This window comes from Mustela lutreola, chromosome 2 (genome assembly GCF_030435805.1).
Source record: "Mustela lutreola isolate mMusLut2 chromosome 2, mMusLut2.pri, whole genome shotgun sequence".
Lineage (NCBI taxonomy): Eukaryota > Metazoa > Chordata > Mammalia > Carnivora > Mustelidae > Mustela > Mustela lutreola.
In genome coordinates, this window is record NC_081291.1 from 135,990,037 (window position 1) to 136,062,125 (window position 72,089).

Below are 72,089 nucleotides of genomic sequence, written 5' to 3' on the forward strand. Positions count from 1 at the left end.
AATGAGTTTTTCCATACTATACATTGCACCTCCTTCTCCAGTTCTTCGTTAAGTGGCCATGCACTCGGTTGGCACATTATTATGTTAAATGTACCTGGTGGAGTTTATACTCACCAGTCTAAAATACTCTTTCTTTATGTTAGCTTTCTAGTAAATCCTCAGCATAATTTCAAGTAAGTAATACTATTACACATTGTTCAAGGATGGGGTCAGTTAAAACTTTGAGTCAGAGGGTGCGTGGGTGGCTCAGTTAGTGGTTGCCTTCGGTTCGGGTCATGGTCCTGGAGTCCCAGGATCAAGTCCCTCATCTGTCTCCCAGATCCATGGGGAGTCTGCTTCTCCCTTAGACCTTCTCCCCCTCTTAAATAAATAAATAAAATCTTTAAAAAAAAATGTTTGAGTCAATTAAGAAACAACTAAAGTTAGAATTTTGATGGTCATTATATATGAAAATACTAACAGAGTTCCATTAATTAATATCATCATATTTTTAATGAAAATTTATCTGTTAAAATATGCAAATAACCATTGAGAAAATATGATATTGAGAACTGACTTTTAAACCAAACATAATGTAAATAATAATACTAGTGTTATTTGTTATGCCCGAGTTGTCACGTCTGAGAGATCACCAGGGAACTAAGCACCGATGCAATCACACGAGGGTTTATTTGACAAGCTTAAGCTTGGGCCTAAGTATCCCTGACACAGCGGAGTAGGAACTTGGACCCCGAGCCGGATTACAGTCAGAGTTTTTAAAGGCAGAGTAGGGGTGGACTCGGTGGTGGGTAAGGACAAAAGGAGTTATGGATGATGTAAGTCTCTAAGGAATTCTGGAAGCGAGGTCTCCAGGACCTTGAGGTGCTAGTTGTTGTCTGGGGAAAAGGTTATTCATTACCAACAATAAAAATCTTCTTGTGAGACCCTTTAGATGTATATCAGTGGGTCATATGCTTGGGAATGATCACTGACACTATCTTGGAGGTTTAGAGATAAAATTTCACATTTCTCCTAACAAGTGTCCTTGTTAGTAAGATTTAGGTTAGGAGAAATTTAACTTTAGTTAGGGCTTAAGGAACTGAGTTACTTACCTCTGGAAATAGTTTCTTTGTTGTAAATATCTAGGACATTGGTAAACTGAGGGAGACTCCTGTCTTGCAGGATTATTATCTCTGCAAGTTAACTACTTGCTTTTCCCCCAGGGCAGCCAGGGGTGGCCGAGGAATGTCACACATACTACTGAGGGGAGAGGAGCAAGTGGAGAGGGGGTACAAGGTGCCAGCCTCCGCTTTGCCAAGTGGCTGTACTTATGTCAGGGCTAGACTCAAGGTGGGTACAGCCTTGTTTTTCTTGGCCTCCACATTATTATTATTATTATTATTATTTTAATTACTGAACTAGGAGAGACCAGAAAATGTCATAGAAGGAATGATGATCCATACTTAAGTCGTGAAAGGATGCACAAATGCTTTTCACTTCTGTTTGTTCTTGAACAAGCAAAGGAATTGTGCAAAAGTTACTCAAACATAACTAGGAATACGGAAGCAGAACTGAAGAATGGAAATCATAAGCAGCTATACTTTTTTCCTTCACAGCCCTTCGCAGTTTACCCAGTGAATGACATAAATTTCTCTTGACTCTAAATAAACACTTCAGGAGGCTTCATAATTACGGCAGGCACTTTTAGGTAATCCAAAGTCCTACAATCACATTAATTAACAAACAGATTCAATTTGGCTGATCTTCAAACAGCAGCAACTTGCTTTCACCTTTTTTCCTATGAATTTCCCAGGCAAAAGTCTAACCCTTTGTCCATTGAGTTCTCTAATCTCAGGGGATACAGACCAACACTTCTGAGCAGCCTCACTGCAGCCATCTCCTTAAGGGAACACCGACATTCCCTTTTTAAGTGAGGGGTTTATTATGAAGCTTTATCTAAATAAGCTCATCCTTCCTAAAAATCCTTAATAATCTTATAGTCCGTAGAATTGAGGAGTTAAAGATCTCCTTTTAGAAAGGCTTACAGATTAGATGACCAAACACCTCCCTTGTATTTTGGTACTTCTACAGACATTTCCAGTGACCATTACATAGCAGTAAATTGATGCAGCTGCTTTATTTCCTCCTTAAGCTCTTTGAATCTTAACCTGCAATAACATGCTCCAAACGAAGCAGGCCAAAAGCCATGATACGTAAGCTGATAAAGAAAGTCAAGGAAAGAAAGAAGGTGATTACATTTCTTCCTTACCTATGGACAACCCATCTGTATCATAGGCCTGAGGAACGTTAACAGGGAGTAAGTGTGAAATTGAAGTTGGAAGCTATGCCTGTTATGTAGAAGCTGACAAACTAATTATAGAGACTATATTTTGCGACTAAAATGACCATGTAATATTTTATTTTATGAATGTCTTAAACAAAGTTTTCCTGTCTTTGTAAAAGGCAAATTATTGAAAGAAAGAAAGAAAGAAAGAAAGAAAGAAAGAAAGAAAGAAAAGGAAAAAAAAAGAGAAATACTTGCCTGAAAGAAAATCAGTACTCTTTGGAAACTCTAATATTTCTTACTAAAATATACTTGTTTTATAACTCTACTTTTTTATTCTTCATATACATTCTAACTTTTAACGGTGTATATAATGTATGCCTATTTTAGGAGGAAAAAACAAAAAGTACAAGTGAGGTGAAATGAAGGATAAAGTAAAATAGTAAAATTCCAGGTAATCTTAGCATCCAATTTCCACTTAATATTTGATGAGATACCACTTACTGAGTCATGTGCAAGGACACTTACACTTCTAGGAAGGTATTATATTGGTCCCCTGCCTTAGTACCCTTTTCTTAATTTGCATTAGGATTTTGCTTTAATGTAGAATACCAAATTCTCTGTTTACTCATTTAATATGTTGTCATCTATTAAATATATTTATTTTTTAAAGATTTAGTTGTTTATTTATTTGAAAGAGAGCATGAGACTGGGGCAAGGTGCAGAGGAGAGACAGAATTTTAAGCAAAGCCTCCACTGAGTATGGAGCTCATGAAGGTCTCGACCTCACAAGCTATAAGATGACTTGAGCTGAAACCAAGAGTTGGACACTTAACCAACTGAGCCACCCAGGCAACCCCTATATATTTCATTATTTTAATCAATCATTATTTCTCAGTGTTTCAGTGGAATGTATTTTGATTTAATTCATTACCTACTTAAAAATATGTTTGCTGTCTTTTAACTCTGAATTGGAATAAACCAGATGGAGTTACTAAAAAACACCATTTCTTTGCGTGAATACATTTATGAACATAATAATGAAGATGCTCTTCCTTTTCTGTTATAAATTATATTAATTATGTTCTGTTCTTCCTCAACTTTTCTGAAGCCTCTTTTTTTCTCCCTATTAGGTGTCCCTCTAAATAGGCTTCAATGGCATTATATATTCCTTTATGATGGAATGGTTATTATACTATATTGTTATGCTGTATTTTGTACCTATCTATTTATCAATCTATCTATAATGAGTTTTTTCCTCAATAGATTGTAGTGCTGCCATTTGAAGCTTCATCACCCATTAAGCTATGAAATATAGAATAGTTTTTAAGATACTACTTGTTAACTGAATTAATCAGCATTTTACTATAGGAAAAATAAACTCAAAAACTTTAAACCTAATTTTTTTAAACTAATAGATTTTATATTGGTTTTATTTGGAATTTTAATTAAAATTCTTCGTTACCCTCATGAATGGATTACGTAAGAAAAGAAATATGTGAGCTATGTTGTTAATTAAGCTCTCCTGAAAGTGATTTTTAAAAGTGATTGATTTCTTCATTATTTAAGAAAAGTAAAACTTTCATTATAATATATCCTTACTGAAGAAGAGAGATTATCTATTCTTAATTTACTAACATCTCTCAGTTCCATGTATAAAGGTATATGGTAAGTGTATTCACCTCAACGTAAAGAAAAAAAAAATGTCAGATCTAAAACAAAGACTTAATAAGTTTCAGGAAGAAGATGTGCAACCTGCTGTTATTGTTAAGTAAGACAAAGGAAAGGGCAAATGGACAAGAGGATTTTTACCTGAAGAAGAGTATTTATTTTTTTAATTTAAATTTTGTTTGTTAACATACAGTGCAGTATTGGTTTCTGGAGTAGAATTTAGTAATTCATCATTTACACACAACACCCAGGGCTCATGATAAGCACCCTCCTTAATGCCCATCACCAATGTAGCCCATCCCCACTGCTTTTCTGTGAACAACCGTTTCGTTATCTATTGTTCCTTTAGGTTTTTTTCCCTTTCTCCTCTTTTTTTTCTCTTTTTCCCCTTCCCATATGTTCATCTGTTTTCTTTCTTAAATTCCACATATGAGTGGGTGAATGGGATCATATGGTATTTGTTTGTCTCTCACTGACCTATTTCACTTAACATAATACACCTTAGTTCCATCCACATTGTTGCAAATGGCAAGATTTCATTTTTTTGATGGCTAAATAATATATCATTACATATATGTATTTATCACTTCTTTATCCACTCATCACTCAATGGATATTTGGGATCTTTCCATAATTTGGCTATTGTTGATAATGCTGCTATAAATATCAGGATGCATGCACCCTTTCAAATCTGCATTTTTATAACCTCTGGGTAAATACTTAGTAGTGCAATTGCTGGACCCTAGGGTAGTTCTATGTTTAACTTTTTCAGAAACCTCCATACGTTCTTCAGAGTGGTTGCACCTGTTTGTATTCCCACCAGCAGTGCAAGAGGGGTCCCCTTTCTTGGCATCTTTTGTTGTTTCCGGAGATGTGAATTTTAGCCACTCTGACAGGTGTGAGGTGGTATCTCACTGTGGTTTTGATTTGTATATCCCTGATAATGAATGATGTTGAGTATCTTTTCATGTGTCTACTGGCTATCTGGATGTCTTCTTTGGTAAGAGTCTATTCATGTCTTCTGCCCATTCATAACTGGATAATTTTGGGGGGGTATTGAATTTAATAAGTTATTTATAGATTTTTGATATTAACCACTCATCAGTTATGTCATTTGCAAATATCTTCACGCATTCCATAGACTGCCTTTTAGTTTTATTGTTTAATACACTATGTAGAAGCTTTTTATCTTGATGAAGTCCCAATAGTTCACTTTTGTTTTGGTTTCCCTTATCTCTGGTGATGTGTCTAATAAGAATTTTTTTGGGATGAGGTCAAAGATTTCTGCCTGTATTCTCCAAGATTTTGATGGTTTCCTGTCTCACATTTAGGTCTTTCATCCATTTTGAATTTATTTTTCTTCATGGTGTAAAAAAGTGATGCAGATTTTTTCTGTTGAAGTATTTAAGTATTTAATATAAATATTTAAATTAAGTATTTAAAGGGCGCCTGGGTGGCTCAGTGGATTAAGCCGCTGCCTTCAGCTCAGGTCATGATCTCAGGGTCCTGGGATTGAGTCCAGCATCAGGCTCTCTGCTCAGCGGGGAGCCTGCTTCTCTCTCTCTCTCTCTCTCTCTCTCTGCCTGCCTCTCTGCCTACTTGTGATCTCTATCTGTCAAACAAATAAAATCTTTAAAAAAAAATTAAGTATTTAAATTAAGTTGTGCATAACTTCTGACAAGATAGTAATGAGTGAACAAAAGAGATAAACATAACATTGTAACCCAGAAGGCTGAAATTTTATGTCTCAAACCCACTTGATTATATGTACTTAGCATAATGATTAAAATGAATTCATTAAAGATTGACAGTGGTAAGCTTCTAATATATCACTATAAAACTTTAACCATTAATTTCAAAGCAATTCTAGTTATAGTTTGAATTAATTTTAATCATATTTTAATTCATCTTACTAAGACAATTGTTGCCTTTCGTAGGCTGAATTATTATTTTAACCTAGATTTGGGAGTATAGAGATGATATAGAAATATTAAAAGAGTCGATGGTTCTCTGTTACAAAGGAAATGCTTGCTCAATACTTTGACTATGACTATAAACAGCATATGTAGCATGCCATTTGTGTTTCTAGGGTTAATGAATTACTTCTGATATTATAAAAATGATACTAATTAGGAAACAATTATATAGTAGATGCATTAAAAATGAGAGATCAAATATAGATTATAACAACCTATTGAAGCCTAATATTAATTTAAAAGTTTCTTCATTAATGTTAATCATTTTCAAAGAGCATACATGCTTGCAGATTTTATCCCAAGTACTATGAATTGTCACTCTACTATATCATAAATTACACAAAGCATGCTATGTAAAGGTGGTTAAAAGGTCCTAATATGTATCACTAATCAACAAATTATGTTTTTCCCCTTTGCATGAAAATAATCCTTAGTTTAGAAACTTATTAGGAAACTATAGTCTCATACTTTTTTCTGTATATCCCTATGACATACATTTAGTGACCCTATTATCTTCACATCAGCTTGTTTAATAAATTATTTTATGTGCTGTTGATGGTCAATCTATTTCATTCTAATGGCCTCCCATTGCTGCCTCATTAAAATATAGCATTACAGATCCATTATATTCCAATGGCCAGTCATTGATTTCCTTCTTTTATTAAAGCCACTCAGCCTCAACAGGAAACCTAATCAGGATGAATCATCTCATCCTCTACAAAATGGGATAGAATATTCCTAAATTTATTTTTGCACTTTGAGAACACCATGTACCTTTTAATGGACCTGAAGTAAAATGTTTTTCCTTTTTGTAAAAATATATACTTCTTCGTATGAACACACTTCTGCATAATAATGATTCCCATCTGTCCCGTGTAAAATTGATATTATTCTTATGGCTGATAAAAACAGATTACAGCTTTTACTACTGTGTGTAGAACATATTCTAACTCTTGTTTTTGCAGAATATTTACTTCATGATTTATAAAGTCAAAACCAATATTTCAATTTTTTTTAACTTAGAATACTCTTCTACTAAACACCGTTTATATACATATATATAGAGAGAGGGAGGAATGTGGACAACTCTACACACACACACGTATACTCTAAGGAGTACTTTCTTAATCATCATACAAAGTTCATCCATTCATAAGTACCACCAGCAATCTAAAATTCCAGTTTGGGGTGCTTGGGTGGCTCAGTTGGTTAAGCAACTGCCTTGGGCTCAGGTCATGATCCCAGGGTCCTGGGATGGAGCCCTACATTTGACGCTCTGCTCAGCAGGGGGCCTGCTACTCCCTCTCATTCTGCTGCTCCCCCTGCCTGTGCTCTCCTGTTCTCAGTCAAATAAATAAATAAAATAAAATTCCAGTTTATGAAAGACCAGCTGTGAGTTTTTTGATCTAATTTTGGAAAGTAACTATAGCTAGAGGTACTTCATGTAATCTTTACTATTTACCACTTTACTATTCCTTCATAAATTTTGATCTATAGCATATGAAGGTAAAATATATTTGTCCTTTAAAAGAAATAGATGACAGACATATAGTCTTAAATACACAGTGCATTTTACCTGATATTGCCATAAATTCAAGTTATGCATAATCAAATATGTAATAAACTGTCTAAAGCTATCATACAATAATTGTAAAAAAAATAAATCTTAATAGGTAGATTTTCAATTCCTTATCCTTTAGCTATTCTAGGATAATCCTAACTTTTTCTTCAAATTATTATTCAAATTCTTTTTCAAATAACCCTGAATTTTATCATAGTTGGGCTGGTATGAGTCTTTGTACCTCAGGCTATCTTGGGACCAGATGTCTTCACAGAGCTTTTTAATATTTGCCCAGTTTCTGTGTTCAATATCTTAATTTTAATTTGACATCATCTTTAATTGAATTTGTGTATGTCTTTCCACATCATCAAATAATTAAATCAATTCTGACACTATCTGGAGATAGTATCAGATCCCAGAGGTTAAGGGTTCAGTCTTATAAGGCTGGGTCTGTAAGAGATATGTTTCTTAGTGAATAGTAGATTTGTTAAATTGGTTTGGGAACATAAGACTGTGGACATACCACATCATTTGACAATGTACAGAGAGTTTATACATCTACTACAGCAGATATACATTTCAGAATAAAACCTGTGAGTCAGTAGTCCCTCAGTTTCTTTGTCAATGTTCTGAAGTCATCTTAGATCTACTTGAGAGAGCCTCCAAATTGTTCCTATGCCTTCAGTTCTTTACAGATTGTTCTCCCCATATCCATGTTCCATATGGCAGCCATAAATTTAGTTATGCTACTCTCCTGCTTGAAATGTTTGCTTGTTTTTCAGCTGTTTGTGGACGAAGCCAAATTCTTCTCTAATTCCCCCCAACTCCCATATGTTTATCTTCTACTCTAGCTTTGCCAAACTAATTTTGAATTCCACAGTGATAGCTGGCTCACAAACATCTCAGCTGCTGTTCCTTTCCTATCTAACTTCCCCACTTCCCTAACAAGTGTCTCCTACACTTGCCATATAACTTATTTGCACTGGAATACTTAGAGTTTATTTCTGTTTTTCCACTACACTTTTCTTTACAACCCTATATCTGCCTCAAAGACTGACCTCTTCAGGCCAAGTTAAGATTTCTTTCCCCTATGCCCTTTAGCCCTGAACTAATCCTAGTTATTCGTTTAGCTTCTTTTCTCCATTAAACCACCTTTCTTTCTGGTTTGAAATTTTCTTTTTCTTAATTCTATTGCTGTAAACTTCTCCATAAATATTAAACATAACCAAGTCTTAAAGTTGAATAACAGCTTAGCCTGCCACTGAAAATAAAAGGGTTTAAAATAGTTTAGTTCTGATCTTTTCTCTTCCAATTTAAATAATACTGTATCATGGAGGTACTGAGAGTTCCACATATATATGGGAAATTAATAAATGATCAAGATGGCCTTGAAACAAATTATGCATTACTGAGAAAAGTTCACTAAGTGAATTAAAACAAAACTGATGAGAAAGAAAACAGCAGCAATTGACATTCAAGAGCTAGGTCTTGATGCTGCTAAGATCTGGCCTTAGCAGCCTGAGCAAACACTCAGGGTTTGGTGTTGATGTTATGTTGAAAATAAACAATTTAACAGAATACCAGTGTCAGAAAAGACAGTTCTGGGATCATAATTAGTTAAGACAAAAAGTAGATCATGTCTTAATCATGTGTGAACATCACCAGCTAGATCCCAAGATCTTTACAAGACCTTTACTGCTCACCTGCTTGTATCCAGTTTCCTTGGTCCCACATTTTTCCTTAAGCTCTTCTTGCTAGCTTATCTTTTAACTCAGGCAAGACTTGAGGGGCATTCAGTGATAGAAACTGTAACTACCCCTCGAGCAATAATGATTGCCCAAAGAGTTCTGGCCAGCTGGACCACCCAGATCGATATGAACTTAACCCGACTCATTCCTGTGCAGATGGACCATGGAGGGGACCAACTGTTACTTTTACCTCATAATACTAAAATCTCTACCCAAGGAGGAGCACAAACCTTATTTACTTATCATTACATGTATGAATAGGCACGTTTCCTTAAGGCACATGTGCCACCTTATGCTTGCCTCTACTTACAAGACTCCCCTATCTATTCATCCCAGCCCTAAATAAAAGGAAATCTGTTCACCCAGCTCAGAGAGTCACAGCTTTGGAAGTCAATCCCCATGATCAAATAAACTTTCCTTCATGCAACAACTCACCTGGTGTAATTTCTATCTGTGACTCATCAAGGAACAAATTCATTTTAGTTTGGTTACATGAACACAGACAACAATGTGAACATTTTAAATCATAAAAATTACTGACCTTCCTTTCCTGGTCAATGAGTGACTTTTGTTTTGTTTGGTTTATAAATTATAGTTTCAGCCTCACCTCATTCCCCATACCTTGTAGTTAGATTTGGTATAATACCAAGTCATAGTATTACTACAGCTTCCTGATAGTACATAATCTAGAGCAAAGATTCAATCCAATTGTGCCTTCTTTGAAATTATCCAAAATATGTCAAAATTTTATAAATTTTTTCTAATATCCTTTCGCTGAGATGTCCCACTGTTTTCCATAGCAAGCTGTCTCACTGATTTGGCAAACTAATATTATGTAAAAAGGATGAAATCACTTCTGCTACACTGATTTGTATTTCTAATATTATCTTCTATTTCTTTCTTAGAATGCCTATCATTCCATTATTCATTGCTTGCACATTATCTACTTTTTTCCAGTAGTATTTCACATATTTACCATAGTTATTTTAAATTTATTTTTTGATAACTTCAACATTTATGTCATGTTTGAGTCTGGTTCTGATTCTTGCTTTGCTTCTTCAGACTATGTTTAATTGCCTTTGTCATGCCTTGCAGATCTTTATTGTGTTTTAAAAACAAAATTCAACTGAGTACATATGAAGATCTAATTGAATTTATTCAACGATTCATGAATTGTACAGCATCCCATCTAGAATATAGAAAGGAGGTCTGAAGCTGTGTGAATGGAAGGTTTTTATAGAAAGAAAGAGTGAGACAAAGATAGTATTATTTTAGGCAAGTCCTCTTCTTCTGAGGAAAGACTGGGGTCTATCAGGCAGATTACCTCACTAGAGCTGTCCTGATTGACTTGCTCAAGGTCACATTCCTGGGTGAAGCTGAAACTGCAGTTTGGTTAGGTATTAAGTCTTGGTTTGCTGGTAACTCCATTTGGGGACTGTTCTATCTTTTTGTAACAGTGGAAAACCGTTGTATTAGGTAAACCGTGTATTAGGTAAAAGGAAATGAGGTAAATGGATCTTTTGTGTGAAGTTTTATGTAACTATCTAGTAACTGGATAGTGTTTAATATTTGCTATTGGTATGTGGGTGGTTCTTTTTGTTTTCCCTCTCTATTGACTTTAGGCTAGTACTTCTCAGAGTGTGTTTTACAACTCTTTTAAATGGAGCCCTGTTGGTGTGGTGGTAATGTGTGGTAGGTGGAAGCATTTAATTATCCTTTTGATTAAATATCTCTGGGGTTTGATCTTCAATAGTGTTATTTTGCCTCCCCTCCCTCCATGCCCTTAAAGAGTGACAAGAATGCTAGAGGGGTTGGAATGGGAGAAGTGCCATTTCTGCAAGTCAAATAAGACTCTAGTAGAGTCTTTTCCCTGGAGAGCAGGCCTTTGTTATGGACATTTCTGTAGATATATTTAACAAAGTTCATCTTCCCCTCTCTGTGTGGAGCCACCAGGGGATCTTTCTTTGACTATTCCCTATGAGAACATATTAGTGTTCCTAAAGGTAAAATCCAGTGAATTGTAGATGGCCTTGGAAGACTGTAGAGGCCAGGAATTTCTCACTCTCATATAGTCTTTATTCAGCCCCCAGAAAGTGATTAAAATTGCCATTTATGTTTTCCTACCAGTTTATGGATACAGTCGCTTCTGTTCCAGGTGAACAGATTTTGACTTTCTGGATTTGCCTATTTCCCCAGATTTTGAGATGACTGTTTGCCCTGTATCTCCAGTTCTTTGATGAGTCAAAAAAGGTCATTGCTTTTTAGTTTGTTCTGGTTTCCCTTGTTTTAAGGATAAGAATGACAACTTTGAAGCTTTTTACACATTAGAGCTAAAACTGGAAGCCACATTTGAATACATTTTAAGCACCCATTTCTCTCTGTCAAATTGTCCTTTTTTAGAGTCTTTCTTGTCTTTTTCAGTTAATTTTAAATAATCAAAATAGGTAACTGAAATGAACTCTGTGCAAATACTTAAATGAGAAATAAGAAACTTTTTCTTTCTTTTCTTCCCAAATTAGGAATAAAAACAGGGTTTGGATTTCTTTCTGAATTATAAATAGATACAAGTAGAGAAATATTTGTCTTTTTTCATAGTTTTAGTGAATTAATGTATGTGTGTAAGTTTAATGTCAATAAACAATAGTAGCATTTAGTGTATTAACTAATGAAAATATCGTAGGTAGCAGAGAATGTCATAATTTGCAAAGGAACATTTTCTTATTAGTTTGACTATACGAGGAGTATCTGAGGTGCCTCAGAAAGAATAGAAACAAAAAGACTACTTTTCAAATAATTTTAAAATTTTGAAACTTCCTATCAAGAGTCAAATTAATGTTTAGATAGATTGAGAAACATTTCTGAACATTTCAAAATCAAAATTAGGACCCAGAAATAGTAACCATAATCATGACAAATGTTTTTATCATTAACATATGGAGAGAAAGATAAAGAAGGTAAAACTATATTTTGTGAAAATTAATTTCAAATAATTGAAATTTGATTCAACTATTTATCAGTGGTTCATAGTATTTACAAATATGAAAACCTATTTAAAATAATAAAAACATTTACAAATACCTCAAGATTATTGTTTTAATAACCAACACCTATGACAATATACAACAAAGTTTTCTATAAATTCAATAACACTTCTAGATGATTTTAGTTTTTTATTACCCCACAGCAAAAATTAATGCATTAAAAATAACATCACATAAACAAATTTTATTTTTCCGCTCAGTCAGGATTGTGACCTGAGACAAAGGCAGATGCTTAACCCACTGAGCCACCCAGGCGCCCCAATCATTTATGTAAAAAAATGTTTTTAAGCTTCTACTATATGTCAGTCATTGGTGCAGAAAATGCAGCAGTAAAATCAGAGGCAGAAATTCCTGTGCTCAGAGCTTACATTCTAATCAGAGATAACAGAAAAGTATGTTAGAGAATAAATACAAAAAAAAAAAAAATCAACTAAGTAATAGGATTAGGAAATACTGGAAAGCAGTATAACTTTCTAGATAGGATGGTCAAGGAAGACCTTATTGGGGACTAACATTTGAGTACAGTTTTAAGGGAAGTTGGGAGATAAGTCATGCAGCTCCCAGGCAGAAGGAAAGGAGTTCAAAATTCTTGACACGGAAAGTTCCTGGAGGGTCTGAAACTGATCACATAACACTCTGGCTGGAGTGTAGGAAAGAAGAGGAAACAGCAAAAGAAAGGTCTAAGTGGAGAGGAAAAGGCAAAACTTCTAGACCGGTGTTTATTAGTGTGTGAACTTCAGCCTCTGCTGGTCCATGGACAATTTGTTACTAGATACATAGAAATAGATACAAAAAATTTAGAGTAAGTATTTTTTTTTATTTTATTTATTTCACAGAGAGAGAGAGATCACAAGTAGGCAGAGAGACAGGCAGAACCAGAGGGGGAAGCAGCCTCCCAACTGAGCAGGGAGCCCAGATGTGGGGCTCGATCCCATGACCCTGGGATCATGACGTGAGCCAAAGGCAGAGGCTTAACCCACTGAGCCATCCAGGCACCCCAAGAGTAAGTATTGAGAAATTTTTATAACAATTTGATAGGGTATTGGAGTAATTTTTGTCTACTAAAATTAATATTAAATATTATATGTCCTAGTGTTCTTCACTTTTCTAATTCATTTTTACTTATTTTACAAAATTATTGGGCCATCATATAGTGGAAATAAAAAATAAACTAAAAAAAATACTTTCACCACTAATAGTTCGAGAAGTTCTATCTAATCTATCTATCTAATCTATCTAATCATGTGAACATGATGAAGTTTTAGAATATAAGTGAGGTACAGTGGGGTGAGGTCCAGAGCTGACAACCAAGAAAGAATTGTTGAGATGTCTTTGGTGCAAAATGGTAGTTTATTAAAGCATGGGGACCAGACCCATGGACAGAAAGAGTTGTTGTCCTGGGTTGTGAAGGGTGGCTGATTATATACAATGGGGTTGAGGGAGGTAAGACAAAGGGAGGTTTCAATAGAACTTTCATATGCTAAAGAAGACCTACAAAATACCAGAGGCCTTGCCATTGTCAAGTTAAGGTTGTTTTTCTCTCTAGTAAGGCATTAACACTGAGATAGTTGAGAACTTCCTAGGGGAATGTTCCTTCTATCACACATCCTTATCAATGGACTGCAGGTTAAAAGAAATTCAGTTTTATTTACATTTCCCTCTGCCTCAGCCTCCCTCAATTTTATGGAGGGGAATGCATGTTAGGGTTTCAGGAACTGAGTTACAGATCTCTGAAAGTTAGGCTATTGATAAGAAAACTTCTTCCTTGTAAATCACTAGGACATTTGTAAACTGAAGGAGACTCAGGTCTTACAGGGTGGTGATGTTTACAAGTTAACTATTTGTTTTTCCTTTAGGGCAGGTAGGAGTGCCTGAGGAATGTCACATGTGTCATAAGGGGGGTGTAGGGTGCTAGCTTCTGCTTTGTCCTCAGCTAGACTTCTATTCCCTCACCAAACACAGTAAGGATATTGGCTTTTACTATGAGTGAGATGGAAGAAAATGGGTTTGGTTTAGAAAAATGGAATGATCAGATCTGGATTTTTAACAGAAACGTTATGGTTGCTGGGCTTAAAATAAGCTAGAGGTAGGGGAAGAAGTGGGGAAGTAAAAAAAGAGTGTGAACAGAGGGTATGAAAAGTTGCAAAATTCTAGGTATTCTAAATATAAGTCAACAAGACTTGTTAACAGATTGGAAAGGGTGTATGAGGGAAAGAGAAGAGTTGAGGATAAATCTACTTCAGGGGCTAAGAAAAAGGTAGAACAGAACTGCCATTAATCAAGATGAGAAAGAAAGCAGGATGATGGTGAGGAGAAACATCACATGCTTGTTTCTGATACGTTAAATGTGAGAAACCTACTAAATATTTAAGTAGAATCATCCCAATATGGAGTTTGATTAAGACTCTGATGTTCAAGACAGTTTACCAGAGCTTGAGAAATAAATCTGCCATTCATTAGCATAAAAATGGTAATTAAAGATATCAGACTTGAAGAACCCAGACAGGGAGTAAAGATAGAAAAGATCAAAGAGATGAACCTTGTGATGAGTCAATGTTTCTAGACTGGCAGGTAGGAAAAACCAACAAAGGAGGTTGAGGTCCAGTGGGAGTGACCAAAGAGGAAGAAGAAAGACTAACTGCATATAGTCTCAAGAAGGAAGTATTTGAAGGAGAACAGAGGTTATAGACCTTAAATTCTGTAAGAAAGGGGTTGCCTGCGTGGCTCGGTTGGTTAAGTGTCTGCCTTTGGTTCAGGTCATGATCTCAGGGTACTAAGATCAGTCTCTGTTCAGCAGGGCAGCTGTTTCTCTCTCTGCCTGACACTTCCCCTAATTGTGTCCCTTTCTTTCTCCCCTTGAATAAATAAAATCTTTAAAATAAATAAGTGAATAAATAAATAAAATTCTGTGAGAAAGGAAATGAGAATTGAGTGGGATAAGAGATAATGAAAAAGTATAAGCTGATCAAATGAAAGGCTTCCTAGAGTCAGAATTGTTGGTGTTGGGACACAAGACGGAGAGTACTGGAAAAAAAATGTAAATTTATAGTCAGATTTGGAATGCTTGAAGTTGAGAAAAAGAGGATTTGTAGTTAAAGTTTAGGACAAAGTCAGGATATGGTGACAGAATAGTAGCTAGCATGGGAAAAGGGACAAGATAATTGGAATGTAGGTAGTTAGGCGTTCAGATGACAAGGAGTAAGAAAAACCATCTACGTGAATATTGAGACCACCAATTACTATGACAGGGTTGATATGGTAAAAAGACATAAACTGTCCTTTAGAGTTGTTATTATAAAATGAAACTCAAGACTAGATTTGCATATCACACATCTAAATGCACGTAATCTTTTACCTAATCTTTTATTTTTTCCCAGAGATTCTGAATTTTGTGGTAGCAATTTTAAGGTAGGACTCTGAAATATGCAATTAAAGAAATTATAACTCTGAATTATGTTGGTGCACTGGCAGATTAGGAAACCTCTGCCTTAAACACCATCAAATAGAGAATGCTAACACGGTCTACAGAGTTCATCAAATATACTTAACATTTTTTTCTCCAAATACCTAGAAAATACCAGTTTCAACTCATTTGATCACTGCTATAGCAAGCAAGATTGTTAATATTGTTTCTATTTTATAGATTAACCTTAATATAGGCCAGTTTATATTATGAACAGTGTAACAAATATTTAACAACTTCATAAGAATTATTTTATAAATTAAACCAATGCTTATAATAAATTTTCTTTTTCTTGAAATATTTATCTTCTATTTTCTTATCCTGTATAATATTAAAAGATAACAATAAACTTCCAAGAAGTTTTTCTTTTAGTTGTAAATAGTTTAACTTTTATATTAACTGTACCTTTTCTCTCACTTTAAGTCAAATGTAATAGCAATTCAAACTTTTTACTTTACTCCCTTTTTGTTTTCTAATCATTGTTTAAAAACATTGAATGTCAAGTATTATTTAAGGCAGTAAGGAGAATTTTTAAAAATCACATTTGAACGAGTTTTTTCACTGGAGAGCTCTATAATTTAATTGAAATAAGAGGTATAGAAACAAACATTTCCAATGATGGGGTATATTTTCTAACCAAGACATGGGTAAAGCCATGGAATAAAACTTCTGTCTACTGATGGCAAGAGGGGCTTCCTGGAGAAGACAGTGTTTGATTTAAAACACTGAGGAGAAATTAATTTCCTATCTATAGATAGATTAGATATATCAGAAGGAGCAAAGTGGAATATCATGTGCAAAGGTATACAAAGCAATAGAGCATGCTCCTTTTCTGGAAATTGTACTATTTCAGTATGGAATAAAGCAAAGGGCTTTATGGAACAGGAAAAGAAGCTAGAAAAGTAGATAGGTGGGGAGCATGACAAGCCATTTGAAAAAAACTTGTATTTTTCCTTAAGTTTAATATGTTTAGTCAAGAAAGACATATGATTTGATTTTTGTTCATGTAGGATACATAACATTTCAGTTAAACATAATCAACAATGTTAAGTTCCATACTGTCAAGCTTTTTTCAAAGAGTAATCTAGTTGGGACCATTATGTACTATAGAGAAAACAACCTGTGGTCTTACGGGTGATAAAGTTATGGTTATTTTTGTAGGGTTGTTCTTGTTGTTTTACTTGCCCTGTTTTTCCTGTGACACATTTTTCCCCCCTAAGATTTATTTATTTGACAGAGAGAGAGCCTGTGCATGCTGGAGGGAGGGGCAGAAGGAAGGGAGAGAGACTTTTAAGCAGACTCCATGATGAGCATGAGTCAACATAGGGGGAACTTGATCTCAGGATCAAGTTCAGAGATCACAACCTGAGCTGAAACCAAGAGTCAGATGCACAACTAAATACAGGTGCCCCCACCTCCCCAAGACACATTTCTTGCCCAGATTTTTGAAGTCTCACACAAATGTATCAGTTTGGCATAGCCTAAAAGGTGACAAATGCTAACGAGGAGCATGAAAAACTGATATGGCAAAATTCAATAATAAAGATAAGTCTAGTTTTAATTTCCATTACATATTCAGAAAACAGCAGTATTCTTAGTCCTGGAATACAAGGACACTGGTCACTGTGATTTTCAGGTCTTCACTGAATGTTATCATTTATGTTCATTAAATCAGATATAGGTATGATATATATATTTTACATATATATGATAAATATATTTTATATATATGATAAATAAACCTCAAGTCTTTAGCATGCTAGATATTAGTTTGCTATTTGTTTAATAGTAAGAATTACATCCAAATCTGTATTGTCAAACTAGAGACTGATATCATTAATCTGTAAGCAGTAGTTAATGTAACTCTTTAAATTAACCCTAAAATATGAAATGGTGTTTAAATATTTCTAAGGAGCTAATCTTCCTACGGAAACCAATATCATATTTAAATCTTATAAAAGCAATAATTTACTCACAGTAACACTAATATAGCAGTATTGTGAGCCTGTTAATAAGAAAAGAAAAAAATATATATAATTTAGGGAAATGTACTTACAGGCAATCAATAATTTGACCCAAAACAAACAAAACATCTTTGGATGACAATTATTCAATGAAAGGGAATAAGCAAAAAAATTTAATTTGGCTTTCTAACTGTAACACATTTTTTGAGCCCATGTTTGTGTAGTGTTTGCACTTACATGTGAGGATCCTTTCAGATTGAAAGAAACAATGATATTATTAGGCAGACTCATGTTATACTGGCTCATTTTTTATATCATCTGGAAAGGGAAATTATCTCAGAATACAGACTCTCAGAACTCACAAACTGACTATTCAGTATTGATACAACATCACCGATATCACTATAAATGACTTTGGCTTTTCTCTCCTACCCCCTTTGCTTGCCTACTACCTTAATACCTCTCTGTTACATCCTATGGATTCTGCTTACATGTGTCCTCTACTTCCTAATACATTCTATTAATGCCTTATTTTAATATATTTCCCAGTTTCCAATCAATCCACTATTATTTGTTTGTCCTTCAAGCAAATTTGAGTGATTCAGTCACAATTCAAAGTGAGTATTCAACATGCCAAATTTCTACTATGTCTTTACCACTAGTGAAGAATACAAACAACTCATTTTATGTTTCCATCATTGATTCTTGTTATAATCAGCTGCAGCTCAATCAGCAAGTCCATATTAAACAAACAAATAAACAATTCTGTCCAGTAGTGGGCAGCTGGAAATGACAGCTAAGTTTATTATTTGGACTCAGCAATTCCTAGGAGCCAGAGAGCTCAATTTGTTCTTTTGTTTCCACAGGTTTGACCTAGATTTGTATTTTTGTCTTTACAAATTCAATATTATATCACCACGTATTCTTAAAAGTATGAGTTTTAACAGCTATACAGTAGTTGCATAGCACATATTTTAACCATTATAGTGCTGCTAGGAACTCAAGCGATTTACACATATTTGGTCTAAAAATTGTTTTGTAGTTGACCCTTAATTAAGTATTTTTTCCCACCTCACTATGACCACTACACTTTTCTAATTTCCCTACTCCTTTGCAGTGATAAGAACTGGTTCTATTAATTTTCAGAGACATGATATCATTCTGATCACTAGAGTTCAACTGATATCTCCTGTCATAAATAAACAAAGCCAGGCACTAAAGTGGTAAGGTCAGATTTTAATCAGTGTTGACTACTATAATAGGGGGAGGAACCCACCATGAACTGAACTCAATTTCTCTTTGTATGAAGGTGATTGGGCATTTCAAAAGGGGAGATGAATGATTAAGGTAGAGGGTGAGCAGTGGCTCAGTAAAGTCAGGGAAGTGAAAATTACAAAAATCAAGGGGTGGGGGTTGATTCATATAAAACTCTGGTTTTGCTAACTGGTGCTTTTTAAAGTTAGACTCCTGATATCCCACAAAGAATGAGAGATAGGGGTCTTATCTTCAGATGTTGGCTAGAAGGAATAGTAAATCCTTTTGGTATGGTTGAATTTTCTTAGGCAGGCATTTTAAGGGTGGTTATAGGTCATCCTAGGTATGAGACCTTGAGCTATTAGAAACTGTGTTAGAGTTTGTTCAAGTCTTTGTAGGCCAAGGGTAAGTCTAGACAAGAAGAGTGCTCAAGGGAGCCTGGCTAGAGTTTGATAAAAAAAAAGAATCTTTGTCAGTTATTTCCAACATAATGTTTTGTCCTCTTCTTCTTAAACAAAGTTGAGATAATTATTGTTATCACAATTGAACAAATCCTAAATAATAAATTAATTGGTTTTGTACTTGGAATAATTTTCTAAAAGTAGAATAAATATGTCAAATTATATTTTAAAACAACAAGTCTCTTGTAATGTGTTGTTACATTTCTTTCTAATTAACGTTCCTACAAGCTATTGATGACCATGCCTAACAGATGTGATCACAAAGATAAAAGTTCTAATCAATTAAATTAGGGTTTTTAAGGGTTTAAAAAATAAATAATTGCTATAATCATGTGTATCATCCTCAGGACCTGATTTTATACTCCCCACCATGGGCCTTGAGGAGCAATGAGAACCAATGCAAACATGCTGCCTGCTGTGCTGTGTGAATAATAGTCTTTTGCTTCTGACTCAGGAATCTAATGTTTTCTGTCAGTGTCTGTGAAACTGGAGCAGGCTAACTTGTGAGGTAAAATCTTAGACCTTTCCCATTTCTTACATTCCTAATTTTAAGTCTTCACATGTCCCAGGTGAGAATTCAGCACATTTAGTAGATCCTTCCTTCTGATCTCTAATTTTTATTTTCTTAGCAGTGAGACTGCAGAAAATTTTGTTCTGCCTTTCACTGACTTTCTGTTTAGCTTCTTAACCTCTGGCCTTGAGCATCTTAAGAAATCAGCTAATGATTTGAGGGAAAAATCCTACTCAGGAAGGGCTCCTCTCTTCTCTCTGGATCTTATCCCCTCAGGTCCTATTACTTGAAAATCTCAAAAATTCAATTTTTTATTCTACCACTATGAAATTTAAATCATCTTGGCTTATCTATCTTTAAAATGTAATCTTCTCATTGTTTGGACTTTTATCTTACTCAGAATTAAGCCCAATCCCTGAGGAAAGAAGATGCTCACAGAATATTGGTTTACGTATCTGTGTTTCCTTCTCTCCAGACTCTTGGCTCTTCAAGTCCTGGTTGCTTCAATAGTTATGAGGTGTCTTCAAAACAAGATTTTTCTTCTTCTTTTGTCTCTGTTCTGTTCTTTCTTTTCTTTCTCCTTTGCTGCCAACACCCATCCTTCCCTCTTTCTTCCTTATTGCTTTTATAGTTATTACCAGGAATTTTGTTTTGCCACAGCTACTCCATTCCAGCCAGCAAGCTAGTTCTGTAACACTGATGTAGCTTAGATATACTTTAATAAAAAATGTATTAAATGAGCATTTGAGGTATTATAGTCAATGTGCTTCTGAAGAACTAATTTGCTATGTCAATAGTATAGGCAGACTTTAATATCAACAGACTCCTTTCACTACATAGATACTTCTCTGTTCAACATATAGAACAGATTCAATAGTTTATAAACTATGGTAGGGCAAATATGAAACTTTATAAAACTGTATTCAATTGATCGGCACCATTGCTGATATTACAAAAATATGATCTTGCCAGTTCAAGGTAATCAATTATTTCATCTACAGGCTTAGATTTAGGAAATGACTGAAGGCTTAAAGTCAGATTTCTCCCATTCAGTACTGTCCTTGCATTCTCTTAGCATTCGTATGAGCTGTGGATTCTGCCAAAGAGGATGTCCACTACATGGACATATTGTGCTAATAATGACCAAATCTCTTCTTTTAGCATAGGCAACACATAGAGATGAATCTGGGCAGTTAACATCTCATTTTTGCTGACTGAACCTTCACTCTAACTTAAAATGTCACTGCTAATCTTTGAATCATATTCTTATCTTTGACTAGTTCCCACTTTGTCCTTTTATTTTACATTCTCAGATCTAGGGGTTCCTTGCCTTTTGCTGCTACAGCTCCCTGGTAAACATCCAGTTCTCAATTCTGAGCAATTTTTTATGTTCCATTTGGTCATGTTTGGTTATTCCATGTCTACTCCCTACCCTATGGGAGCTGAGGGAATATTTGGAAATATGAGGTGAGGTTGGAAATATGATTTCCCCTCTCTACCTATATAATTGTGGTAATCCCATCTGAGAGGGGTAATCTGAAATTGCTTCCTGCCAGAAATTCAAATCAATTTGCACAATTTCAGAATTATCTGGAGGTTTGTATTAATTCTCTTTGTTTTGTTTTCTAAAAAGAGGTCAGGAACTTATATTTGTTCTCCTTTCCCAATCATATTAAATCTCAGAAAAGTTCTTGCTCTCATTGTAAGGTGGAAAAACTGATTATGCCATTACATTCTTTATGTTACTCTATGTTGTATGATATAAAGTTTGTGCTTCAATGCCCTCAAGCTTTGATTTGGATATGCAAGGTCAAGTGTTTGATTTTCAGATCACTTTTTCTCTCTAATTGTGTTGTGTTCCAAGCATAAAAGTGCTTCCTATTTTAACCTACAATCTCTGTTATGAATTTAAAAAATCGTTCCAATATTCAATTAACTGTTTTCTTTGGGACCATACCCTCCTACTCCCCAAATAATAAATGCTACTCTGACTTGGTAGTGAGCTGTAGTACAAAAAATTGGTTCCATAGGAGCACCAAAAAGAAAATACCATTCATAAAATACACCAGAATTGTGCTGGTGAGGTGGACAATACCATTGTTAAGAAGCTCTCTCTGTAAGTCCTAGTTCATGGTAGAAAAAGTCATGAATATCGATGCGGTTGGAGAGGATCCATATTAATAGGAGTCAAGTGGTAATGCTGAACCATCAGAATTCAAGAGATCATAATTACTATAACCAAATGTATAGCCAAGAAAGATTGATCAAGAGTAAGTTGTGGAGGTAGTTAATATGGCATAGAGTCTTAGAGGCAAAAGAATAGTGCAGGCAATAGATTTCTAGAAAAATGGTGGAGTAGGACACACCAAGTATGTGTCTCTCCAACTAGACAATAATTGCACTGGCAGAATCTGTCTGATGTAACTAGTTTGGATGTCTGAAGTTTATCAAAGGCTTGCAATTTCCAGCGGAAAACTTGGGTGGTAAATTGTGACTAATTTTAGTGAATTAACTTTTTAGTTCCACAACAGCTATCCATTCCCCTTAAACCCAGATCCATAGTAGGCAACCTTGCATACATTCCTGGAGCAGCTTGAATACTGCCTACAAGGAGCTAGGGTGGGCAATAAGGATCTTGTCCTCCAAAAATTGAAAATCTGTGCACCAATTGTTAATTGCTGCAGAGATGCAGACACTGAAACTGACAACCAGAGTCCTGAATCGAGTAAGTCTACTGTGAATTGGCCAACATCCTGGCTAAATTTCAGTTTACCAGTAAGCTTACTAAATCCATGGACATGCACAGTCGTCATTTCCCCATCTATGACGTGTATTTGGAATTGATACACTTGAATATTAGAGTTATAGTCACATGAGGCCCCTGATCTAATGTGCTATATACTTATTATAGTGTGGAGGAACACATAGACGTCTCTAAAAAGCATATGATCATGCTCTCTTTTCCTCCTTGTCTCTCTGTCTCTCTGTCTGTCTTAACTACAACACACACACACACACACACACACACACACTCACAGAGCCAAGATAATAAAACAGAAATAGTACTATTTTCTAAGGGAGATTAGACTTTAATAATAATAATAATAATAATAATAATAAAAGTTTAAATAATAAAGGAGTGGTAGTTTCTATCATATCTGCATTTAATCTGCCAGAAGGGCCTCCCTAGACATAAGATGTATCCTGTAAAATGACTATAGATTATGGCAGAGATCATAATTACTATAACCAAATAATACTATAATTACTATAATAATTACTATAACCATGCAAATAATGATTCCAGTATCAACTAGTATCAACGCAAGTAACAGATTAATAGGGCCATAAGCACACGTTTCATGGCCAACAATTTGGCAAATGCATTTTTTCCCATTTCTATTAGAAAAGAGAATCAAACAATGCATTCACAGAGGAAGGACAGCAGTATTGACAGTTTTTCCTGAGGACTATGTTAATTCTCTTTCTCTACATCAAAATGTAGTTTAAAGAGGTCTAGATCACCTGAATATCTGAGACTGCACTGATGTACTGATTGAGCAGGATAAGTAAGAGCTGGTTAGGACACAGGATGCCTTGGAAAAACATATGTGCTCCAGGAAATAGAAAACAAACCCAACAATGATTCAGGAACCTGACATATCTGTGAAATATTTAGGGGTTTGATCTTCAGGAGCAGGATAAATATTAGCGCTATCAAAATAAAATAAAAAACAAATTTCTGAATCTGGAAACATCAACTACAAAATGTGAAGGAGAATAACTGGTAGACCTCTTTCTGCTCTGGAGGCATCACATTCAACATCTGGAATACCAATCTGGACCATAAACCACGGAAGGCTGTAAGGATGGGCAGAGAGCAAGGGGTTCTGCAGCAAGTCCTATTTTCTAACAATTGCTCTCTTCCCAGCCCCACAAACTTTGCTCAAAATACAGATGTGGTCACTTCCTTTATTCAAAAGAAATATAAATCTCTCATGTCCCTTCAAAACCTGTATATATCCCCTATAACTCTCTAGTATTATCTCTTAACTACTCTCACTTCCCAGCCTGTATCTGTGAGCAAACCACATACTCTTAACCCATGCTCAGCTATTCTTGACATACTAAAAGGACATGCTGGTTGCCAGAGGGCTAGCGCTTCTATATGCATTACATTTTAATTGAAATTCCCTATTTTGAATTTCCAGGTCAAATTCAGGCCTTTTCTTTCTTTCTTTTTGTCGTTTTTTTTTTTTTTTTTTTGTTTTGTTTTTTTTAAGATTTTACTTATTTATTTGATAGACAGAGATCACAAGTAGGCAGGCAGAGAGAGACAAGGAGAAGTGGGCTCCCTGCTGAGCAGAGAGCCCCATGTGAGGCTCTATCCCAGGACCCTGGATCATGATCTTAGCCAAAGGCAGAGGCTTTAACCCACAGAGCCGCACAGACGCCCCGAGGCCATTTCTTTCTTGATAAATTTCTCTAAACTCCCTTCTAACACTTCCTATCTCCTTTACTTAAAGTTCAATTCAGTTAGCTTATGTTCTCCTGTATCTCCCATTATATATGGCTGAGGCATTTATCATGCAGTATGTTAATTGGTTCTTTATATTTTTGTCTCTTTCTCTAGATTATAAGATCCCTTGAAGGTAAAGATAATGATTTACCCCTCTTATATTTCCAGCACTTTTCATGGTGCTTGCTACCTGGGAAAAACAATATTAATGACATATTGAGTGATTTAATGAATCATAAATTACGTCCTAACTTTTTCTAATATTTTGTGTTGAAATTCTTTTTTTTTTTTTTTTTTTTTGCCAATTCCCTTCACCTTAGCCTCTTTTCAGAACCTACTATCTCCCCATCTTAGTTGAAATCACATGTTCCATTAAGGACACCTCTCCTTTTAGCCCCATTAAGGACACCTCTCCTTTAATAGCCACGCTATGAAGGGTGCCTTTTTTTTTTTTTTTTTACATTTTATCTATTTATTTGACAGAGAGATAGCACAAGTAGGCAGAGCAGCAGGCAGAGGGAGAGGATGAAGTAGGCTTTCTGCTGAGCAGGGAACCCAATGCAGGGCTTGATTCCAGGACTCTGGGATCATGGCCTGAGAAAAAGGCAGCTGCTTAACTGACTGAACCACCCAGGGGCTTTTGAAGGGTGCATTTTTAACCATAAGCCATAGTGCGCTGGCACATTCTAACCATTGTTCCCATTTTTCCACTTTTTACATGAGAATTATTCTACCTTTTGGCCTGTTCCTTCACCTCTAAATCTTAAAGCATATTGCTAATAACTTCTGCTCACTTTGTCATAAATTTTTACTGATAGAGCTCTAAATTATAACCTCCTATTCAGCAAAGATGAATTTTTCTATAACGGCACATATAATGGCAATTCCAGTGTCCATAGGAAGGACAAATCAAAGATCCTAACCTTGCTTTTCACTAACTCAATTTAAATGTCTTTAATTTACATTTCATTTTAGCTATGTCATATTCTGACATCCATTTCTCATAACCTGGGGGTATTTCATATCATAAATATCAATTTAAAGATCAACATCTCTGATTTTAATCCCCAATTCTTTCAGTTCTTTTGTATTCCTACTTTCAGCAACCATACTCCTTGATTTCATTATGTTCTTGACTTTTTTTTTTTCCTTTCCATTTGAACCTGGTTGATCAACATTTCTTTTAGATTCATTAATTGTGAGAGCAGCCCAGGAGTCATAATGAATAACTGCATTAGTCAGGAATTCTCATTTGAAATACTAGATATGGACAACAGATGATTTAAACCAAAGCAGGAACTTACTGAATTATCTGTAGGTAGTTCATGAAGGACTAGAAATAGAGAAACTGGTTCCATAGGCTAAGCATTCATGACCACAGCCAACATTATTCCACAAACATGTTCCATTGATGAATGCTTTGGCAGCACTAATAATTACCAGACGAACTGGCATATACCACAAACAGAGCTTAAGTGCACACTAAATAACACTAAGGCCAGTTCTGAAACTATGTGCTATAATTAGATTTTTTTCAATACTTCTTCCACCACAAAAGTTTTTAATTTTTTTCTAGTAAATATTGTTGCCAAAATCAAAATCAAAATCCAGGACAAGTATATCCAATTGGTTGAGAATAGATGATTGTTCATGGCCCATAAAAATGTAGTGGGGAATATTGAGTAATAACTGTTTTCAGCTTGCACAGTGGGAGCTGGTTTTCATCTCTCATCAAGACTCATAAATTTCTCACCCAGTAGAATATGTCCAAACAGGACAATCACCAGTTTCAACATCCAGTTCAAAGGAATGTCTTTTGTGTTCCTTTGTGAAACCATTTTTTTCCCTTGAGCTTAAAACTTCACAAGCAGTGAAGACCCCAAATATGGAGATGAGGCAATTCTTTTGCAAGTTTAAAATTTTAATGAAACAATAATAGGTATCTTTTCTTCTTCTTCATTTTAATTTTTTAGCAGTGAATTTATTTCACATTTTTTAACCCATTTGAAGATTTTTGTAAGCGATTTTCTCTCTTTTTTTTTTTTTTTTAAATTTTTTATTTTTTATAAACATATATTTTTATCCCCAGGGGTACAGGTCTGTGAATCACCAGGTTTACACACTTCACAGCACTCACCAAATCACATACCCTCCCCAATGTCCATAATCCCACCCCCTTCTCCCAAACCCCCTCCCCCCGGCAACCCTCAGTTTGTTTTGTGAGATTAAGAGTCACTTATGGTTTGTCTCCCTCCCAATCCCATCTTGTTTCATTTATTCTTCTTCTACCCACTTAAGCCTCCATGTTGTATCACCACTTCCTCATATCAGGGAGATCATATGATAGTTGTCTTTCTCTGCTTGAAATCTTGCCATTTGCAACAACATGGATGGAACTAGAGCGTATCATGTAAGCGATTTTCTAATCTCATTCCTTCTAAGTACTTAACTTTTTAAACCACTTGATACCACCCATGAATTATCACTGGCCACCAGTGTTAGTCAAGATATGCTGGAATATGCTAAAGACAAAAAAAAAAAAAAGAAAGAAAGAAAATTAAAAAGAAAAAAAGAAAGAAAGTTACTATCTCAATTATTTAACAAAGCATATGTTTCCTTTTCATCCTTGTTCTAGCTACACAGCTTGGTAAGGTGGAGATATCAGAAGTGGCTCTGCTCTAAAATCACTTACAGTTACAATTGATGGACACTTCACTTTCTTATAGCTGCACCATTTGGAACATGAGTCTTGTTCAGTTTTTTCAACAGGGGAAGAAAAAGCTTAAGGGTGATGCTGACATTCATTACTTTCTCTTATAACCTTTTTAGCTAGATATCATCATATCACGTCATCCTAACTACCTAACTACAAGAGAGTGAGAAGATGTAGAACAGATAAAATGTTTAGAAAGCACCAATCTATTATAAGGTCTATTTTTTTTAGACAAAGGTAGGACTCTCAAAATTCAGCTGCTGATAAGATTTCTCATTTCTATGATTTTTCAGAAAAAATCCACTCATAGGTGAATATGATAGCTGTTCAATTTCTGTTGGTTCCAGCATATCTTTTGGAGCCATCTCTTTTTAAGGGTTAAATTTTTTTTCCTCTCAAGACAACTGGTCTTAGGAAATTTTTTGTAAGGAAGTGATAATACTGACAAAGTAGGCACACAGGGAATGTGAAACACCTGCTGATGAATTTATTTGTGTTATTGTGGCTCCTGGAAGGAATTCCTTGACATTACAAAGAACAGTGGAATGCCCAGTGACTTCTCGAAGCTGGCTGTTCTGTGAACTCTGTTGGAACAAAATTTGAACCCTCTGGCATAAATAAAACTTTTAAAAGAATCTAAGCTATCTGCTTTGTCAGTTCTTTAGGTCCTAATAGCCTCTGGGCCCTAGGGATTCTGCCATGTTCACTGAAGTCTGAGGACTTTTATTGCAGCATATTCTCCCAGCATTGTCACTCTGTAGAAAAGAAGCCAAAAAACAAAAAAGCAAAAACAAACAAACAACAACAACAAAAAACAGGTATATAATTAAATATATGATTATATTTAATTATATATACCATGATTATAATATATATTTATATATAAGTATATAAATATAAATATATGTATACATAAGTGTATTTATTTTATATATAATATTAAATATTTATATATTTATATATTTAATATTTATATATTTAATATTATATATATAATTACTTTATTTTATTTAATATTTTATTTAATTATATATAATATTATATAATATATATAATTTAATATATATTTAATATATATTTAATATTTGTATATAATTAATACATATTTATATTTAATATTATATAATTAATATTATATATTAATATCTAATATATTTATAATTAAACATATTTATTATTTAATATTATATATATAATAACTTTTATTTTATTTTTTCAGTGTTCCAAAATTCATTGTTTATGCACCACACCAGTGCTCCATATAATACGTGCCCTTCTTAATACACACCACCAAGCTCACCCAACTCCCTACCCCCTTCCTCCAAAACCGTCAGTTTCTTTCTGAGAGCCCACAGTCTCTCATGGTTTGTCTCCCCCTTCGATTTCTCCCAACTCACTTCTCTTCTCCATCTCCCAATGTCTTCCATGTTATTCCATATCCTCCACAAGTGAGTGAAACCCTATGATAATTGACTCTCTCTGTTTGACTTATTTCACTCAGCATAATCTCTTCTAGTCCCATCCATGTTGATACATAAGTTGCTATTCATCCTTTCTGATGGAGGCATATACTCTATTGTATATATGGATCATATATTCTTTATCCATTCGTCCATTGAAGGGCATCTTGATTCTTCCCACAGTTTGGCAACTGTGGCCATTGCTGCTATGAACATTGGGGTACAGATGGCCTTTCTTTTCACTACATCTGTATCTTTGGGGTAAATACCCAGTAGTGCAATTGCAGGGTCACACGGTAGCTCTATTTCAAATTTCTTAAGGAATCTCTATGTTGTTTTCCAAAGTGCCTGCACCAACTTGCATTCCTATCAACAGTGTAAGAGGGTTCCCCTTTCTCCACATCCTCTCCAACACTTGTTGATTTTGACCATTATAACTGGTATAAGGTGGTATCACAATGTGGTTTTGATTTGAATCTCCCTGTAATGATGATGAACATTTTTTTTTTTTTTATGTGCCTGTTAGCCATTTGTATGTCTTCTTTGGAGAAGTGTCTGTTCATGACTTCTGCCCATATTTTGACGTGATTGTCTGTTTTGTGTGTGAGTTTGAGGAGTTCTTTATAGATCTCGGATATCAGCCCTTTGTCTGTGGTGTCATTTGCAAAAATCTTCTCCCCTTCGGTGGGTGCCTCTTTGTTTCTTTGACTGTTTCCTTTGCTGTGGAGAAATTTTTGATCTTGATGAAGTCCCAAAAGTTCATTTTTGCTTTTGTTTCCTTTGCCTTTGGGGACATGTCTTAAAAAAGTTGCTGTAGCTGATGTTGAAAAGGTTACTGCCTATGTCCTCCTCTAGGATTTTGATAGATTTCTGCCTCACACTGAGGTATTTTATCCATTTTGACTTAATCTTTGTGTATGGTGTAAGAGAATGGTCAAGTTTTATTCTTCTATACATAGCTGCCCAATTTTCCCAGCACCATTTATTGAAGAGACTATCTTTTTACCATTGTATATTTTTTTCCTGCTTTGTTGAAGATTATTTGACCATAGAGTTGAGGGTACATATCTGGTTTCTCTACTCTGTTCCACTCATCTATGTGGAAAAAGCACTGTTTTTAGATACTAATGTTCTATTAATCAAAATATGTCTTTATGCTTTGGTGAATAGAGTATTTTCAGGGCATCCTTAGATGTCCTGGAACCTGTAAATAATTAGGGAGTGAGTACTTAGATCCCATATGATATACCCACACTGATCCACCCATCTACTTCACACATTGAATTTCTTCCCAATATTATTTCAAGGAATTTATAATTTATAGAGAACAAACAGATTTATGGAGAAGAGCAAGAGACCTGTGACCCATGTGTAATTCCCAGTTCAGCTGCTTACTGTATTAATTTCCCTACCTTCTTTTTCCCCACCTGTGTAATAAAGGATGATAATCCTATTTTCCTTATATAGGTGTTATAATAAATAAATTAATTAATCCATATATAAAAATTGAAACTGACCCTGGAATATACCAAAAAAATCCATACAAATAAAATTAATATTCAAATTTATTTATCATAAGCCACTATTGAGCCCATGATTTATGCAGACAACTGAGCAAAAAATGAGAAAGTCTTGAAATTGCCTAAGTTAGTTGTATTAACCCAGCAGACACAAGATGGTTTCTCTCCCGCAGACCTAGAATTTGGTTTGAGTGTAAGAACTGATGATGACACACAATTAGGAAGAAGAGATTACGCTTTGGGAGAGCAGAAAAGGCTCCTAAACAGGTCCATAAATGACGTGAGATAGCAGAGTGGGAGCTGGTTTGGGGTTTTATGATTAGTGAGTGAGGTTGCACTGAGGGTTCCCTCACATGACTAGGATTTACGTGGTTTGAACATCTTGCCAGCACCACAAAAGGAACATCTTTTTTTTTTTTTTAAATCAGTATTCCTACATGTAGGACAAGAGCAAAAACTGCCCTAATTTTGGTGTGGGAATTGAAATCTGTCAACAGTCAAACATCAAAAACAAAATCAGACTCCTTATGATATTGGTACAATAAATTTAAGACTTTATGTAAATACACTAGTATTAATAAATTTTCACCAATATAAATGTTCTCCACAGCCTAGTACTATATGATGATGATGATGATACCATATATTAAGAACCTATTTTATGTCAGGTACTGTGCTCTTTAAGAAATTCAACAGAGTGACATATATAACAGACATGGAAACCAAGATGTAGAGAAATAAAACCATTTTCTTGAACTAATAATACCTAAAAAAACCAATGACAGAAGATAAATGTGGAACAAATTGATCTGTCCGATTTCAAAGCCTCTAACTTTCTTATTGTGACATGCTGTTTTTCTGGTGAACGTGCTACAGACTATAAAATTATGAAATTACAATCCAGAAAAAAAAATTTTGGCTGGGATGGTCAAAAAAAGTTACTGACATTAGTAAAGAGAACCAAAAAGTAATATTTCTATTTTCATTCAAGCTTGAATTATTAACTAGGTCACAGTAATAATAGTAATCACTTGGGTTGACAGATTAGGGAATTTACATTTAAATCCTTACATGCTAAGTTAGAAAGCTCTTACCACCAGAGAGAAACTAAAATATACATAACACAAACTTTCGACTTCATATAAATTATTCTATAGATGGTTATGTTTCAAATATTTAATGTAAGAATCACATACTTATTTAAGAGTGTTATATTTTTTTTTCCCCTCTAGCAGGATTATATTTGTCAAGATTCAGGTTTCTGCACTCTATATAAGAAATTTAATCTAAAGTAAAATACATCAAGTAAAAAACCATCCAAATGTATCCTATTTAAAATTAAGTGTTCTTTTATTATAGGAAAAAATCATAACCCCTAAATTGTCAAAATTCTTCTTCTAAAATTGTTTAATATATTATAGTGGCAATGACATGCAACTAATAATAATGAAACTCCATAAAAGGGATCTCTGAATTCATGAATTGCCCAGCGGAATCTATCATTCTGATAGGATTCTAGGAATGGTTTCTAAAGTAATTTCACACTATGATGCACAGTTTCTTACCAAGTTTGTAAATTGCCTTATAAGACAATGTAATGAAGAAGGAAACATAAACAGCTAAATCATTTATAAAGACTGAGAAGGTATTTCAGTCACTTCTTAACAACATATATGATTGTTGTTTAAATGTGACAAAGATGGAAATAATCCCAACTGTGGGGTCAACAGATGGTATGAATTACATACATTATGCTTTCTCTTTCTTTGTATTACAAATATTGAATATATTATTTTATATTTTAAAATTTCAAGTACAATTCTACAAAGATTTATCACTTTTTTGTGTGTGTGAGTTATGATCTGAACTAAGTTTTCATTCTTAAGAAATACATCTAAGATAGTATTGATTTAATGTTATCAATATGTGACCTTAATCTATTTTTTATTCTGCTTCAAATTATATTTAACATTTTAAACAAAGGAGAGCAAATTAATTTATAAGTATTATTCTTTTTTTATTTGTATTATAATAATGAATATTTTATGTCCAATTTAGTTAACTGTAATAAATGCTCCAGAAATACCATTTTATATAGAATATGAAGATACACACTATGAACCTATTCCATAAGGAGAATAGCATTTATGCCTATTGAAAAACACATACTTTTCTTCTGCCCAAATTGGATTCTTGACATTATGTTGAAAACTTATAAAATAGAAGTCTATATATCTTTTATCATTTGCATACTGAGGCTTTATTATGTGACCTTACATGATTATTTCATAGTTAGTTATAAATTGAGAAATATGAGAATAAAAATTGAAAATTCAATAAAATACCCTGAAGGAATTTATTTTCTGGTTTACTAATATAAACTAATCTGAAGGGAAATTTTTGCTGAATAGTTTCTGCTGAGAAGTAAAATAAGTATTATATTAAAAGAAATTAGGATATATATTCATTTACTTTGATACTAAAACCTTTAAGTGGATTAGAACAGGTATTTACAAGAGCAAGTGATTAGCTTCAATCATATTCATTGCTTTAATATATGGAATTTTTAAGCTTTTACTCAAACTATTTGGCTTATAGCAGATTTGACATAGTAATTATACTTTTAAAAAATAATTTCTTATATGCCAAGAGATTTAAGAAACTAAATAATTGCATCAGTAACTTCTTAAATGAAAGAGAGGAAACAAACTAAATTTAACGAAAGAGTATTCTTAGCTACAAAAATACCTACCTAATTTTGGTTATAAGGAATTTATTTCTACCTTAATTTAGCTCAAAATTTTTGCTTTTTATTAGTTATAAATAGGTAAAAATGAAGGAAAAAAGTATAAAAGGTGGTGCTAAGATAAGGGTTTTAAGTCTTTCTCAAGGATTTTACAGAGGCAACTTCTCTGGCTTTTCTGGACCTCATGTTCCGTATCTGTAAACTTGGTTTATTGAAGTAAATAATATCCAAGTCCATTTTAAGATTTAAATTTTGTAATTTAATTGCCTAACTATGAATTTTACAGTATTTTATTAATAGCTTTCAAGGTTACTTTCCTAAAGACCTAAATATATAGACTACATTTATTTAATGTTTAATATTTATACTTATTAAATTAAAAAAATAAACCTGTCTGAATAAACAAAGCAAGTGAGACCTAAAAAAAAATCCTTTTGTTTAAAATGATGAAGTTCTTCAACCTAGGTGAGGTTCGGTGGGGTGAGGTTCAGAGCCAACGGCTAAGAAAGAATTCTTAAGACGTCTTTGGTGCAAAATGGTGGTTTATTAAAGCACGAGGACAGGACCCGTGGGCAGACGGAGATGCTGCTGCACCAAGCATGTGTGGAGTGCCTGGTTATATACATAGGAGTTGGGTAGGTGAGGACAAAGGGGTGTTCAGAAGGGCTATTGAGGTAAAGAAGACTGTCAGGGTATTGAAGGCCTGGTTACTATCAAGCCAAGGCCACTTTCCCTCTAATGAGGCACTAACATAAAGACAATTGGGAGTCTCCTGGTGGAATGCCACATTCCTGCTATCAAGCGTCCTTGTTAGTGAGATTTAGGTTTAGAAGAAATTTGACTTTATTTACTTTTCCTTCGACCTCAGCCTCCTTCAGTTTTTATGGAGGGGAGAGTGACATTAGGGCTTGAGGAATTGAGCTTTGTGCCTTTGGAAATTGGGCTATTGATAAGGTCACTTCTTTGTTGTAAATCTCAAGGACATTTGTAAACTAAGGGAGACTCCTGCCTTGCAGGATTGTGATCTCTCCAAGTTAACTATTTGTTTTCCTTCTAGGGTAGTCAGGGGTGCCCGAGGAATGTGACACATATTACTGAGGGGAGCAGGTGGAGAGGAGGTGCAAGGTGCCAGCTTTTGCTTTGTCCTCAGCCAGCCTCCTGCTCCCTCATCAAAAACAGCAGCCATGGTCCAGCAAGCATATTTTGCATGTTCTCTAGGACAATGTATATAAGCAAAAGTTTGGCACGGGGTCAAATAATGCAGCGTCCCTTCCTCATTGGTCCTTAATTATTTCATCCAGGAAACATTAAATGTTTATTGTTCACCACTCACTGTGCTTGACTCTGAAGATAAAAGAGGAAAGAGAAAGAAAATATAATCAAGGTAAGAAACATGGTCACAGGGGCGCCTGGGTGGCTCAGTGGGTTAAGCCTCTGCCTTCGGCTCAGGTCATGATCCCAGGGTCCTGGGATCAAGCCCCGCATTGGGCTCTCTGCTCAGCAGGGAGCCTGATTCCCGTCCTCTTTCTCTGCCTGCCTCTCTGCCTACTTGTGATCTCTTTCTGTCAAATAAATTAATAAAAATCTTAAAAAGAAAGAAAGAAAGAAAGAAAGAAAGAAAGAAAGAAAGAAAGAAAGAAAGAAACATGGTCACAATGCCATTCTTGGAATTTGCAGTAAAATCTGGTTTGGAGAGCTTTGCCTTACAGATGAGTGAATTTCCTTCAGGTGTGGCTTAATATCATTTCAGGAAGATGTCTACATCCTAGCCCCCAGATTATGTGAATATATTATGTTATTCAGTAAAGGCAAATTGATTGCAGATGGAGTTAAAGTTGCTGATCAAGTGACACTAAAAAGAGTGAAATTATTCTGGACTACCTGGGTGCTCCCAGTATAATCAGAAGAGCCCTTACAAATGGGATCAGGAGGCAGAGTCATAGTAAGAGACTCAGAGTAATGCAGTGGGAAGACTTTGCCAACTATTGCTGGCTTTGAAAATGAAAGGGGGGCATGGATCAAGGAACACAGATAACCTCTACAAGTATAAGAAGCAAGCAAGAGATTCTTTCTTAGGGTCTCCAGAAGGAAAAAGGCCCCATCAATTCCCTGATATTTGCTCATTAGGAGTAATTTCAGATTACTGATCTAGTTTAGAACAATAAGATAATAAAATTTGTTGATTTTTGCAAGCGAGTTTTTGGTAATTTGTTATAATAGCTGTAGAAAACTGATATTTTGTTACCAGACCTAGGATACTATTAACAGATATATTAAAAAATATTCACATAGCTTTGGAATTGGGCAATGAGCAGCTGCTGGTCAAATTTCAAAGAGCATGAAAGGAAAGTCCTAGAGTTTACAAATGTAGACATGTCAAGAACTATTTTCTAGAGAGGACAGAGAAGGAAGTGAGGAATATGATAGAGAACACATATTGTCTTAGAAAACACTTAACTCATCATAAATCAACTGATAGTAGAAATATGGATATTAAAGGTGCTGTTCATGAGAAATAAGATGGAATAGAGGAACACACAATTGGAAATTGGAGGAAGAGATTCTTGTTATGTAGTGGCATAATACTTAACAGAATTGTCTTGTAGTTATGTGGAAAGAACTTATAAATGATGAAATTAGACATTTATTTGAAAAGACTTCCAAACATAGTGTTAACGGTAAGCCTAGTTTCTTAGTTAAGTTTATGGAAAGGTCCCAGTGAAAAGAGATAAACTGAGAAAGAAATGTTAAACAAAGAGAAAGAAGGCTTAATGAGTTGGAAATTCTCATTTTACCTAGACTGTAAGAGTCTAAAATTAAGATATGCACTGTCTGAAGAACGTATTCTATGTAAAAGTTCATTAATGTGGCTGGAAAATCCTTTGCTCATAACTTAGAAAGATAAAAGATAAGAATATTCAGTCACTGAGAAAGCTCTTTGAAAAGATTAAGCATTTGACTCAGAGATCTCCTCAACTATCTCAGGAGAAGTCAAAATATAAGCGGGATTATCTAGGAGCATAATGTCTAATGGAGCGAATGTCTTTAACAACATAAAAAAAAAAAAAAAAAAAAAAAAAAACTATGCAGTTCTTCAGAATGTTATATAACCAAAATCACTTCCAGTTTTAACTTAAAAATGCAGATAGGGGGCGCCTGGGTGGCTCAGTGGGTTAAGCCTCTGCCTTCAGCTCAGGTCATGATCTCAGGGTCCTGAAATCGAGCCCTGCATTTGGCTCTCTGCTCAGTGGGGAGACTGCTTCCCTCCTCTCTCTGCCTTCCTCTCTGCCTACTTGTGATCCTTGTCAAATAAATAAATAAAATCTTTTTTTTTTTTTTTTTTTTAATGCAGATAGGACACAATGAAATAAGGCTGTCAGACATTCAAAATTCTACAGTCAAGAACATGGTGATTGGAGTGCCTAGGTATCTCAGTTAGTTAAGTGTCTGGTTTCAGTTCCAGTCATGATTCTCAGGTCCTGAGATTGAGCCCGTCCCTGCTAGGCTCCCTGCTCAGTAAGGGACCTGCTTCTCCCTCTAGCTCTGCCTGCCACCTTCCCTGCTTGTAATCTTTCTCTCTCTGTCAAATATATAAAATCTAAAAAAAAAAGACATGCTAATAAAACTACTCAGTTGCAAACACATGCTACCTCTAAAGAAAAAGGTAGAATAACTTTAAGGACAGGACATTTAGCCCACAGTGTAGCCCTAAGACACCAAGTGTCATCCTCTGGCCTTAAAAGTAGATGGAGTTTCCCTAGCGGGATTTCCAAAATTGCTTGGGACAATTGACTCCTTTTTGCTTCCTTTTTTTTTTTTTTTAATTTTTGAAAAGGTATGCTTATAATTGAATCCTACATTTGTTCCATGGCCATATTTTAGAAGTAGGTAGTTTGTTTCTTATATTTTACAATTCACAGAGGAAGAGAAATTTTGCCTCCAAATGGAGCAAACATATCCATAGTCTCACCTATATTTAAGTTAGATGATGAAATTTGGGATTTGGGGGCTGATAAATTTAGATGGAGTTCGGAACATAGAGTTGCTGCTGTAAAGGGATACAATCTTTGGGGATGTTGGCATGTGGTGAACATATTTTGCTTGTGGGAAAGATATGAATCTTTGGAGGCCAGAAGGCAGACTCTGGTAGACAGAATTATTGTCTAACAGAAAGTTTCACACCCTACTCCTCAGAATTTGTAATATGTGTTATTTTACATGACAAAGGGGAACTAAGAATGCATACACAATTAAGGTTCTGATCAGCTGACCTTAAGAAAGGTAAATTATTCTGAGTCAAGCAATGCAGCCAGCCTCTACAAAGCTGGAAAAGACAAGGAAATACATTCTTATCTAGAGCCTCCAGAAAAGAATGCAGCCAGCTGACATCTTTATGTTGAAATGAGACATTTCTTACTTCTGTCCCCCAGATTTCTGTTGTTTTTAAGCAGTAGTTGGTGGAAACTTATTACAACAGTCAGAGAATGCTATATAACATTTTACCACAAATAAAATTTCTTCAAGAAGTTAAAACTACAGTTCTCTACTTTCTTAAGGTAAATTATATAAAGCTGAATTTATTATATATTATGTTTAGTTGGAAAATCAAATTCATTCATTCACCATTATATACATAAATAACTCCTTAAGTTTTATGTGTAAAATTGAATTAACATATTGCCCTGTAGTTCTGTCAGCCATAAACCATAGGAACTATTAACCATGTATTAATCATCTTAAATTTTAGTTAACTCATTTATAGACTGGTTAACTTGTCAATCTGTGAAATGAGTTTCCATAGAAATAATGTAAAAGGTTGATACTAGGAATGAATTAAACTTACTATTATTTTATGTTTAAGGAGATATCTAAAAGGTAAGATTAATAAAGAAGAGAAATAAAAAAGCAGAACATTTGTTTAAGCTTCTTTACTGAGTTTTACAAATAGCACCATGTTCCTTGTGTACTTTAAGTAAACAGGCTATATTCCTAACAAAAGGAACTTGCAGTTTAAATAAAATAGCAAATAAATAACCAACTACATAAAATACAAAAAGGACTATAGTTACTCATATAATAAAAGTGTCAAGAAAGGGCTTTGAAGACACAAAGAAATGAGGGATAACTATTTAGGATATAGAGATTTAGGAATTTATGCTAAGTTTACATAGGTTATTAATCGCTATAATTACATACACATATATAGGGAAGAGCTCTATTTTTAATGAAGTAGAATAAAAATATTCATTTAAAATATGAATATTTAAAATTTAAAATATTTAAATTTAAAATTCATTTAAAAATATCTATCATTTGGAAGTACTAGATTATTTCTTAGATTTTAAAATAACAAATAGAATATCCTCCTCCACATGACCTTTCTTAATTTTTTTGCATTTATTAACAGCTGCAGTCTTTCAAGGTCCTATTGATTAAGTTTTCTGCTCTGCCAGGAAGCCTTCCTATAACCCTGGATAACCATTGGAATATCCAGACACCACACAATCAACCAATGAAATGCCCTTCCTGGGACATGGTCTATGAACCTCATCCTGCACTACCTTGCATAGGCTTCATGGTTATGAAGCATTAATTTGCAACACTCGGGAACAAAATATGACTAGAACAGCTCACTTAGGGACATATTGCTACGGTTCAACACTGCTTTTTATTTTTGGAGCCTGGAATACTTCACTGATGCTGAAAGTGTCATTAATATCACCATCTACTGAAAGACTCATTTTGGTTTTTGCTATCTATGGGTAACCAAGAATCAGAAAAAGGGAGACATCAGGAGTTATAGAGTTACACTGAAGAGACCAAGGTCCATACACCTCTTTCCTTTTCTCTTAACAGACTAACATTCTCAGGCAGTTGGGACTTCTGGATTTCATGTCTTGCGAGGAAGTAAATGTGATGGGGTTTTGGAATGTATATGAGGTTCAGTGGGGTGAAGTTTAGAGCTGATGACCAAGAAAGAATTCTTGAGATGTCTTTGGTGCAAAATGACGGTTTATTAAAGCACAGGGACAGAGCCTTTGGGCATAAAGAGCTGTTATACTGGGGTTGTGAGCTGTGGCTGATTATATACTATGGAGTTGAGGGAGATAAGGAAAAAGGGAGGTTTCAAGAAAGAACTTTCAAATGCTAAAGAGGACCAACCTACAAGATACTGGAGTCCTTGCCATTATCAAATTAATGTTGTTTAGCCCTCTACTAAGGTATTAGTATTAGGATAGTTGGGAACTTCCTGGAGGAACATTACACTCTGCCCACTTCAAGTATCTGTCAATAGGCTGCAGGTTATAAGGACATTTAATTGTATCTACATTTCCTTCTGGAAGCTAGGTTATTGATGATAGGAATGCTTTGTTCTTGTAGATTACTAAGACATTTGTAGATTCATGTTTTGTAGGATTGTGATCTCTATGAATTAACTATTTGTTTTTCCTTTAGGGCAGCCCCGAGTGCCTCAGGAATGTTACACATATCCCATGGAGTGGGTTTGTGGGGTTTAAGGTTCTGCTTTGTCCTCAGCTAGCCTTCTGTTTCCTCCTCATCAGATGGAATCTAACCTTGGCAACAGAGCAGAGCTGATTGTCAGTAGCTTATCACAGTGGGAGCATAGCCATTATCTTCATCCTGCCTCATTAAATTTCATTTGAATAAAATTCACATACAATAAAACACGGAGATTTTAGGTATAATTTGGATACATTTGACAAATACAGATATCCTTATATCAAAAACCTAAATCAACTCTATAGAGCATTTTCTGTTTTCCTCTAGAATTTTTATTTTCTATTTTAAATATGAGCTTTTACATTCAGGACTTTGGCTCATCTGGAATTAATTTTTGCTTACGCTATGAGTGAGAAATTAAAGTCATTTTTTCTCATATACTTAACTAATTTGTTTTATAAATACTCTTCTGCAGTGGATTACCTTGACATCTTGTTGAAAATCAATTGACCAGATAAGCATGGATCTTTTTTTCTATTCTATAATCTGCTCCATTGACCTTGTTGTCTTTCCATAAGCCAAAACCTTACAATCTTTATTAATACAGTTTTTTAGAAAGACAGAAATTCAATAACCTGGGTCTTCTATTATACCTAGTTCTTTGGTTGTTGTTGTTTTTCAAGATTTTATAAATGTTATTTAGATCCTTGGGCTTTCTATGAATTTTTCATCCATCTTTGACATTTTTACTAAAAAGGATTAAGTTTGTTGAAATTCTGATTGGAGTTGTTTTGAATATGTAGATCAATTTAGGGAAAACTGGCATGTAAGTTATATTGAGCCTTTGAATCTATGGCTGTATCAATCCATGTCTGGTATGACTGTATCTGTGACATAGTTATTCATTTATTTAGTTCTTTAATTTTCTTTAACATTGTTTTATAGTTTACTATGAGGCAATCTTATACATCTTTTGTTTAATTTATTGCTAAGTACTGTATTTTTATATAACTAACACTATTTTTAAAAAAAAATTTATTCTTAAATTATTTGGTGACTATATATAAAAATACAATCATTTTATTTTCCAATTTCATTAAGATATAATTCCCATACATTGTTTAAGTTTAAGGTGTACAACATAATGATATATATTGATACATATATAAATTGTGAAATGATTACTATGTTTATATGTTTTCACCAACTTCACCCAATTCCCTGAATTCCCTCCTCTTGTCCTGGCAACCACAAACCTAACCTCTATGTCTATGAGTTGGTTTTTTTTTAGATTCCACATAAGTAAGGTCATATAGTATTTGTCTTTTTCCATCTGACTTATTTCACTGAGTGTAATGCCTTTGAGGTCCATCTATGTTCTTGCAAATTGTAGGATTACCCTCTTTTTTATGGCTGAATAGTATTCCTGTGTGTGTGTGTGTGCATGCATGCACACACACGCATGCTATATCAATTTTTTTAATCTATTCATCTGCTAATGGACATATAAGTTGTTTCCATGGAGGTGCCTGGGTGGCTCAGTGGGTTAAGCCTCTGCCATCGGCTCAGGTCATGATCTCAGGGTCCTGGAATTGAGCCCCGCATCGGGCTCTCTGCTCAGTGGGGAGCCTGCTTCCTCCTCTTTCCCTCTTTGCCTACCTCTCTGCCTACTTGTGATCTCTGTTTGTCAAATAAATAAATAAAATCTTTTAAAAAATTAAAAAAAAAATAAGTTGTTTCCATGTCTTGGAGATTGTAAATGATGCTGTGATGAACGTGGAGGTGCATTTATCTATTTGAGATACTGACTTCATTACCTTCAGATATATATCCAGAATCAGAATAATTGGAAAGTATGGTAGTCCTTTTTTTTTTAAAGATATTATTTATTAATTTAACAGAGATCATAAGTAGGCAGAGAGGCAGGCAGAGAGAGAGAGAGAGGGAAGCAGGCTCCCTGCTGAGCAGAGAGCCAATGCAGGACTCGATCCCAGGACCCTGAGACCATGACCTGAGCCGAAGGCAGCAACTTAACCCACTGAGCACCTAAGCGCCCTGGTAGTCCTATTGTTAATGTTTTGAGGCACCTCCATACTATTTTGCATCAATTCACATTCTTGCCAACAAAACACAAAAGTTACCTTTTCTCTACATTCTCACCAGCATTTGATATCCCTTATCTTTTTGATGATAGCCATTCTAAGAGATATAAGGTGAAGGTTTATTATGGTTTTGATTAGTGATATTGAGTACCTGCTGGCCATTTGAATATCTTCAGAAAAATGTCAATCCAGTTCCTCTGCCCTTTTTTAAATCACACAGATACACACACACACACACACACACACACACACACACACACACGTATGTATTTGTTTTGCTCTATTGATTTGTACGAGTTTCTTGTATATTTTGGATATTAAACCCTTATCAAATGTGTGGTTTTCTTCCATTCTGTAGGTTAACCATTTCTTTTATTGTACAAAACCTTTTTAGTTTGATGTAGTCTCATTTGTTTAATTTTTATAATCTTTATTTTGTCACTTGTGCTTTAAGCATCATATCAAAAGATTACTGGCAAGACCCATATCTGGTGCCTGTGTGACTCAGTTGGTTAAGTGACTGCCTTCAGCTCAGGTCATGATCTTCGAGTCCCGGGATCAGGCTCCCTGCTTGGCAAGGAGTCTGCTTCTCCCTCTGACCCTCCCCCTTCTCATGCTCTCTCTCTCTCTTTCTCAAATAAATAAATAAAATATTTTTTAAAAAAGACCCATGTCAAGAAAATTCCCCCCCCCTTTTTTTTTAGTTTTATGGCTTCTGGTCTTAAATTTTAAGTTTTTAATCAACTTTGGGTTCATTTTTGTAAGTGGTATAAGATGGAGACCCAGTTTCTTTTTCTTTCTTTTTTTTTTTTAACATGTAAATATCCAACTTTCCCAGAACTGTTTATTTGTGCCTTCTTCAATTTCTTTCATTATTGTCCTATAGTTTCTAGTGTAGAGATCTTTTTACCTCCATAGTGAAATATGTTCATAAATATTTTACTGTTGTTGGTGCTACTGTAAGTAAGACTGTTATCTTTGTTTCCCTGTTTTCCACCGTCTCCAGTGTCACTGCATAGATTAACATGTTTTTCTGATTCAAGTGATGTAGGTTTCTAATATTGCATAGAGGTCCTACTTTGGGCTAAAAGGATTTGACCGAGGAGTAAATTTTACTTCCCTGGAGAGGACTGGTCTTGTAGAGCTTCATGGAACCCTCTTACAGTCTGGGGCTTAAAGAAGTTTACTCTAGTAGAATGCTGTGATGAATTAGTTTCCTTGTCCAATATGCCAAATTCTGAAAGAATAAGGATTCAACCTTAGCTTTTCAGTTATGGCAAGGAAGAGGCTGGTGTTCACCAATTATGAATGTTGAGTTTGCACAAAAGCATAGCTGGAGGCCAAAGACCTACCTGCTAGCTTCTGTAGATAATATCCCTACAGGGATAAATGCTTCTTCCCCTCCCATGCAATTTAAAAATCCAGCAACTAAACTAAAGGGCCAATATACCTTCCTGGATAATGTCTGGTCCTGCCACATGGTTGTAGCACTGTACGAGATGTTAAAATATTGTACTTACTTCTGCCACTGTCTATGTGTCTCTGCTGATAAACTGAAGTCTAGCTAATCTTCTGAGTGGGCTGCTTAGTTACTCATGGTTATTTGCTGGATGAGAACTTTGGTTCTTATACCTCAGTGTTCTTTTATGTTAACTTCCAAAAGTTAAATAAAAATGATGTATATTTAGTTAAGTATTTAATTTCCCCTACTCCCAGTCTTATATAATACTGATGCTAAAATAGACAGTGTCATAAAACAGGAATAGAATGTAATGCAATACCTCAAATAATTAAAACAACACACTCATTTTTGTCATCAAAAGACATCCAATAACATTCACAGGGCACCTACTTTATATATCAAGTGAATCCCTGAGGGAACCATGGCCATTGTTTAAGAGAAAATCTTTTAAACATAACTGCTTTTTTCTATGAGAGAATCATAAATGATATCTGACACTCTATGTATGATAATCATTAAGCTTTATACTGTTGAATATGATTTTATCACATTTTGAAAGAATATTTGTCCTGAACATGGAACCCATTTTTTCCTTTTAATGGCTATTTTTGCTTGGAAAGTTAGAAATCACATTTCTTTAAGGAAAATTATTGTTTCATATTCCTTTTTTACACCATAATGCTTAATGGAAATGAAAATGTCAAGAATATTACAAAACTACCTCATACTTGCTTCAACTCTGCAGTTAGCTATTAATGTAATTGTGACTGTATCAGTCATAAAAATCCTCCGTGTTTCTTATATAAACTCTTAAATGTGTAGTAAGATAGGCAGCTTTGGCTCTTACAATGCAAGTTTATTCTGTGCCTGTGGATAAACATAGAACCAACTTATACTATGATCTATCATTTAATCAACCTGATAGCATAGGTAGAGGCCCATTCTGTTTACTCTAAAAAAAAAATAAAAAAAAAACAAAAACATAATGTAGTTATAATAATAACTGAGTCATTTTTGTTGTTATCCTAAACATGTTTCTTATCATTAGAAGATATAAAATGCTACTAGAAATAGACAATAGAAAGCAAAATATAAATATATAGAACAATTGAATAACTAATATCATAAGCCAGTAGATTCTATATGAAAATATTGTCATGTATAAGAATTTAGAAGATGATAGTTGTCTTTCTCTGCTTGACTTATCATCTTCTAAATTCTTATACATGACAATATTTTCATATAGAATCTACTGGCTTATGATATTAGTTATTCAATTGTTCTATATATTTATATTTTGCTTTCTATTGTCTATTTCTAGTAGCATTTTATATCTTCTAATGATAAGAAACATGTTTAGGATAACAACAAAAATGACTCAGTTATTATTATAACTACATTATGTTTTTTTTTTTTTTTTTTTTTTTTTTAGAGTAAACAGAATGGGCCTCTATCTATGCTATCAGGTTGATTAAATGATAGAGTGCTGTGAAGTGTGTAAACCTGGTGATTCACAGACCTGTACCCCTGGGGATAAAAATATATGTTTATAAAAAATAAAAAATTATATTAAAAAAAAAAAGATGAACACTTTCAGAAAAAAAAAAAGAATTTAGAAGATGAAAGTAAAATTTAATATTTAAATAAAAATATTTTTAGCTGCTGTGGATGTGTTGGTGGGTGTGGTCAGCCCCTGGTGTTGTTTGGCTGACAAGACAGGCCACAACTATTTCAGTTGTGCTGGGGTGTGTACACACACATCCACACACAATGGAATATTATTCAGCTATAAAAAAGAATAAAATCTTGTCATTAGCAACAACATGGATGGGCCTAAAGGACATATGCTAAGTGAAATAAGCCAAACAAATACCATATAATTTCACTTAAATGTGAAATCTAAAAAATAAAACCAACAAACAAAGAAACAAGCAAAAACAAAAACAGACTTAAAAATAGAGAAACAACTAGTGGTTGCTAGAGAGAAGGATATGGAGGGTTGGAAAAATTAAGTTAAGGGGGTTAAGAGGTACAAACTTCCTGTTAAAAATAAGTCATTTGGTGGGGGGCACCTGGGTGACTCAGCTGGATAAGTGTCTGATTCTTGATCTCATGGTCATGAGTTCAAGCCCCACACTGGGCTCTGTGCTGGGCTTGTAACCTAGTTAAAAAAAAAGTCAATGGGTTGAAAAGTACAGCACAGAAAATATAGTCAATAATCTTGTACTAACTGTGTATGATAATAGATGGTAACTACATTTATCATGGTGAGCATTTCATAATTTACATAATTGTCCAATGACTGTTGTATGCCTGAAGCTATGTTGTACAATAAAATGTGTGTTGTACATATAAAGTATATGTCAACTATACTTCAGTTTAAAGAACGAACTTGCTATAAAAAACTTAAAACAAATGTTCATAGCAGCATTACTCATTTCATAAGAGCCAAAAGGTGAAAACCTAAATATCTACCAACTAAAAAATAGATTAAAATGTGGTATATTCATACAATAGAATATTATTTGGTAATAACTATGAATGAAGCACTCATACATGCTACTATATAGATGAACCTTAAAAATATTATACTAACTGAAAGGTTCTAGATACAAAAACATATTATATGATTTCATTTTTATGAAGTGACCAGAGTAGAGGAATCCATTGTCACAGATGGTAGATTAGTGGTTTCCTGGGGTTGAAAAGGGAATTTGGAGGGCATGGTAAGTGATCAGTAATTATATAGGTCTTCTTTTTTAGGGAGATGAACTGTTCTAAAAAAAGTATTTAATTTTGAATATAATTAATGACCTAACTGAAGATAGTACTATTTCTACATCTCACTCATGGGCATAAGTATGCATTCTTACCAAATTTACTGCCTATTTTTTTTTTCCCATACAGAGACTTAGGTGGGGTTAGTTTAAGATGTATGCATATAAAGGTGTATGCATTTCTCATGATATTCAGGCAATACAAACTATCTAGACTCATAGAATCAATATTTGGCACTCTCCAAGCAGGAAAGTCCTTTGCCCTTATCTGTCTCCTCCCAGGCCCAGGGGGGTTCAGCTTTTATAATTCCCAAATTTCAAAGCATATATACTATGACCAAAGACTTTCTGATCATGACCTTTCTGGAAACAAAGCTGGTATGTAATTATATAGTGAGTCTAAAACCCTACAGGTTAATTTGTACTATTTTTTTCTGTACTTTTCTACAGATGATCTGACTTACAGGGCACATTTAATTAAAAGTTGTTTATATTTCTTGTTTTGTTTTATCAATTAAATTATATTCAAATTTTCTTTAAAGTACTAGTTAAAAAACCCTATGGCTTGATCTTTCTGGTAACCAGCCTCATCCAGGAGCCCACTAAGAATCACCTCCTTAGAACAAGAGACATTCTTACAACCCAGAAAATTGCAAGGGTTTTAGGAGCTCTGTGCCAGGATCTAGGGGCAGAGACCAATATATTTTCTATTATGTCACATAGGTACAATAACTCTCAATATATCATCCTTAAATAAATGGAATCATAACATCATAATAATCACAAAAACACTTCGTGCTATGTTACTAAAGACATTTAGCAGTAAAATAAGAATGTGTTCTTACTCATTAGTTACAGTATTCATCAGTGATCTTCATATCTATTTGTGCTTGTGAAGACCTTTGAATTAAACAATTAGAAGTAGAGCACAATAATTCATTCACTTGATGATAGCAGGAACTCTTCCTACTCTCCCACCATTGAATTCCCAGAACATCTTGGAACCCAGAGGGACCACATCATATTAATACAAATATTAATTTAGAACTCTTGAAGAGCAAAGATTCTAATGAATCACTAAATTTACATTTAGTTTACTAACCCATTTTACCTAATGAAAACAGCAAAAATGATCCAATATTCTTAAACTATGCACTTGAAGATTTTTGAAATGTGTTGAACACATTGAATAATTATACAATGGCAAACAATTATTCTTAGCTACTTCTTTCAACCTCTCTAATCCTAGTAGTTATTGCACAGCATTACAACCAGACAACTTGATAACACCTTTAAGGGGAGATGTTTCTACTACATTCTAAGCACAATTTGAAATATAAAATGAACAGAGACATAAGGAAAGACATTGTTTGAGCTTTTCTACTACAGTTCATCACTTCCTATACTTAATATTGTTCACTTTGTAATGATTCTTAATTTAAGACATTGGTCTGACTGCTAAGTTAGATATTAACTCTAGACAGGAACACACATAGATGATCTGCCACATACTGATTTCTTGCTGCAGCATGGTTTTGTAAATGTGAATGTAAACGGGTATCTTTTAAAGATTCTTGGACATGGGTCCTAAGTTCTTGATTATTCAATCTAGAGAAGTACAGAGAATTAAGTATAACTTTGGAAACTGTTAACAATTTTATGTTAGGTTCTCAGGGAGCTATATATTGAATCAGTAATTACTAACTAATATATGTATCTTTTTTATGTGTAAATGCTTAAACTTATTTTTTTTTTCCCTACACATTTGTTCATTTTAGGAAGACATAATTCTCCTGATCCTGAAGAGCCTCATAATTGTTTTGGGACAACTCCTTCTGGCCTCCTATCCTTGTTTCCCTGATTTGCTACTTCCCAAAGTATGAAAAAGAAAACAATACAAAGATATGTATAATGCAAGATCAGGTTGATTTGAAATAGAACTTCAGATATGGCATGGAAACAAAAGATATAGAGCGTCCTAAAGGAAGTGGAGGTCATTGATTGATGCAGGGATGAAAGTGAAAACTAGGAGCAAATGTTAATTCATTTTCCTCAAATTCTATATTTATTCTGTGCTGCACACCCCTCTGCTATCCTATCCCATGGGAAAAATTGGGACAGAGTAAGAAGGCAGGCTCTATAAAGCAATCCAGATTTGAATATTTCTTCCAACACTAGAGATTATTTTTTTTAATTTTAGAAGGCCTATTTGTTGACTCATAGTTTCCTCAATAAAACAGGATATTGTTATCTATTCTTATAATTATATTGGGATTAAACTAATAATATAAAATTACCTATTCAAAGCTAAGTATATAAAGACTTCCATGATGATAAATTGTTATATTTCCTGAGACTTAGATATTCTGTTAAGTTTTGTCATAATATCCTAAACTTTATCTTAGATCTTTGGGTTTTCCATAAAAACATTCATTCACTCATTCATGCATTCATTTCAATCTCAGTAGATGAATAAATATACAGTATATAGCATCTCAATTTAATAGGGTCCAGTAATAGAAATATTTATGATAGTAAGGAAAGAAATAATTAATTGTAGTACATGTTACTTTTTTGTGATTTGCATTTGTTTATTCATACATGTATCTATGAATACAGATTTATATCTATCACCTATCTATCCTATCATCTATGTAAAGTATGTGTTACTTTTGATCATTTTTTTTTGCTCAAATTGGATATTGAAATTGGAAAGCTTTAGAATTTTGCAGGTTTTAAAGGCAGCATACATGCTATTTATCTTTAAATCTTTAGCATTTACCACATTCAGTTCTCAGTTAAAAAAAAAAAACTGTTGAATAAATGAATGACTGCATGAATAAAATAATAGTTTGGTTGTCTGGTCCTGAATGACTAGACTTAATAAGTATATAACCAGAGCAGCAAAGTAAAAGAAACAGAAAGTTTAGAACTGCTAGCCTTTATTTGCATTCACTACTCTGTTTATTTTTTTTAAGTAAATGAACTTAATGTCATGTAACCCTAAGACTGAAGATGATATATGAAAACAAGTATGAACATGTTAAAGTTCTGGGTTTGTTAACAATGTCTGTTATAGTTAAATAAAACTTGGTTCTTCATTATTTAAAACTCAAATTAATTCAGGCTGCCTGTTATTCTGGTACTAATGTGGGCAAGAAGCTCTTCTTATTAACCTACCACGTTAGATATTGCACATGTTCAAAGACAAAATGTGCAGCATAGACCTGGTAATGGAATATCCCTAGCTAAACAGGCTGCAGATACTCCAGTGTGACCATTCAGGTACATGGTGATGCATTCTTTTTCTTTATTACCTTGTTTACACTTGATTGCAGATCAAACACCTTCCCAGTTAATCCATATTTTTTTCTGGTGGATCAACAGAAAAAAATCAAAATAGGATATATTGATCTTACTTCCTTTTTAAAGATTCATGTTCAAAAGTTGTACCAGAGACTAAATTTGAATCCACAGTACAAAAATTCTTTCAGACTACAAGTTTTAGTGTGTCCAAATCAATTTTGTGACTCAGCCTCAGCTGATATGGTAGTAGAGAGAGTGACAGTTTCAAAGGGCCCAATACCCTTTAGCCTGTGGTCCTTATGGGGAGAGAAATCAATAATACAAAGGGCATTAAGAAATTAATTTTATGGTCACCAGTGGCCTCAGGGGTTCTGCTATCTGGCCTTACAGTGCTCATATGATGCAAGCTTAGAGATGTTAGTTCTGAGAGCCTAAAGAAGATATGGTTTAGATTTTGATCTTGAGAGTCAAAGGCCATGTCTTATGCAGGTGTTTAGGTGAACACTGTATTATTTTTCCATCATATAGAAATTTTAAATATACCTATAACTCTCCAAATAATTTCTTAAGACCAGAACACTATGGAATACCACATGTATACCCATGATCTCCATATTTACATGTCTCTAAATATATGAAATTTAATTTCTCCAAAAGTGAGCTCTGCTTTCTAAATCTAGCACTGTATTTGACCCTCTATCCATATTCTTCATGCCAGCAAATGGCTTCTCTATGCATACTATTGTTTAAGCCAAATGCCTGGATATTGGAGATGGGTGAGGAATAGAAATTGTCAAGGATAAATACCAATCACTAAGTGTTTTCAATTTTATCTCCAAAATATATCTCAGTCATTTGATCTTCCTCTATTTCCTTTGTTTCACCCTTTAAAAACCACACTTCTCATCTGGCATCTGGCTTTTTTGCTAATACCTTAGTCCCTTTTTTGCTTTCACAAGACCACCATCTCCAATATATTTTGCCATACTGGTGTTTCCAAAGCTAAATCACATCATGCCACTTATATAGGTAGATTCTTTCAATTAGTTCTTATTGCTCTTATCTTAAGATCCAAATCCCTAACTAGACATGGAAGAAACAAGGAAAGAAGAGAAAAAAAAAAAAAGGGAGGGAGAGAAGGAGAAGGGCATACATGATTTTGACTTTAGTACCAAAATAATCCCATCTTCCATTCATCTCACTTGTGTTCATTATGTTTAAGTCACATAGTTTTATCTCATTTCTTCTGGCCCTCGATTCCATTGTTTTCTGGACTTAGAATGCTCTTTATTACTCTTTTCTTCAATTGGATTGCTTTTACACCCTCAGAATAGTTAGCTCCTTTAGAAAGAACTACTTGCCTTCCTAAATCTTATACTTTTACATGATTCAAGGTTCCATGTATACTTTTCCTTAATGGTACTTATTATCACAGAGACATTTTATGTCAAGTGCATGATTATTTGCTTAAGTTTGTTTCTCACAGAAGATTATAATCTGTATGAGGACAGGAATATTGTATGTTTTTCTTTCTTACAAAGTTTTACTGATTTCTCACACATAGGAGACTTTGAATACATATGATCATTGTCTTGTTTAGTGAAAATGCCAGTGAGGAAGTGAGGGGGAAAGGTGGTCAAAAAATAAAAACTTCCAGTCACAAAATCAGTAACTACTAGGGATGTAATGTACAACATGACTATAGCAAACACTGCTGTATCATACATAGAAAAATTGTTAGGAGAGTAAATCTGAAGAGTCTCATTGCAAAGAGAACATTTTCTCCTTTTTAAAAAATTTATTTTCCCCTTATTGTATCTATATGAGAAGACAGATTTAGCTGAACCTACTGTGATAATAATTTCACTTATACAATAATGTAATGTCAATTATTTTCCAATAAAACAGGAAAAAAAAAAAGATACCAGTAAATGGAATCACAGTGATTGGCAGCAACAAGGTGAAATACACTTAAAAGTAATGGTGGTGCAAGTGGCACGGGAGAGAATTCCAGATCCAAGCTTATTTTTCTATCTATAAGCCAAAAGATAAATATCAAATGTTGGTATCCTTTATTACATAGAAAAGTTCCTCAAACAATTATTAGGGAATGATTGAACATACCACAGAAGTCTACACTCAAGACAGATTAACCAATGAATATCCCTTAAAGAAAAATCTAAATACCAAAGTAATGTGCAAAATAATATATCTTTTAACATTGTCCCTCAAAATCTGGTCCCTACACCAACTGAATCAGGATCACCTACAGTGCTTGATAAAATATAGATATCTTTGTTCCATCACAAACTTACTTGATGGTACTCTCAAGGAAAGGCAAGCAAACACATTATTTAGAGGAAGTACTGCAAATGATTCTTATGTTTCGGTGCTTGAGAAAAGAACAATTGTTTGCAGTGTTGAGAATTGACCAATTAGAAAATGTCTATGTAGCTAGCATGTAATTTTTAGTTAATGGAAACTTGAATACTCACGACTTATTCCACAAAAGAATGAAAATTATATCAACTGACAAAAAAGAAAGTGATTGGAACTCCTTTAGAGAATGCTGTCATGTCATAACAGAGTACTGTGGTAGAAAAGAGACTATAAAATATTGATGGACTATTGACTAGAGTTAGCAGAGGAAGGTAAAAGCAAACTATGTGAAAGCACAGAGAAAAGTGCCTGTCTCCATGTCATGGAAAAGAGCTTCAATATTAACAACATTAATGAGTAATCAACTGAAACGCCTTTTCCATTTTACAATATCAGAATTATATTCACTTCAGTTTCAGAGAGACAATACTTTTTTTTTTCCCTTTTGTAATTATATTTTATAGAAAGGAAGAAAAGTGCACTTCGGCAAGGCGATTTCAAATGTAGACCTTGTGATCCATTAAAGGCTATGGTACTATGGCACGGAACAGTCCAACAATTAAGCTGTTTTGGAGTTGTCTTCATTTAGATTTAATTTCTAAATCATTAACAAGTTTCACCTGTCCAAATAATGTTCAAGATAGAAAATATGTTGGTAAAATGTACACATTTCCATTTTAGGCTCTTGCACATAATAGTCAAGTCTTGCTAGAGAAAATTTATACAATGAAAATTGGTGTCATGACATTACACCTCAAAATATAAAAATAAGGGCATTATTTACAATAGCCAAATTAAGGAAATGGCCCAAGTGTCCATCGACTAAGGAATGGATAAAGAAGTGCATCTCCCCCCCAACACACTCCATATACACAAATTATTACACATCCATAAAAAAAGAATGAAATCTTGCCATTGGTATGCCTGGTGGTGGGTATTGTGGAGGACACATATTGCATGGAGCACTGGGTGTGGTGCACAAACAATGAATTTTAGAACACCAAAAAAAAAAAATTAAATTAAAAAAAAAAACATGATAGAATTCTTGAAAAGAAATGACAGGAATGGAACTAGAGTATTTTGCTAAGCGAATAAGATGGAAAAAGAAAAACAGCATATGATTTCACTCATATGTGGAATTTAAGAAATAAAATGAATAAGCAAAGGGAAAAGAGAGAGAAAAACTGAGAAACAGATTCTTAACTACATAGAACAAACTAAGGGTTACCAGAGAAGAAATGGGGAATGGGTAAAATAGGTGACAGGGATTAAGGAGTGCACTTGTGATGAGCACTGGGTGTTGTATGGAAGTGTTGAAGCATTATATTGTATACATGAAACTAATAGTACATTGTATGTTAACTAATTGGAATTTAAATTAAAAACTTGGGAAAAAAAAAAAAGAATTGTCTACACATGCTTTTTAACAAGGACCAGGTGCAGCATGCTGGTCTTGACTGGAGAGACAGGATGCTAATTACAGAACAGTGGGCTTTGTCAATGCCTTGTTCCAACAAATAATAATTGAGGAGTCAAAAATTTGGAAGTAGCACTTTCCCAGTTTATGTTGAATCTTCCCTCAAGAACCACCATCTGCCTGCCTATGCTGTAGATAAAATTTAAAGGGACATGTTCTAGTTAGTATTTAAGCAAGGAACCCTCCATCTATTAGTGGCCTTACTTTCTAGATAACCCAATGCACATCTTATTCCCTTAAGTGAGTCATTCAAAAATGCCTGATGTCTCAGGTAGTTGCCTCCCTCAGAGGAGATGACTGAGGAACACAAAAACAAAAACAATGTATACAACATTGACGGAAGCTATCAAGAGCATCCAGGGAAAATCAGTGCACTCCTTTCTTATAAGATATTCAGAAACCTTAAAATCACAAGATATATGAGAAAACAAAAGAAAAGAAAGAAAGAAATGAATGTGGAGGAAAACAGACAATTGAGGAAAAAAGGCCATAATTAAAAAAAAAAATTCTTACTCTGTGGAAGTTTAATTTTCAGATTACATAACAAAATGGATAATGTAAAGGTTTAGTAGTTACTCATCACTCATTATGTCAAGCATTAAATTTTAATAAGTTAATAGTTAAGAAAATAAAATTTGCTTAAACGTATAATAGAAACACTTATAGTATCTTTGATTTTTATTAGTTTTACTACATTAATAAATACAGCTAGCAACCTCTTTTTAAAAATCTTTATAGTATTTATATAGATTCCAAGCCATACTTCATGTTACTTTAAAAGAGATTTACTAGAGTTGAAATATTCAATATTAATAAAGTTGTCAGCATCAATCATCAAGAAGATGATTTAGCAATCAAAAATGTGTTTAGTAGGTAAGAAATCATAGCAATGAATATAAGTTGCTTATTTAAGAATATGGGCAAAAATAAGAAGCCATGAATGCTATGCAATGACTGAGATTGGCCAGTAATTTGGTATGGCAAATATTTAGAATTCCTAAAACTTTAAAATGTTTTGTACCTTATTCTTGGATTACCACAATTGGGAACTAATACATTTTGAGACTACTCCTTTGTCTAACAAGCAATGTCCATATTCATTTTCAAGCTTACTTACCACAACTCAGTCAGAGTCAAAAATTCAATATTTATTAATCATCCATAATATGCAATAGAGAAGAAAGAGTGTGATACGATATTAGAAAATGTAGTCTAGTGTTTGATACAGAAATGAGTTATGACATTTTCATACAACACCTAATGCCTCATTAATGGCTAAATTCAGTGTTATTAGAACTACTCATAAGAGCCTTTCTCAGACTCAAGGAGTTACATATGGCATCAGACAATAGCTAAAACCTAAGATGATTCCTGAGTAGTGATTAGGTGTTACTTAGTTTAGGATCTATTTGGTAGGGGCAGGAGGGCATGTTCAAAAGAAGTAACTGATAAGAAGAAGAGAGATGAGTGGAAAATGATAAATTTAGACAGATATATTTTTCATGCAGGAGCATAAAATATTGCTGAGATTGTAATGGAAGTGAGAAGGAGAGTGAAGAACTAGAAGCTTAATGTATAGAAGTACGGAAGAAAAGAAAGGCCTCAGAAAGATTTTGTGTGTTGTATCAGTTCTACAGCAGTTCAAGATAGCATTTTGTCCTGAGGGCAACTGAGAACCTATTAAATAATTTTTAAAGACATAGTAATATTTAAATAATATTAAAAATATAGTATGGATATATAATCAATAAACTTGGAAATAAATTACACTTAAAGGATTATCAGTTATGAGACTCTTAATCAAAATCAAATGAGATATAATCAGATAGAATAAAGATAATGGCAGTGAAATGGAAAAAAAATCTAAAACCAAAGAAGAAAAGTCAATGGGCCCTAATGGTAGATTTAGTACAAAGCGAGGGTAGAGGTGGTAGTGGTGACTGCATGGGAAATTAAGATGGAAATACCTGCACTGGTAACACTGGTCACTAAGGCAAGTAGGAGTGGCACAAAGATCACCACTACATGGACTAAACATTGGTCCCAGGCAGAGGAGGACAACTACACAGAGACCCACCCATATCATCTGATACAAATGAACATGAGCTAAACAAATACTTACTGTTATATGCTGCTGAATTTTGTTTGAGTTTGTTATACAGAGATAACTAACTGATACAAATAGAATTTTTTTCCATATTAAAACAAAATGCCACATAAAAATGTCAATGTCTCCTTTTTTTTTTTTTTTTTAAGATTGTATTTATTTATTTGACAGACAGAGATCACAAGTAGGCAGAGAGTCAGGCAGAGAGAGGAGGAAGCAGGCTCCCAACTGAGCAGAGAGTCTGATGTGGGACTCAATCCCAGGACCCTGGGATCATGACCTGAGACAAAGGCATAGGTTTAACCCACTGAGCTACCCAGGCGCCCCAATGTCTCAGGTTTTTAAGCAGTATCTCAGGTTTCTCCCTGAAGCAAGAGAATATGTTTCCTTGTATATATTGCCTTTCAAAGTGTTTTTTAGACACAGTATTTCTATCTAGATGTTCTTTTATGTAGAAAATTGAAACATTTCCTCTATAAGTGTTATCTTAATCTTACCAAGCTAAATATTCCTGTCACATATTCAACTATGCGAGTTGTGTATGTGGGTCAAGTGAAAGAGAAAAGAAAAAACAGAACAAAATAGTACTATGTTTAGACATCTAGCACCTAGCCAATTGTATTAAAAAAGGAATATTGAATCAAATCATAAAAATCTTCTACTTGAGGTCACATCAATAAATCTATAAACCTCATGGAGTCCCTTGTGACACCACACTTTGAGACCTATTATACAAAATGACAGAAACAGATTTTTACAAGAAAAACAATTAAGAAAAAAAAAAGAAGTCTAAATTTACATCATGTTGCTACTTTTCCTTTTCCTTATAAAAACTCATATGAAGCATACTGATTTGGATTCAGACACACAATAATTGTCAGCAAATAATCACTGTGAACTTGAGAATATCCTTCTCCCCCACAAAAAAGAGAAAGAGAGAGAGAAGTCACATTTGGTAAGATATGTAAAAAAATATTACATTAAACAAGAAACAAACAAACAAAAAAATCAGTAATGGAAAAAAATATAAATGATAAAGTGAGTAGTGCCATTGTTATATGTTTTATTTATTGTAGAGAGATAATGTATTTTAAACTGTACATGATATATAATTGGAGCTGGAATAGTTATGTAATTAAGATGGCTTGCTGCCTTCTATTATAATCCCCACCCACTAGAGAGATGACAGATGGGTAATTTTAAGCTTTTAGCTGCAGAGAGGGAACAGGCTTATTGCTTCATCTGTCAGGTAAGGCATTTTGCAGTCATCTTCAACTTCATTAAAGCTTCCCCATCTTAGAAGAAATACATTTCAATATGGAAAATAGGTTGTTTGGGGATATTTATGCTTCACCTCTCTCATTGCTTCAGCTGTCCTATGTCATATTTGTACTCAGAACTCTTCTTCTATAAAGTCAATGATAAATTTGGCAGTATTCCTGCAACCCACAGAAACAAGATAATTAGGCCTGGAACTTCAATCAGCTTTCCATATCTAAACATTTTCTTTTCTTCCAGGCTGACCCTAAACAAAATACAAATTAATGTTTTCATCCTCTTTCTCCTTTCATTAGCTGACAATAAAACTTCTCTAATATTATATCATTTACTGGTTGACTGTACTACAAGTTCAGGACCAGTACATTGGGCACTGAATGCACTGATAATGTTGTGGTCCTATTTTTCAGAGCATGCCAATTTTACTCAAAATAAATTTAAGACGTAATTAACTATAAGGCACCAAATCTTATTTTTAATATTCTTTTATACTAGAAAGCACTGAGAAAATTACAGGTGATTTAAATACTTGTTAAAGGGTGCGATATCCTATGGATATGAAAATACTAAGTGGTAGGAGACTATTAAAGGAGAACTAGAGGAAGCAAACTTCCGCAACTATCACATGCCAACAAATCCATTATTCGGCTTGCAAATTGAATAAAGCATATGAAAAGCCCAAGATAGTCTGTTTCTTTGTTTAAGAGGAATTAGTTATGGACTATGCCTACAGTCATCAGTTGTAATTAAAGCAGGTGAGGGTATCTGGTGAGAACAGTTTTGTGTACGTCTAAATATAGCAAGGCATTATGTAAAATCTGTCAGTAAATAGTCTCTGAGAAGTTTTCAGATGTGCTTGTTATTTAATGTACCACAGTTTTTAAATTCACCAAATTATAGTAAAATGTTCTAGAGTTTAACTCTTAAGTTGTAAATATAGCATGAGAATAAAGGAATCCTTATTTTTTTTTTTTTCAGATTTAAGATATAGTATGCTTCTTAACCTAATCATGAACACAGGAAGACTTTCACTAAGCTAAGAACTCTCCTGTAAATTCAAATCCTGACCACCAAAAATGATAAAAACTATCTCTCAATTTTCAAAAAAGATTTTATTTATTCATTTTAGAGAGAGAGAGAGAGAGCATGCAAGCAGGGACGGTCTGAGGGAGAGGGAGAAAGAATCTGAAGCTGACTCTGTAATGAGCACAAAACAAGATGTGGGGTTTGATCCCCAACCAAGATAGCATGACCTGAGCCAAAACCAAGTATAAGATGCTCAACCAACTGAGCCCCAGGTTCCCCATAAAAACTGTTTCTCAATTTTATAAATCAACTAATTTCTCTTTCTACATACCTTAGCTACTCAATTGAACTCAATTGTTTGCACATAAGTGGGTGTGTGTGTGTGTGTGTGTGTGTGTGCATACACACGTGCACATGGGTGGGTGAGTGTCTAGAATTTTACCCAATAAACACTGTATTTCTAGCATTCATAGTTTGGGATATGTAACAGCCAATTTGTTTCTTTCCCTTAGCTAAAACAATACATTTCCATTTAATTAAAGTCTCAAATATTGCTTGATGTCACATTAGAATTGTAATGTTTGTTAAATGAATAAATGGATTTACTGGCATCTAACATTACAGTATATTGCAGACTGAGTTTCCTGTTGGTAAAAATCCCTGGAATTTCAATGCTTTCATTCATATATTCAAATGTTAAATTGCTGATTTAAATAATGAGTGAAAATGTAATAGACATGGACCAACAGTCTTGTTCTACTTTTCTATTCCATTTAAATAAGATATAACATGAGTTTCCAAGTTCTAACTGCCATTATAGCATATTAAATGGGAAAACAACATAAGCCTATGTAAAACCAAAGCTGGAGTTTTTATATTTTAGAAAAGTTATTGTAAACCCACATTTTTAGTTTTTGGAATTTTTAATCTGTACTTAACACTATAACTATTATATTTGAATAGATGTGTGCCAAAGGAATGCTCACTAGAAATTATTTATATGTTTGCTTTCCATTTTACTCACATTTGTAGGATAATTTTAAATTTATTATTACACTATGAATCTAGCAAGCTTAAGATTTTTAAGAGAGAAAATTCTCAGCCTAGTTATGAATAAAGAAAAGTAAAAATAGCAAGCAGTGAGCAACACACTTAACTATAAAACAGAAAAAATTGTTTCTTATCTCAAATGAATTAGAAAATGGAGGTAAAACCAAAGACTTGATAGGGACGCCTGGGTGGCTCAGTTGGTTAAGCAGCTGCCTTTGGCTCAGGTCATGATCCCAGCGTGCTAAGATCGAGTCCCACATCAGGCTCCTTGTTTGGCGGGGAGCCTGCTTCTGCCTCTGCCTGTCATTCTGTCTGCCTGTGCTCGCTCTCTCCCCCTCTCTCTCTCTGATAAATAAATAAAATCTTTAAAAAAAAAAAAAAAACAAAGACTTGATAGATTTTCCTGAATTTAATTTGGTAAACTTAATTTTAGTAACAATTGATGAAGAATATTATAGAATTTAATTTTTCTGTAGTCCTTCACATGAAAAGTAAGAAAAAAAAACAGAATTTTTCATGAGTTTAAACTAGGAATAGACTTACCAGATCCCATAAATACCAGAAGATATGGATTAAATGCAAAATAGTTTTAAACACCAAGAAAAGGGAGTTGAGTAGGCTCACACTAGGTTTATCTGCTGTACTTACAGGAAGGTAAGGTAAAGAATGAAGGGAAGTTGTTTCAAAGGATCAAAACTTTCATTCATTTTGGAGGAAGAATACAGGAAGTGCAGTCAGAATGCAGAAAGAATATAGAACAAGAAAACCATAAACCTATTTTATCTACCAACAATATCAAATTTTAGAAGTAGCAGTGATTCATGTAAAAATAAGAAAAAAAGCTTAATTCCTAGGTATTTATTTACATATAAATACTAATATATATGAATTGTTGAAAGTTTAGAATAAATAATCCTGTAAACTATACATTTTATATATTTATACATATATAGTAAACATAAACCTAATATATATTATTTATACATTTACTATATAATTATATGTGTGATAAACACACACACACACGCACGCACACATATTTTGTTTTCTCTAACTTTGTATTCTCATCAGGAAAACATCAAAAGTTCATTAAGGCTCAGAAATGAAGGGGAAAAATACACATTTCATCATAAACTAATAGTCCAGATATCAGTCTAACCATAAACAATGAAATAAATTCATCTGGAAAAATTGTACAATCTCCAATACAAGGTTTTCTTCCAATAATAAAGGCCATATCTTTATAATATTGTAGTACAGGAATTGAAACAAACAGAAAATGTTTGGAAAAACACTTCCAAAATCAGATATTCATAATTGTTAATCTATATTTATCCTTCTCTGAGGAGAAGATTCATAGAAAATGTTCTTTTGTAATTCTTTAAGGAAATCATCAAATGACTTCCTAAGGAAACAATTCTACCTACAATATTTTTTGTTGCCTGACAGACACAAATTGGCCAAGTAAACAGCAAATCCTTCAGACCCAGAACAAAATTCAAATGACCAGTACTTTCACACCAAGAAGGAAAAAAACCTAAGGACATAAAAGAAAAAGGGATATACTTTTTAAAATATAAGTTCATATAAATCAGAAAGGAGTAAAATTCAATTACAAATGATTTTCATGCAAGAAAACTAAGCAAAACACAAACTATGAAATATAACAGAAGTTAAAAATGAGCTAAGTTGAAGAACTGTGAAAAAATAAATTTAAGGAAAAAATGTCACTGTATAACTTAAAACCAAGTAAGTGACAGAAAATATCATATTTGCACTGTTCTAATTTCAAGAAATCATCATGGAAGAAAGTTCAAAGAATTATGGTGCATTAAGAGACAATAGAGGATAACAGATTGAATGACTAGCCAATGGAGATATGGCAAAATGTCCTGGCTAGGCATGACAGAGGTTTTTATATGGGATGAATCTATCCCACTGAAAACAACTATGACATCTGTATAATATGTAGGAATGCCTGATTAAAGGAATTTCAGAGAAATCACAGAGAAATATTTGAGAGTTTACTACTGAAAAGATAATGAAATCACAAGAAAGTGAGTATCCCCTTAACATAACAGTTTTCCTGAGACCATTGGTTAACTGCTATGTGGTAAAATGGATCTTGGCAGATTACGGTAGCCACACTGGACAGAAGCTGAAGACTACGTTAATCAAACTGGCTAGAAATGGTGGCGGGATGAGTCTGAAGAAAAGAGAAAATCATGGGAGTGATCACAAAAATCTACAATTTCCCTTTGAAGAAACTGTCTGCTACTGATTTCACCACATACAAGATAAAACAAATAAATCTAGCATAAAGCGGAAGCAAGAGAGGCTAAAGAGCTGAAATTTTTGCAGATATTCACTACTGAGGAGCTAAGAAGTTGGAATTTAATGCCAATGTGGAGTGGTTGTGGTAAATACCCTAGACTTTCATTTATTTATTTTAAAGTTTTTATTCATTTATTTGAGAGATAGAAGAGAGAAGACTCCCCACTGAACAAGGAGCCAGATGCATGACTTGATCCCAGGACCCTGAGATTATGATCTGAAGGCAGACACTTAATTGACAAAGGTACCCAGCACCCCTAGTCTAGGTTTTTAGCTGAGACTCCAGAGGTCATGCAACAAGAAAGAAAGGAATACTGAAAGACTGATACTTACAGAGCTTGAAAATAAACTTTTTATAGAATTGAGATAATCTTATTCTATCTTATATTCTTTTTTTTTTTAAGATTTTATTTATTTATTTGACAGAGAGAGATCACAAGTAGGCAGAGAGAGAGAGGAGGAAGCACGATCCCTGCTGAGCAGAGAGCCCGATGTGGAACTCGATCCCAGGACCCTGAGATCATGACCTGAGCCGAAGGCAGCAGCTTAACACACTGAGCTACCCAGGCGCCCCTATCTTACATTCTTGATGGAATAGTACTTAACCTTTATAGGAGAAAAAAACAAAATAAAACAACATAGTTTGAAGTTCCTACAAATTATGTGTGATGCCCAATACCTAAGTAAGAAATACTTAATAAGTTATCTGTAAAGCAAAACTAATTGATTAAAGACAAAGCACAAAAACTTATAGAAGAGAGATATAAAAATGACTTGGATTTTGGCAAATTAAACTGAAATTTTCAGAATCAAAATTTCAGAATAGTTATGTTACTTTTGTTCAAGCAAATTAAGCAAATTATGAAAGAATTAAGAGATAATTTAAAATTTAAATTAAGAGATAATTTTAAAATTTTCCAAAAAAATTACGAAGAGACTAAAAGAGAAAATGCTATAATTGAAATTAGTAATTTAATAGATGGATTTAATAACAGACTAGATACAAAAGAAAAATAATAATGAACTAGAGATTAGGTTAGTAGAAAGAATTAAAGCCAGGGAGGGGAAGAAAAGAATGCAAAAATAAGGAAATTTACATTAAGGATATGTGAATGTGAATTACAATATAATTGTAATATAATTGTAATTCAAGTTCAATATAATTGTAATATAATTGTAATTCAAGTTCAAGAAGAAAGGAAAGAGAGACTAGGTTAGAGAAAACACTAGATGAAATATTGGCTAAAAATTTTCCAATGGACAAACATGTTCAACTCTATAAATATTTTTATAATATTAAAGCTCAACAAAACCCACACAAAATTAATATACAGAGAATCATACTTAGGTACATTATAATAAAACTATGTAAAAAAATCAAAGACAACAAAATTGAAGACAACTGAAAGGAAAATGCATTATTTTCAAAGAAGCAACAGAAAATGTACAGATTATTTTTTAAAGATTTTTATTATTTTTATTTAGTTGAGAGGGAGTGAGAGAGGAAGAGATCAGAGCAGGGGGTATTGGCAGGCAGAGAGGCAGAGGGAGAAGCAGGCTCCCCACTGAGAAGGGAGCCTGATGCAGGACTTGATCCCAGGACCCTGGGCTGAAGGCAGATGCTTAACTGACTGAGCCACATGGATACCTCAAATTTACAGATTTTTAAGAGAAATCGTGGAGGCCAAAGATTAATGAAATAAGATATTTAAAATGCTGAGAGATGCTGGATGTCTGGGTGGCTCAGCTGATGGAATGGCAGGCTCTTGGTTTTGCCTTGGCTTGCTATTTCATGTATCATGGGGTCAGAACAAGGTAGAGCTCCATGCTCTGCTCAGAGTGTGCTTAGTATTCTTTCCCTCTTCCTCTCCCTCCCCCATGGCACCTCCCTTCACTTATTCTCTCTATCTCAAATAAATAAATAAATCTTTTAAAAAATGCTGAAAGATACTCAATCTCACTCATTGTGAAGGAAATGCAAATCAAAACCACAATGAGATATTACCTCACACCCATCAGGATGGCTAAAATCAAAAACACAAGAAACAAGTGTTGGTGATGATGCAGAGAAAAAGGAAATCTCTTCTCTGTTAGTGGGAATGCAGACTGGTTCAGCCACTATGGAAAACACTATGAGGATACTCAAAAAATTAAAAATAGAACTACTCTATGAAACTGCAATCAAGCTACTGGGTATTTTCCCCCCAAACACCAAAACACTAATTCAAAGGGATACCTGCACCTTTATGTTTACTGCATTACTGACAATAGTCAAATTATGAAAGAAACTAAAGTGTCCATCCATAGATGAACAGATAAAAGAATAAAGAAGATGTAGGGTGTGTGTGTGTGAGAGAGTGTGTATAATGGAGAGTTATTCAGCCATAAAAAAGTGAAATCTTGTCATTTTCAATAACATGAATGAAGCTAGAGAGTATAATACTGAGCCAAATAATCAGAGAAAAACAAATACTGTATTATTTCACTCATATGTGGAATTTAAGAAACAAAACAAAAAAGCAAAGAGGAAAAAAGGAGAGACACCAACTAAGAAACAGATTCTTATCTATAGAGACACACTGATTTGGGGTGGAGAATGAATTATAGGTGCTAGAGATTAAGGACTGCACTAGTCATGAGGTATGGAATTATTGAAACAGCTTATTGTGCATAGGAAATGAATTTAACACTATATGTTAACTAATCTGGAATTAATTTTTTTTTAAGATTTTATTTATTTATTTGACATATAGAGATCACAAGTAGGCAGAGAAACAGGTAGACAGAGAGGAGGAAGCAGGCTCCCTGCTGAGCAGAAGGCCCGATGCGGGGCTCGATCCCAGGACCCTGAGATCATGCCATGAGCCGAAGGCAGAGGCTTTAACCCACTGAGCCACCCAGGTGCCCCCTGGAATTAAAAATTTTTAAAAACTTCTATTAAAAAAAATAAATAAGTAAAATGCCTATAGGAAAAAAAATGTCAACCCAGAATGCTATAACAGATAAAATATTCTTCAAAATAATGGCAAAACGAAGATACTTTTAGACAGACAAAAGCTGAAAAAGTTCAGAACTAAAAGAAGAAAAATAATATCATATGTTGACTAGAAATGAAACAAAGGATGAAGAGTATTGATAAGGTAAATAATCTAATCACACATAATCATCATTTAAATGACTGTTAAATGACATTATAATACTGGGTTCAAAATCACTGTGAAGGGGCACCTGGGTGGCTCAGTGAGTTAAAGCCTCTGCCTTCGGCCCAGGTCATGGTCCCGGGGTCCTGGGACCGAGCCCCACATCTGGCTCTCTGATCAGCGGGGAGCCTGCTTCCCTTCCTCTCTCTCTGCCTGCCTCTCTGCCTACTTGTGTATTAAAAAATGAGTGATCTAAGCTTTCATGTCATATGACGAGAAATAATAACAAAGAAGTAAAGTCAATGACTAGAGAGAAAAAAAGTAATAAAATTCAGTGAGCAAGCCAGCTACAAATGTTGGTAAAACTCAATACATTTCCCTGAAGTAGCTTATAACCATCAGAAATCATTAAAAAATTCTAAATTGAAACATAAGCCATTTCTATTTAGAATGAAATTTGTAATGGAAATAAATTTTCTGAAGAAAACACAATTTTAAATGAAAGATGTATTAAACTTGAAAAGCTTTATTCTATTTGGTAATTATGTCAATCATTTAAAAATTTAAGAGAAAATTGGATCACGGCTATTGGGGCAACAGTATCCTCATGCTGCTTCATCTGGGAGTTGGGTGAGGACTCCTCTTAACTATGCCTACCTCACAACATAAGGCTAACAGGTATGAGAAACACCACTGGCAGCAAGTCCCTCCCCAACCCCCAAGAGAATCCTTAGCTTCAGACTAGGACCCAGCAAAACAGATCTTACACCTGCCTAGACTTTATACCTGAACATACTGGGTACATAGCTTTAAAACAAGGACCTGGCAGGAGTGGATGGGATAAGGTAGCAGGTTGTAATTCAAATACCACAGACTGTTGATATTCTTGCCAAGATGGAGTGGATTTTCTTAAATGAAAATTCTCCACTTGCTATATGTCCTTAGGACAAATTTCAGAGAATATAAATATTTAAAAAAATAATTTTCACAGTTAAACTGTTTTGCTCAGAAAATGATCCACTGAACTCCTTACACACCCATCTGGAAGTCACCCATTAAATATATTCTAAAACTCCATTATGACACTTGAATATAAATACTTGAAACAGGAAGAACGATGAACAAAATAGAAAAGTCAAACTGGATTGAATAATATATGAGTATTTTTGTGATAATAATATTTCAAGTCAGTCAATGAAAAGTTCATTAAAATTTGATTTTGGGGAGCCCCTGGGTAGCTCAGTCTTTAAGCTGCTGTCTTCAGCTCAGCTCAAGATCCCAGGGTCCTGAGATTAAGCCCCACATCAGGCTCCCTGCTCAGTGGAGAGCCTGAATCTCCTCCTCTCTCTCTGCCTGTTGTTCTGTCTACTTGTGCACTTTCTATTTCTCTTTCAAATAAGTTAATAAAATCTTTTAAAAAATGTTTTTGGTAACTTATTAAAATAAAAACAATTCTAGTTTCCTTTACCCTGTTTACTAACATAAATTCCAGATTAGAATCCTGGCCCCTTTGATTTAAGCCACTGTCACTAATAGATTAAAAATAAAACAACAAAAAGACTACACTGTGAGATTCTCTAATGTTTCATCTTCTTTCTTGATTCAACGAAAGTCTTTAGGCTTCTAGGCAAAGGCAGAGTCTTCAGATAGAAGGAATCTGGGTTTCTAGATGTCTGCATGGAGCAGAGTCCTCCAGACAATTTACAAGGAACTATAATGTGAGTAATAAATAAACTGCAGCTGTATTGAGTAAGTAACACAGAGAAGCCAGACAATTTATAATTCACTCCTAAGGCAATGGTGATATCCAGTAACCATAGGCAGCAGCTACAATAACCATGATCGAGTGACCTCAAAGGTACAGCTTTGGTTGCAAATTTAACTTCCTAACTTTCCTTTGTTATTGATTTTTTTTTCTATGAGATTTTTGAAATACATAATATTCTTTACATTAATCTTTTTCTAAGTTGCACAGAGATTGATTCTGATGATTTATATTTAAAATTCTTAACATCTTTTTAAATTTAAATGTATTCTTATGTCAATAAATAAAGAATAAATGATTGATAAAACACATTATAGAGTATATGTATTAGGTCCCTTTGATGTTTAATTCCTTTCAAAATGGAGGAGAAATAAGAGAAAATGTAAAAATTATCAGAATAAAGATTTAAAGATAATATTACGTCAAAGAGGTAAATCTCAAAAAGCAAGCAATGCACAAACATGATAAAGTAGCAAATATCACAAAGATGAAACTAAGAAATTAATTATCTTGAGTTTGATAAGAAAGGATCATTAATAAACATCTTGAGATTATTTTATATGAAGACATAGAGTCCAGTAAAGAATTAGTCATATTTTGGTTATAACTTTAAAAAAATGAATAATCAATAGCTACTAAATGATAGGAAGATGCATCAAATACAAATCTGCTGTAGTAGATTATTGAAATTTAATATTCTTTTCCTATGCTTGTATAAGATCTGATGGATAGGCTTTACATATTTTTGAAGTGTTAAGGATATATATGATAGGAGGGAATTTTTTTCTTTAATTTTATTATGTCAAGTCTCTAGGTTTGAGTACTAGTTTCCTAGGTGTTCTATGAACACAAATATTTGGGGGAAACTACAGTGCCTCCTCAGGATCATAATATTTATTGGAGCTGTCTCTGGGTAGAAAAACGCTCCCTTCCAGGCAGAATGGATAATAGGATTGGGGTGAAAAGTCACAGTTAAAACCATTCCTGCGGCTGAGTGAAGAATACTATATAAAGACTGAAGACTGCTCTGTGAGGAGAAATCTTCATTATTCAGTAGATAGCCTCATTGCACATTGGTCTTTCTGTATTCTGAGCCAGCTGAACTCTACAAGTGAGAGATTTCAGAGAAAACTAATCTACATCTAACAATTAATGTTAGAGTTGTAAGCATTTCTGAAAAAGTTGATGTCACTGATAAGAATAGAAGAAAAGGTTAGCCCCTCCTGCACTTCATGATCACACACATAAAAGTTTTTAGTTTTCCATGGATTAAGAGGTCACTGATTGGGAAAAGATATCAGGCAGCATCAATAATGAGCACTATAGATCTAGAAAATCTTGGCAAGTTAAAAAAATCCTTTTATTTAATAATGACACTAGTTCTATACAACTTCTGTGATTCAAAGAGAAGATGCTGAGTTCAAAGGAGGGAAAATAATAAATGAAAAATTCACACCATGGTAGAGGATCTAGGTTCAAAATCAAGCAAAGCTAGATTTTTATTGCTTAGAGATTCAACTTAGATGGCAAAGTTACAAAAGGAATTATGTACATATTATCTCAGAATTCAAGCTAGTAATTATTTGTGTGAATCAAAAGTTTTATTTGCTTAAAAAAAAAAAATCCGGGAGCTTCTGAGGTTATAGTAAATTTCTGATCTTGACCTGGAGAACAATTAGGTGGTTGCTCATTTTCAATTATTTATTACATTAGGTATTTAAGGTTTATGTATGTTTTTCTGTGTATGTTATATTTAACAACACAAAACAAAAAAATGACTTTGGGGACCTTATTAGAATGTTACTGGGTGGTCATTAAGGGCTTGCTTTGTGAAAGATCATTTGGCTACAGCTCGAAGGAGGGAGAGAAGGGAGGGCTAAACAGGAAGTGAAGTAGATTATTGCAATGATAACAAAGACCTAATTTATAGGAAGATTTAAAAGAGATTTTAGGAGCACCTGGGTGGCTCAGTGGGTTAAAGCCTCTGCCTTAAGCTCAGATCATGATCCCAGGGTCCCAGGATCAAGCCCCACATCAGGCTGTATGCTCAGCAGGGAGCCTGCTTCCTCCTGTCTCTCTCTCAGCCTACTTGTGATCTCTATCTGTCAAATAAATAAATAAAACATTTTTAAAAAATAAAAATAATAGAGATTTTAGATTTTAGATTTTTAGATTTTAGAGATTTTAAGTAAAGTGTACTAATCCATATCTTGTTGAGAAAAGGTATAAATCCCTCAAATAACTGTATTTTGTTTAAAGTTTATAGTCAAATGTAAAAAAAAAAAAACGGTAAAACACAAGCCATCATCACTAAATCAATAAAGATGATACATATGTAACAAACCAAAATTTCATTTGTCAAACTAGGAAAGAAAAGAGGAAAACATGAACCAAAAATAAGTCATGGTTGGGCAAACAACAAGAAATCCCTAACCAAATATATATGTACTTAAATACATAACATGGCAGAATAAATATTCCTAAATATCAGAAATTATTTTAAATCTTCAAATTTAATGACCTTCTCCAAATAAGTTTAATCAGCAAAGTAAAGTCAGGACAGGCTTGAGTAGGATAGGCAATAAACTATATATATATATATATATGTAAAATATATATATAAAATAAGGAGTTGTTCATATTCATTGTTGCATCATTGGTGTCTTGAGTGATATCCATGGTAAAGAAGAGGTTCTCAATAAATATTTTCTAAGGAAAATTTAAAAAATACAAACGGATGCCCTCATGTAAACAAGTGTTGATATGCTAATAAGTTCCTAAAACAGCAAGACTGCGCTATGGTAAACAAAACATTAAAACACACACACACACACAAACAAAATATTGTACCAAACTATGAAATTTTGACAGCCATTTTTAAAATTTTTTTTACTCTTTTAGCTTTTATCTATTTCGAATTTTCATAGTTAAATATTTTATTCCTTTACTAAGTCAGTTTTCCAATGGAAATCATGCTGAGAAATATATTCCTTATCCTATATTTTCTTAATTTTTGCTAATGTTTTTATTTGATTTCTCATTTTTTATTCTTTAAATCGTTGTACCATCTGGGATTTGGCATGTCAGTTTTTACAGTTTTTACAGTTTAGGTTAACAAACTTTTGGAATGTTGCCTAATAAAAATTCCTTTTTTTAAATTGACTTGAAATACCACCTTCATTATAGACCTTTTTGTTTCCTCATATTTCAAACTGTTTGATTTTTCTTTTGCCTTTCTTATGTTTTCTTTAACATCAAGCAATTAAAGTCTCAACATGTTTGCTTACTATGCATTAAATTTTGTTATATGAAACATGAGTCCAAAATTTAAGAGAAAAATATTTGCACCATAAATGACAGGATATTACTAATATTCTTAGTATATAAAGGAAAAAAAAAAGTGAAAATACAAATGGAGTGTGTACTGCAAATCTCACAGTCAGTCCTCAGTGAAAACTAATGATGACCAATATGAAAAAGTTCAAAGCCAAATAAATAAAAACTGAAAATAAAGGACTACTTCCTTTTATTCTTACCAGGTTAGTGAAAATTAAAATAATTGATGCAATGCCCAGTGTTGAACCTGTAGTGAAGAAACATACATTGTCAAAAAACGTTGGAATAAGTTGGCTTAATATTTCGGGATGACAATTTGACACTACCTAATAAAGTTCTTTGAAGTTTTGACTTGTCCCATCAATTTCACTTGAAGGACCCCATTGTATTTGTAAGAATATGATAAAAGATGTTCATCTTGATTTTGGTAATAATTTCAATGTCAATTCATCATAAAAGAAAAAGGTATCATAATATTGAGGTAAAGTGCTAAAGTCCATTTATTTTAATTTAAAAGCAATTATGTATGATGTGATGTATATTTATATGTGTGTATATATATCTGTATATGTATATATATGTTTCAAAGTGTAGATAGCAAGTGATTTATGACAGATTTAAATATCTCTGTTCATTGTTACAATTCTTTATAAACTTATTTCTATAAGAGTATATATACTTAAGCATATTAAATATTTTAAAGAATTTTAAAAAGATATTTATTTAGTGCCTATATATGTAAATGTAAAAACACATACACATGAAAATACAAACATAAATTATTTCATTCTTACAATTCCAGCTCCTAGTTTTTCCTACTTACCTTTCTGTCAGTCCTTTAGGCAGTTGGAACTCCGTTTGTCATTTACTGAGAACAAACAATAACCTACCACATATAATTTTTAACACGAATAATGAAGACATTGATTATATTCATACCAAATATATTTTGTAATCCATCTGGTCAAGTGTGTCAGATTGAATTTGTTTTGATATTGATCTATGTAGTTTCAGCACATCTTTTTAGGGTAGATTTCTTTTAGATTCTACATGGAGTGACTGATAATTAGTAGGAAAGTGTTTACTGTATTACTTTTAGAAGATGACAAAGAGGGGCACCTGGGTGGCTCAGTGGGTTAAAGCCTCTTCCTTCAGTTCAGGTCATGATCCCAGGGTCATGAGATTGAGCCCCACATCTGGGCTCCCTGCTCAGTGGGGAGCCTGCTTCCCCCTCTGGCTCTGCCTGCCTCTCTGCCTACTTGTGATCTCTGTCTGTCAAATAAATAAATAAAATCTTAAAAAAAAAAAAAAGATGACAAAGAATCTTTTGACTCTTAATGGAAACCTTGATTTTTAGATAATAATTGAATAGTAATATAATTTCAGACAAAACTGGAAAATAATAATTACCTACTAAGGATTTGGAAACTTAATGAACTTTTCCTCTTTAATCACCAAAGACTAATTCAAAAATTAACATATTATATCTATATTGAAGAAAAACTAATGGGAAATCATTAAAATATGCATATTTACTTGAGTAAAAAATTTTAAAAACATTTAAGAATTTATATCAAGACTATTATATACACCATTTATTCCTCTAGTACAATAATGCTAAAGTCAACATCTGTTTCAATTTGTCTTCAAAAAGATGGTTCTTCCTTCCTAGGCAAAATTACAATAATATACTAATGTTTTGAACTATATTCAAATGCTAGTATATCTTGGTTATTTTGCTATTTTTTCCTCCCGCTGCACATGAAACTAGACAAGAATGAGCCCCCTCTTTCCTCTTACCTGATTTTTTTTTAATTGCCAGAGGCAAACATCATCAATTTCGGGACAATGAGAGATTCCACTGAGCTATAAAGTGATTTGAAATTCATGAATGTGCAAATTTCATGCACCAGAGGTCATTGTTCCATCCACCAAATGGACAGAATCAGCAATTTCAAGCTACCTGTTCTGAAGAATTATAGATTCAAAAAAGTCCATACTTTGACATTTAAAATTAATAATGGTTCTCCCTTTGTGAGGACAGGATTATATTCTAACTCTTTTTCTTAAATTTCAGAATTGCTTTTATAAACAGTAAAAGCTTTTATTCTTATTTAGTTGATGTCTAAAACAATTCTAATTTATTTTTTATTTTTTTAAATTAAAATTATTTATTTTCAGCATAAGAGTATTCATTATTTTTTCACCACACCCAGTGCTCCATGCAATCCTTGTGCCCTCTATAATACCCACCACCCGGTACTGCAACCTCCCACCCCCCGCCACTTCAAACCCCTCAGATTGTTTTTCACAGTCCATAGTCTCTCATGATTCACCTCCCCATCCAATTTTCCCCAACTCCCTTCTCCTCTCTAACTCCCCATGTCCTCTATGCTATTTGTTATGCTCCACAAATAAGTGAAACCATATGATAGTTGACTCTCTCTGCTTGACTTATTTCACTCAGCATAATCTCTTCCAGTCCCGTCCATGTTGCTACAATAGTTGGGTATTCATCCTTTCTGATGGAGGCATAATACTTCATAGTGTATATGGACCACATTTTCCTTATCCATTTGTCCGTTATAGGGCATCTTGGTTCTTTCCACAGTTTGGCGACCATGGCCATTGCTGCTATAAACATTGGGGTATAGATGGCCCTTCTTTTCACTACATCTGTATCTTTGGGGTAAATACCCAGGAGTGCAATTGCAGGGTCATAGGGAAGTTCTATTTTTAATTTCTTGAGGAATCTCCACACTGTTCTCCAAAGAGGCTGCACCAACCTGCATTCCCACCAACAGTGTAAGAAGGTTCCCCTTTCTCCCCATCCCCTCCAACACATGTTGTTTCCTGTCTTGTTAATTTTGGCTATTCTAACTGGTGTAAGGTGATATTTCAATGTGGTTTTAATTTGAATCTCCCTGATGGCTAGTGATGATGAACATTTTTTCATGTGTCTGATAGCCATTTGTATGTCTTCATTGGAGAAGTCTCTGTTCATATCTTCTGCCCATTTTTTGATATGATTGCCTATTTCGTGTGTGTTGGGTTTGAGGAGTTCATTATAGATCCTGTATATCAACCTTTTGTCTGTACTGTCATTTGCAAATATCTTCTCCCATTCTGTGGGTTGCCTCTTTGTTTTCTTGACTGTTTCCTTTGCTGTGCAGAAGCTTTTGATTTATTTTAATTAGTATGATAAATGGCAACAAGT